This window comes from Cajanus cajan, chromosome 4 (genome assembly GCF_000230855.2).
Source record: "Cajanus cajan strain Asha chromosome 4, NIPB_CcT2T_4, whole genome shotgun sequence".
NCBI classification, from domain to species: Eukaryota; Viridiplantae; Streptophyta; class Magnoliopsida; order Fabales; family Fabaceae; genus Cajanus; species Cajanus cajan.
The window spans coordinates 6915929-6987523 of NC_138520.1; the positions used below are offsets into that span (position 1 = coordinate 6915929).

Below are 71595 nucleotides of genomic sequence, written 5' to 3' on the forward strand. Positions count from 1 at the left end.
AGTTATTTAGAGGACTCACATTTTGAGAGTTGTATGTTTCAAGTTATTTAGTCAAACATACTCTTAAAATATCCATAATAAGAACTTATCACATTATTCAATTCAAAGCACAAAACAATAGACATAAATAAAGATAACGTATATTTAAAACAGATTAAAGTAAATTTAAATATTGTATTAAAAACAAAACAAAAAAACAGGAGAATGATTCTATATGTTATTCAAATACTAATAGTTGTAGGCAGAAAAAGAAAAAGAGAAAAACAAATATATAAAAAGAGAAGTCACATGACTTGTGTGATAATAAAGGAATAACTCAAAAAAAATATTTATGTCAATGAGTAAAAATATATAAATTTATAATATAAGAATGAATTAAATATTTTTTAATAATTAAGTGGCAAGCTATTTTTTTTTCTTGTCAAACATTTAAGTGGGCCGGGTTGTAAAACTCGAACAGACAAAGATAATGTTCATTCCAGAATACGGATCAAACAAAAAGTTTAAGAAATTATGCCCAGAAACTAGAAGGCCCAGACACACACTATCGAGCCTTTTAGGTTTGTCTCCTCACAACCACACCCACAATTCTAAATTTCTAATAACTATGTATTGTTGCTTGTCCAATGTCCACCAACATCCAACTCCAATCTCTAAACGGATCGTTTTAGGCTTTAATATTTTACTGAAGCATCCGTGGACTAAAATTACAAGAGTTACATTACACACAGGAATTTGGTTGCATCAGATGAAGTGCACGACGCCACCATAAATAAGGTCGTGAGGATCCTTAGGCTTGTTAAGCAAAAGTAACTTCTGATAGCATAAAGAAATATCAAAAGTTTGTTTTCATTAATTACATATTAACAAGTACAGCAACACCAACAACACAAGTACAATTATTATCTTGTACAAATTAAGAGCTAAACAAGAGCTGGTTGTTACAACAAGATGAAATATAATTGACTACGTCAGCCTACAATTATTTACCTTGAATAATTATTTTCGATAACTAAACATGCATGCTTTTAGACAAAATAAGTTATTAGACATCAATAAAGAATGATAGTCCATAGATGTTGGGTGGGGTCCATTAAATGTTGATTAGAGTTTGAATTCCAATTGTATATTTGAAAAATGTTTATTTTTCTTTTACAAAAAAACAAAACTCATTTATGAATAAGCTATTGTTTATTAAAAACTAAACACATTATATATAGTCTCTAAGTATTGGCCGAGACACACACTCATTGCAAGTTAAAGGAAAGAAATAAAGATATGAAGGGGTGAAGAACCAATGTTCCCCAATTAGCTAATCATATGGAAGTACTCATTGTCCCAAAGGCCATGCATATGTGGGTACTTATCTAGCAATGCCTCCGACAACGCATGCTAATGACATCGATGAAAGCTTGCAACGCAGCACATGTTGTGTCTCCAACCCCGATTCTATAGCAAGAGGGAGAATATACTTAGTTCGTAGATATGCAATCATGCATATTGCAGATTTCATCCAATACATAATTAATATAACAAAGAAAATATTAAATTAACCAAGAAAACACAATAATAAGATTGCGTATTCGCTTTGAGTAGGCAAATAGGATTGCCTTCACGGGTCACCTTGGATTATTATGCGAGTATTTGTTGTTTTTGACTTTGATGTACGTACTTGAAATGATTGCCTAGGAGCTAATAAAACTACACTAGTTTTTTTTTTTTTTTTAATTAAGGATGTTCTTGACGATAGTTGAAAATTAATTCTTTTTCTATTGTAAAAATCGTTCAAGTAAATTTTATTTTTTTACAAAATTTTCTTTATACCCATAGTCAAATTAAAATGAATCTATATTTAAGAAAATTCTACTATTTACGGTGAAATTGCACTATTGATTGAACCTTAATTAGTTTTAATTACTATGTGGTAATTAATTAATGATTATGGTAAACAAAGTGAAGAATTGCATGGGAGATATTGATAGAGGTGAAAGATATGGGATTGGTCAGAAAAAAGAGGGTTAGGAATGATGTAAAGGAAGTGGGAGCATGTGATTGAAAGGTCCACATTGATAAAAGAAGGAGGAAAAGAGAAGCTGGGTTGAGAATAAAGAAAGCAGTGACGCAGAGATAGCAGTCTCTCACTCTCTAAGCACAAAACGAAAAAGCTAGTCCCTATTTATTGCTATGTTTCCAAAGAAATGAATAATTGTCTGAGTTTTAATTCCTCAGCCATGCATCTGAAGTTACTCTTATTGGTCTAGTTAGGGCGAATTAATCAGGTCGCATAAGTAAGACGCATAAGGCAGATTTATACTTTTAACTCTATCTTTGATATGGGTAGAGCTATATACTACCAGTTGTCTACATTTGCTCCTTCTTTTGAAAAGAAAAATAGCTGTCATTTATTTCCCTAAATTAATTTCAATCAAACACTTTTGCTAAGTTGCGGGCCTGAGGCTGGGTGATAATCAGTAACTTCTTTTCTCTATTAGTCTCTAGTTTGCTTGCCATTCATATATCCGTTACAATTTTATAGGTTTCTGGTTAGTTTAAATATTGCATACCTAATTGTTCCGATTTAGAAAACTTACTAAAGAACACCATTAACCGTCAAAAATTAGAGTATTCAAATTATAATTTAGGGTTTCCTTATTACTCTTATACATGTTTATTATGCATTTGTAAATCTTAAGGTTTTTAGAATTATTCTTTCAAATTTCATCAAAGTAATTGTAGTTAGGTGGAAAGGGGTAGAAATAGTTAAAAGTATAATGATTTAGATTTAATTTTCATTAGGATTACTTTTATAATTTTTTCTATCTTTATAAAAAAAAAGTGATTATCTATTATATTTTGATATTCAATTTGAGTATTAATGGAATGAATTTTGAGTCAATTAAATGCTCTCTTTCTCTCTCATGAGAGTTGAGATATTCATGTTAGTTCAAACCAATACCATGTCTTTAATATTGTTGTAGTTAGATTTTGTTAAATAAGAAAACTTCTTCCAAAATATATTTGGATCAAGTGCGATGTCAATCCCTCTTGATATTTTATTGGGATAGTGCACTAATAAATTTACTAATACAATTAAATCAAAATTTATAATGAAAATATTCCTTTCAAATGAGGGACTATAATTCTAAATTACTAATAATTAATGTACAAATAAACTAGAATGTTAATGGATACATTAAATTAAGGATTTAACGAAAATAATGTAAAATTCTTATTCAATCAAAATTAACATATATGATAAATTTATTAACTTTTATAATAACTACTTTAAAAGTCATACAAACGGTAAATTATGATTAGATGACATCATAACAATACATGATCATTAAACTCTTAAATTAAAGCATAATAAAAATGGTATAGTAATAATTATCTCACTCAATTACTTTTGATAAATATTAACAAAGTATTAAATAATTGTTAATCAATGTAAAATTTTAAATGTATGTTTTATTAAAATTTATACCTAAGGATTGTGTGATAAAAAAATATTAAATAAAAATTATTTAACCATAGAAGGGGAAAAACTATTAAGTTAGTTTTAGAAATAACAATCATATATAAATTATTTTAATATATGTTTCATATCGTTTAAGTAAGTGGTTCGAGTTTAAATCTTACTTCTTGCAAATTTAGAAAATTTAAATTGTGAAAAATCACTCCTTCTATTGTTTTTTCAGTCGTTTTAGGTTTTGTACATAATTTAAGGAAATGATTGATATTTTAGTTTTAAAAAATATTTATTACTTACTTTCCTATTCTAACCTTTATTTTATTTTTTTTGCATTTTTGATACTGTTGAACTGTAATTTACTCCATTAATTATTAATGCATTGATTACACATGTGAACTATAACCTACTCCATTTAATTACACATGTGAATTGTAACATACTCCTTAATCTACTCCATTAATTATTAACGGATTGAATTACTATATGTGAACAGCAAAGAGTCTTCTACCCTTTCTAAAGTTAAAGAGTCTTGTAAATAGTTGTCCCTTTTTCTATTTTTTTATAAGTAGTATTTCGTTGGGAACATATTGTCCTTATATATGCAACATTAACTTCACATAGGTGGTTAGAAAAAAAATAGGTAGACAATAAAAATAAATAGACACATTGTTCAGTAAATATACATTAATAATTATCAAGGATAAAAATAAAAAAAATAATAAATTAATAAGTCATTGATTTTAGTAAAATGACAATGAAAAAAAAACAACAAATTATAACAAAACAATTATGAAATAAAAACGGAGATAGTATTCATTTATGTGATATTTATTAAATTTTTAAAAAATTATTTTTGTGTTTGATAGAGAATACTCCTTAATAATAAAAAAAAATACTTAAAATTGATATATATTAATCATCCTAGTCTTTAATATTAAGGCTTGGTAAATTTAGTTTCCGTACAAATGTATCAACCCTCGATGGATAAATTCAAATTGACCGAACTTTAACAGCTCTAATAAGTAATCATGACTCGTGTGAGAGTGATTAGGACTTAATAGAAAAGGATTAGAGAAAGAGAGAGGACAAAAGAGTCGGTTTGGTGAACGTTTTTATCATAAATCAAATCAATAACCTTTTTTTTTTTAATAAATGTTTTCAGCGGAATTCTCATTACAGATCAATATCATTTTCAATGACATACCTGGAAGAAACAGTTTTACAAATTTCACTTGATGTTATGTGTTCATTTAACTACAGGATCTAAAAAAGACGTGCGAAGCCAAGAAAAAACAGTTAATGGGGACCACTTTGTTGTTGATTTCTTTGCATCTGATGGCAAAATCCAATGAACGAAGAGTTAGGTTGAAAGGAAGCTTGAGGTTGGGGTTTTCATGCACCCACCTCTCTCCTTCACTTCACTCTTCCTTCTAAATAAAACGAGGCAGAAAAAAAATGGTGGAAAAATAAAAGAAAAAGAAAAAGAAAATTTATAAGTTTGCTTTCTTTGCAGTTCACCACCACATGAAGAGAAAAAGCAGACTACGCGACAAACAGAGGAGAGGTCGTTCTCTATTTCGGATTCAACAATAAAATAATCCAAAACCATTACCCACTTACAATGTTTTTTTCACACTACCAAGGCCAAAGCTACAATTGTCCTTTCTTAAACTCCCCAGCAACTTAGCATAATACCCGTAATTTAATATTTCTCATAGATTACTTCAAAAAATGTTTACATTTTTATATGGAATGACTAACCACGAACATCAACTACTTCATGACTTATACAATTTACATTAAAAAGACTCTATTGTTATAGATATTACACAAAGTAAATTTTTTAAATATATATATATATATATATATATGATATTCTCATATGCTGAAAAATGTAAAAGACATTCACCAACACAATCATACGCTCATTAGAAATTAAGTTTGATTAAACCTTTTCAGTCTTCATAATAATGATTATTTTAGCCTATACTCAAATTAACTACAAACTAATTATGGAATAATTCTATATATAAATACATAATCATATTATCTTCACCCATCTCATTATTAAAAACAGAATTATACCAGTAGTTCAACACACAGGTGAAAGATATCAAATTATACGAGTGTCCCTTGTACCGAATATTATAGTGTCAATATTTTTAAGAAATTGTTATTTTTTATTTATAAAAATTACAATGATGACAATAAATTAATTTCAAAACTAAGACTCTTTAAATATTATTATAACTCCATCAATAAAATGGTAATTTATTGGTAAATTATTGAATTATAATTATATATTATGTCGATTATTTGTGTTAAATTTAATTAAAGTTGAACAATAAAAATGATTGAAATTTTTATATATTTTAAAAATATATCACCTTAATTTTGATATACATAAATAAAGAATTAAATAATTAAATAATTTTATATTAATATGAATTTTTTTAATAGAAATCATGTTAAATATAACAACTCAATAGATTTCTACATTTTATCACTCAACATTTAGTAGCAAAAAATATAAATTTAATTACTTAGGATTATTATGCAAACAATATCTAAATATACATATATATTATATAAACATATGTATAAAACTCATCACAAAATCCACTGAGGCTGTGTGTATACTACGCCTGACATCACAAAATCCACGCCGGACATTATTTAGATTGAGAGCCTTTGCCTATCCCACTCTTGGCACCATAATACTTATGTCTAACATTGTTTAGGCAAAGAGTCACTGGCTTGATCACGCTTGGTGAAACTCATCTTGGGCCCTACATCACTAAGTTAGAGTGTTCTCAAGGCAATCACACTCAACGCCTCTCAACTCACGTCTAACGTTACCTATTCTGCACCCGATGTTAGTGAGACAAAGAGCATCTAAGCTTCATCACATCCAACGCCATGAATGTGTTCGACGTGATGACAATTAATTTTACACTTGACAAAATCACGATTTCGCTTAATCCACTTGAAACTCAACCCAAAAAACAATAAGCAACACACCAAATGCAATAAATACATGATAAGCAAATCCAAGACCTCAAAATGTACCACATGCAACTAAAAATAAATCAATGATTCACCAATTCTACTTCAAAATACCAAAACCCCAAATAATAATATACACTCTTCTCAAATCAACAACCCATTAGCCACAAAGTTTTTAAGTTTAAATCAACATTTATAACACAAAAACAACCAATTTATAAACTTCTCTTACCTTGATTCACCTAAAACATAGGTAGAAGAGCAGTCCTCCGAGGTACTCCACACACAACACTTCCAACACCTTGATACTTAGCTTTCAAAGCTTTGAATCTCAACTCAGCACACAAACTACACTTAAAGGAAGGGTCTAAATGCTCAAGGAAGTCAAAAGAAGAAGAAAAAAATCTCATTGGTTTCAAAGTTCCTCTCTCTAATCTCTCCCTAGATTTTTAAAGAAAATAAACTTATGAAATTCAAATTTCAAGAAAATCTTATATACCTTTTCCTAAAATTTATTAACTTTGACTTTAACACAAAATAACTCTTAAACAAATAAATTCAAAAGAATTCTTTAATCTTTAAAATTTTATAACAAATAAATAACTAATCACATAATTATTTAAATTAATAAAATTAACAAATACCAATAAAATCCACAATGTTAAATTGAAGAAACTTTTAATTCAATGTGAGTTTTATGACAAAGTTACTCAACTAAAAATTAATAATGGTATAATAATTAATGTTGTTACACAGTTATCATTCGATTTTTCTCTGTTTATATACATAAGATTGACATATATTGGTGTAAGTAATATTTAATCTTACAATGTATTTTCACCATCTTTAAATAATTTTAGTTTTAGCATTTTAAAAAATCTTTAAAATAATCAATGTTCTCCTTTTAATGTAATGTTAATATTTTATTTTCTAATTTTTTTCATAAATTCTTTAATTACTACAATTAAAAGTTACATATATATATATATATATATATATATATATATATATATTGAGAGGTTGAAATTATTTTAGTAAAATTCTATACTTATACTATAATAAAATTTATTAAAAAGTGATATATTTATTATTATTTTTAATTTTATATATTTAAAACTTTAAACTATAGTATTTTGTGATTGAGAATATATATACTTACAATAATATCCTATCAATAGTTCATATTTATAAAAACGTATAATATAAAATTCTTTAACATGTCATGTATATTAAAATTAAGATAATATATATTCTTAGAATATATGAAAATAAAAATTAAGTAAAAGTTTTTACAAAATGATTTTATTGAAAACCACGTTAAAATAACGCATGGAGGAAATGTGTTATTATTATTTTTTAATAAGTTTTTCGACTTTAGATTTCTTAACGGATGACTTAGCATTTTTAAAAATAATATTTACACATTAATGAGTGCTAACGATGTTCTTTAATATACTTTTTAATTAATCTAATTTATTAAAAATTATAATAAATAAAATATAAAACCTACTAAATTTTATAATTTTCAATAAATTTCAACTAATAAATAATAATATGTACAAAAGAGTGTGTTAAATATTTATATATAGACTTATTTCACTAATTAATTTATATTTTACATCAAATTTTAATAATTTAATTATTAAATTAAATTTTTTAATATAGATAAAACTTAAAATTAAAATAATTAAAAAAAAATTAAAAATTATTTAATACTCTATTTTATTAATTTTAAATACAAGATAATCATTAAAAATATTATATATATATATATATATATATATATATATAAGTACAAGAAAGTATTATATGTGAAGTTATTATCATAATTAAATGAGAAAAGTAAGCTGACGGTGGACCTTGAACTAAAAGCATAGCATAGTATAGTCTAGGCAGCATCTCAATCTGCACTTGCTGCTCATTAAACGCAAAATCTGTCAGTGCCCCCTGTACGTGTGCAACGACTTTTATCTGTTTTCTAAAACGCTCTTAATTTTCCACCTATTACATGCTTTTATTACGATCTCAATCAATAACTCCCATCTTAACAGCACGAGAGAGAACAAATCTTATTCACATGGAATGCTCTCAGAGGGAGAATTAATGGGGATGACCTGGATCGAGTCATTCAATAATTAGGAAAATATATTTTTTTTGTGAATATTAAAATAAAATATAAGAAAATGTCTATTTTCATTTTAAGATATATTCTTGAGACATATATGTATATAAAAATGATAAAAATAAAATAGTTCTATATCATATCACCTATAATATTATTTTATAATGCTTGAATAATGAATCTAATTCAATTATGTAAGTGCACTGTTTCATGAATGAGCGACTTGTAGATTTAAGTCGAAGTTCAGAAACTCATACATCACAGTAGTAGAATCTGTGGATGACTTCGTTGATTTTCTAATACTGAAAACAAGGAAAGATGGTAAAAGGAGAATCGTGATTCGTACGTGTTCGTTGAGGGGTAATCCACATGCATTTAGCTTGCTTATCATACATATATATATACTTGTCAAAAGGGAAACAAAAATGACGAACGAAAGAACAATAATGTTACACAAATAACGCGTAATTTCCTATTTGATTGTTTTTTTTTTTGTTATTAAATTTAAACCAACAAAAAAATGCACATTTGAAATTATTTTTTTTGTCTTTAATACATAATGAAATTTTTTCTATTTTCATAATAATATTTTTAGAAAATAAGTTTATAAATTAATAGTTATATTCATTTCTCGAAATTACAATGGTGTCATAGTTTTTTTACGAGGGAATTAAAAAATTAAGAAAAAAAAGAAAAAATTAAAAATTAAGCATCGCGTATACTTCACTGCAATACATGGGGAAATCCATATTCCTGCTGCATATGAATTAAATGTCCGGTATTGTTGATGCCGTATACTATACAATACATGGAAAAGCCCCGGATTCAAGATAAATATGTCAGGGACTCAACAACAATTTTTAGAATATGAATATTAGAATAATTCTAAATCATTTTAAAATATCTTCTTACTTTTTCATATAAGTATTGAAAATGCTTTACATTTTTATGATATATAATTTTATTTAATATTTTCTTTATAAAATAAAAGTAATTATACAAAATTTAACACTACTCTTAAATCTTAATATTAACCAGAAGAGTTATATAGCTACATTCCTAAATAACTTCTCCGTCTCATAGCAAAAACAGTTGTCCAATGAAAATGAAATATTTTCCCACTTGTCAAGACCATGTGAGTCTAAAGGAAAACGGCAAACAAAGTTTTCGAAAAGATGTTAGTACATACATTCACACACAAAAATAAAAATAAAAACGGTTATAAATTCATAAAATAATTTATTTTTCAATAATTTAGATCATGACTTATATACATAAGTAAGTTGTTAATCCGAGAATTTTTTACTAAAATAATATTTTTTAAAAAAATACAAAAATAACATCTGTACAAATATATTTACTGAACTAGACCTGTTTACTGTTCATAGCTCAGAATTCGGTTCCCGGAAAACCGAATTCTGAGTACTTTTTAATTTTTTTTTTTGAACTGAGAAATGTGTAAATTTTGCAACTGGAACGCACCGTTCTCCTTGGATAACGGCCCGTTCTCCTATGAGAACGGCCCGTTTTCCTAGGAAAACGACCCGTTCCAAAGTAAAGTTTTAAGCATAACTTGAATTTTGGAACAGGTCGTTCCAAATAAGGATTTAAGGCCTTTCTAGTAATTTGGAACGGGTCATTCTAGTTTTAGAACGGCCGTTCTAGGATACTAAAAGGGCCTTTTTAGTCATGTGTATATTTGTTCATATGGAACGGGCCGTTCTGAATCAGTTTTTGTCCTTTCTTAGAAACGAAAACGCAAAAAAAAAAAAAAATTAACTTTGCTCAGAATTTGGTTTTCTGGGAACCGAATTATGAGTTATGAACATTAAACATGTATAGTTCCGTAAATATTTTTGTACAGGTATTATTTTTGTTTTTTTTTTTTTTAAATATTATTTTAGTCAAAAATTCGTTAATCCGATTAGAACTGAACTCAAACTTGTATATATTTCAAGTTCAATTCTTGTAAACGAAATAAAAATAATTAGAAACTGTACCGATGGTGAGAGGAAAAATGTTAATAAAAATGATGGATTAGATTTTTAATTAGACATTAATTAAGAATAAAATTAAAAATAATTTATTAATGAAAATATTATTGTCCCTCCGTTGAAACGCAATGTAGAATGTAGATACGTAGAAATAAAAGCGACGTAGAGTGAAAGTTTATAGGTGGATGTTGGGAGACGACCGTTGGGATGAAATAATTTGTTTTTGACGAGGGTATCGCTAATGTTTTGGTGTTACGTGTAGAATAAAGGATAAGAAAATGAGCTGGTTTATACGACGGTTGACACTGACAGGGAAGGGAAGGGAGGAAGAGGTGATGCCATTCTTAAAGTAGCATACTACAAAGATCAATCCATGAGCTGCCACTGCCACTGCCACAGATTGTCACACGCTGACCAAGCCAACCACTGGGCCCCACCATATTATTGAACCCTTTTCTTAGCGCCATGTGACCCAGCTGGATCTGCCTCTTTCTTCTTTTCTTTCTCTTCCATTCCCATTACCCATTGCTATTGCCTATTGCTACCACCAAATCCAACTTTTTCTTTACTTGGATACGCAAATAAAATATAAATTCTACCATTAATTTCTTCCTTTACCCTCCATTAACCGTATCATCCATCTCATATGGTTACTATATTCTAGTTTCACAAATAATATCAAATTCGAACCTTCAATATCAAGTTAAGTAATTACATTAAATATTTGGAAAATAAAAACTACTTTATTTATGCCTATAATAATTCTGTCTAGCTTCAACAAATTTAGTTCATATGGAGAATGCATCTAATTAATACAAAAAAAAAAAAAAGGAAAAGTTTCCTTGTTTATTTGTTTTGCTCCCGGGTCTCTCGGTCTAACGTGGGTCTTACTTTTCTTTTTTTTCTTCTATGCCTCTTTCCCTACATAAATTTATGAGCACATGAATTAAAGTTGTCTAAGTTGGCTAATGCAGCAAGTATTGCCTCACCATTATTTATCAAAAATAAATAAATAAATCCTCTTTATCAAATTCTGATGTAACAAGATTATAGTAAAATTTTATATTAATTGAATTTTTAATTCTTTTAATTTGAAAATTAATATTATTTTAAAATTGATCTTTTGAAAAAACTGGTAAATAATATATGTATTTATTTTTGTAATAAGTTAAATTAATAAGAGAAAGATAAATGCAAAATTTGAACATGATATACAATAAAATATATATTATTTACTTATGCCCATATATATAGTACTTGAGGAAGGGCTAGTTCCTTCTAACATGATGAAGTATCGAAGTTTGAAAATGTCTAAATTTAATGTTGAATCCTGTTTCTATCATGATTGTCTAACAAAAAAAACGCAGTGGAGCAAAATATGGGGGTATAGTGCGTGGAGGATGAGAAGTTAAAACTTAAAAAGGCAAAAATGTTTTGACGACATATGTGCACACATCAATGCAAACGCAGTGTGACACAGAAGAAAAAAAAAGAAAAAAAAAGGCAAATACTATGGCACCTGTGAAACGTGGACGTGAGTGATGATGACCGGGTACCGTCAAAGACGCGAACCTCCCTCCTTTCTCTCCATAATGGTGTCTGTATCTGGTTCCGCGTCACGTGGCTTTGTGCCTTGTGAAATTCCTTTTCTTACCTTTGTTCTCAAATCCACATCCCCAACTAGATTACGTTAGGTTTCTTCCATTTTCTATACCTCCCTCTTTTTCAACCCTTCCCTCCCTCTCACTTTATTTCTTCTCAATTCATACAGCATTTTATAAATTTTGGACCACGTCGAATATCCACTTTTCCCCCTTTTTAGCTTTTCCAAAAATAAAGAAAGTGCCTTGGGTTTATTAATAACTCAAATTAACTGTTTGGTTTATTAATAACACAAAATTTCTAGCAAATAAACCAAATATTACTTCCTTAATATTACATTAGAAGAAAAACGATTATTAGGAATGTAACAAAATGTGTGAATTGTTTTAAACTTTTAATATTGAATTAGATTCTAATAAACAAATAAAAATAACGAAAAACAAGTAAATCATTTATTTATTCCTTATTATTTGTAAATTATTCAAGAGAAAGTTGATGATTTATTAGCGGAGGGTGAGGGCAAAATGGGAAATGTGGGAGAGTGGCGACAGAAGGTTTGATGCGGGGAGTACTAGTAGAGTTGTAGAGGGTCGTTGGGGAGGGGTAAATTGGGAAAGAAGGTGAGAAAAGGTTGAAAGCACGCGACCACAATGCAGTGAAGGTGAAGGGAAAATGATGGTGGTGGTTGTTCTTACAGATACCTCGCGCGCATTCCTTATGAGACCCTTTCGTTTCCACAACTACCCTTTTTCCCCACACGCTCTCTCTCACCATTTCTAATTGTATTACTTTCTCTCTCTACTATTCTCCCACACACACTCTCTCTCTCTCTCTCTCTCTCTCTGTTTCACCTTCTCTCTCTCACTCTCTCTCTGAATCTCTCTGTTACTACGCTAGCTGCTTCCCCATGGAAGCAGGGGAAGATTGCTGCGTCAAGGTCGCGGTCCACGTGCGGCCACTCATCGCCGACGAGAAGCTTCAAGGATGCAAGGACTGCGTCACCGTCGTCCCCGGGAAGCCGCAGGTGCACTTACTCTCTACTCAACGCTGTCGTTTAACGTTGGCTACTCGAATGTGGAAGCCAACTGAACCGCATTGTCGTTGACTCTCGGCAGTGTTTCAGTTCCGCATTATAGCTGCGAAATCTAATTTCCTCTTCTGTGAGAGATCTGGATCCGAAATAAACTGCTTACGTAGCTAAACCAAGAATGCGTTGTGGAGTTTGGAATCTCTTTTGTGATCTGATATACTTACCTAATTTGGATATTTTGACTTCAGTCTATTTCTGGCTTCTAACATTCTAGCCTAGGCTTGACTCGTAAGTTTCTCAAAAGTTATTTTGGGAAACTCGTTCGGAACTAACTAAGAAATCACCGGATGTGAAAGCTATAATTATTAACCTTTTAAAATTACATCCAAAACGTGAACAATTATATCCCATATGAGAATCAAACATGCTACAAGGTTTTTAATCAGTTTTGCAATTTTGCTTTTAGTTCGTAAGATCCTTAGCCCGTGAGTTACTATGATGCAGTATTTTGAACAGTTAACTTCGTATATATATATATATATATATATATAAATTAAAACGATTACAAATTCTATGGTAATGATACACCAATGATTCCATACAACTTTACTGAGTCACACTAATTGAAAACATGATTGATTACCAGAGGCAGGAGATTTAGTAAATGAAGGAGTTATAGCAGGTCATAATTTCTTCTTCTTTATAAAGTCATCACAGTGAATATTTATGTATATGGCTTTTATCTCCAATTGAAATCTGTTAGTGGTTCTCTTATTTTCTAAGGGAGCTGTAGTTCAGTATGCTTTTCATCTTGATTGCATATTTGCATGGATGCGATTGCTTATGGTTTATTTTTAAGTCATTGGGGAACCTATATGTGAAAATGCACCCCGTTATAGTATCCTTTAGGTAGATAAAAAAATTGGGTGGGGAATCATATGCTAATTATCACTGTAATGCAGGTGCAAATTGGCGCCCACTCCTTTACATTTGATCATGTTTACGGAAGCTCTGGTTCTCCCTCAAGTGCCATGTTTGAAGAATGCGTTTCTCCCCTTATTGATGGTTTGTTTCAAGGATATAATGCTACTGTTCTCGCATATGGCCAGGTATAGTTACTGCTAAAGGAATCAGAAGTTAAATGCCAATACACTGGTCTCTTTTGCATTTGACACTTTCACTCTATTGCAGACAGGTTCCGGGAAAACGTACACCATGGGAACTGGCTTTAAAGATGGTTGCCAACAAACAGGAATTATACCCCAAGTCATGAATGTTTTGTTTAGCAAAATTGGGACCCTAAAGCACCAGATTGATTTTCAGTTGCATGTTTCCTTTATTGAGGTCTGTTGATCAGTGTTACTGCTTGCAGTTGCAGCATGGTTTTTGTAGTTTAATTGCGCTTTAGTATATGAAACTTAGATTTTATATGTGCAAAGTTATTTAGATTAAGTATTTGACAATAACATTTAATTGTGAAAAGATTCTTAAAGAAGAAGTAAGAGACTTGCTGGATCCCTCCTCCATGGGCAAACCAGAAACTGCAAATGGACATGCAGGAAAAATGACCTCTCCTGGGAAGCCACCAATACAAATTCGTGAGACATCAAATGGGGTCATTACCCTTGCAGGATCTACTGAAGTCAGTGTAGCAACATTAAAAGAAATGGCAGCTTGCCTGGAACAAGGATCACTGAGCAGAGCAACAGGGAGCACAAATATGAACAACCAATCCAGGTTGATAATGCATTTTTCTTCTCTTCTTTGAACTACACCATCTAGTTTTTGTTGGTGAAATACTTTTGATTTTTAGATTCATAAACTACCTTTGGATAACTTATGACTGCAAAATAGGTAGTCAATTACTAACTGATAAAAAATTGGATATTGTTTACCTCTAACAATTCTCTGTTTTAAACTGTACTGACAGTTTAAGCATCCAACAGTGGGATTGACTTTAAAATAAGCTATGTATGAAATGTTTTGGATCTTTCGTTAATAATTAATGCATGGATCTTTTGTCACTGCAAGATTGCTTGCAATTTTGCAAGACCTCTAATGATTTTTGCAATGAATCCTCCAGCAATTTGCTTGTTGATTCCAATCCATGATTATAAATTTTTTCATCAAAATGATGTGACTGTGTATTCTGCTGAAGTTCTACCACTTATTCTTCTTCTTCTTCTTCTTCTTTTTCTCTTATGTGTCCAAATAGTCGATCTCACGCCATCTTCACCATCACATTAGAGCAAATGCGAAAGCTCAATATTCCTAGTGACAACGGTTTAAATGATACCATGAATGAAGAGTATCTTTGTGCCAAGTTACACTTAGTAGATCTTGCTGGATCAGAACGGGCTAAAAGAACAGGGTCTGATGGTCTGCGTTTTAAGGAAGGTTAGTTTGGGACATTTTTTCACCTTTATCGTTTGAGCATGCTTTGAAGAAAACATATTCACTAGTCATTTAATCTTTCAAACAGGAGTTCACATTAACAAAGGCCTTCTAGCACTTGGTAATGTTATTAGTGCACTTGGTGATGAAAAAAAGCGGAAGGAAGGCGTTCATGTTCCTTATAGGGATAGTAAACTTACTAGGCTTTTGCAGGTTTGATATCTTTATATTTAGCTTCCATCTTGCAGTACTCACTTTTCTTTATTATGATGTAGAAGCTATTCTGTTTGGAGAAGAATCAGTGTGCACTTTATCTGTTACTCTCCAAAATCATCAACATACATAGGAAATAGAAAGCTCTTTCATAGGAAATCAGATATGTACCATAGAATTAAACAAGATACAGAATCAGAATTGATAGCATGAGCTTTAATCAAAATACTGTGGAAAGGAAATTCTGGAAAAAAGAAAATTTTCAAAGAAGGCTCCTCTGCCCACACGGCCACACGCCAAACCTTTCCCTCAAAAATCCCCCATCCCCACCCCTCCTAGCACCCTCTCATCCTTTTCATATTCGATTGGAGGCCCAACTGTTATGGGGCCTGGCACTCATTTTCAGGCTGTGTTATGCTATAAACGCGTCCATTGTATCCCAAAAACTCACCTATATTGGATCTGATCATTCTCCACCGGAATATTTTTCAATTGCCTAGATGAAAAGAAATAATTATTGCTAATAAAAGAAGACAATATAAAAATGGAAACATGTACATGAGATATTTTCTATTTGTTTTTTCTTTCTTTGATCTTTTTAGTTTAATTATTTTTATATTATTCTATATCTGTAGATGAAAGTTAAATGATTTTGCAGGATTCCTTGGGAGGTAATAGCAGAACTGTCATGATAGGTTGGTTTTTTGCTTACTTTCTTGTATCCCAATAAATTCTATACATGGGAGGTCCCTTAAGTGGCCTTTATCTTCAAATAAACATTTCTAATCTTCTGCATGAGATCAAAATACCAATCTGATTTTTTAACCCCTTTAAGGTCTTCAATGAACACAATTGTGTCTTTCTAATGAACAAGAAGTACAAAGACGGCTTGAAATGTTATAGATGTATTAACAAATGCCATAATATCACATAAACTCTTGATTTTGTATTTTACATTCTAAAACTTTTTTCCCTACTCTGCAAATAAATTATTTTTCAGCTGATTTGAACTTCTTTGAGGTTATAAATGATTGATGGCATGAATTTGACTGCTCAGTTCTGTCTTACTGTTTTTTTTCGAACTTTTGTTGCATCTTAATACAAGTTGTCGTTAAATTTGATTTTTCTTCTTTCTTTAAAATGAAATTTCTATTTCAGCCTGTATAAGTCCTGCTGATATTAATGCTGAGGAAACCCTTAACACTTTGAAGTACGCAAATCGTGCACGCAATATCCAAAATAAGCCTGTTGTAAGTATCTGCATAATTTTTTTTGTTCCCCAACTTTAATTTGGAAAAATCAAGATAATTTTGTTTTGATTGATGTTTGCTTGTTTATTCTTCTGTAGATCAATAGAGACCCCATGTCCAATGAGATGCTAAAAATGCGACAACAACTAGAGTTTTTGCAGGCAGAACTTTGTGCTCGTGCTGGCGGCTCTTCTGAGGAAGTTCAGGTAGTTGGATCCAATTAACTTGAATATTAAGTAATGCCTTGATTACTTCAATATATTTCCTATAATAGGCTAGCAGTAAGCATTAGCTTTATGATGCATGGTTGGATACCAATCAATACTATATAGTATTGGTTATTCAAAAGAAAGGTGTTCTAGCCTTAATTGGGATTTGTACCACTATTTGTGTAGACACTTACAATATGATTTACTTTAATTGCATACATTGAAATGGTTTGTATTTATCATAAATATATAATCATTTTATGACCGATTATTTAGGTCCTTAAGGAAAGGATCGCTTGGCTTGAAGCTGCTAATGAAGATCTTTGTCGTGAACTTCATGAATACCGTAGTAGATGCTCTATGGTAGAACAAAGTGAAAGGGAACCTTATGTATGTCTCTTACTTTTTGTTAATATTCATCTTCAACTCAAAAATATTTTTCTCAGATACTGTTTTGGTGCCCTATATTTATCCTTTCATCTCATCTTAGTATTTCCATTCCACATATTAAAGTGAGTTCAGTATATTGGCTTGATAATTATCCATGCATGGTTTCAAACTGTTTTCCAGGATGGCAACACGTACATTGTGAAGACTGATGCAGTTAAGAGGAGCCTACCTATGACGGAAGCTGAGTATCCAATGAGTGAAACAATGGGCAAGCGTTCTAAAAATATGCCCTTGCTCAGTTCTTTGTCTATCTCTTTCTCTGCCACTATTTTATTAAATGTGGTTTGAATTTCGAATTGCAATGATTCAGGGTACTGATTGCCATTTTAGCAGGTGATTCTAGGGAAATTGAAGAAGCAGCAAAAGAGTGGGAGCACACACTCCTGCAAAATAGTATGGATAGAGAGTTACATGAATTGAACAAACGCTTGCAGCAGAAAGAGGTTGTTGCAGTGCATATGTATAATTAGATACATACTTATGACATGCTATGCATCAATTAATAGTGTATCATAATCAACACAACCACGAGCAACTTCTTTTTTTATAACTTCACGAACCATATTGAAAAAATTATTTCTGATGCTTGATATGATGCCCATTTGGTAAATGATTGTGTTTTATCTAAGTCCATCCTTTTGTAACTTAGGCAGATATCTTGTTGTTACACTACTGAAAATTATCTGATTATTCATCATATGGGAATTTAATAATTTAACAAGACATCGAAAGCAAAAAGCATATTACTAAAGCAGTAGAATGGTACTCTACCAACATCATTGGGGAATTAGAAAATATTATAGTTAGACTCGTTTAGAAATTTCTTCCAGATTTTCTCCTGCCACATTTTATTAATTTACATATTGGTATTGATGTCCATACAGTCTGAGATGAAGCTATTTGGAATATCTGATGCTGAAGTACTCAAGCAGCACTTTGGAAGAAAGATAATGGAATTGGAGGATGAGAAGAGAACAGTTCAGGTTCAATAACAGTTATGCTAAATTAATTGACACTATAAAAATTAATACTCATATGCACTTGATTTATGAATGCAGCAAGAGAGAGATTGTCTTTTGGCTGAAGTTGAAAATCTTGCTGCCAATTCTGATGGACAAACACAGAAATTAGAGGATATCCATGCCCAAAAATTGAAAGCACTTGAAGCACAGGTGCCACTTTCTCAATTTTTGTATTAAAATTTGAGTTTATTTTCCATTTCAGATTCAAATTGGAAGATATTCTGAATTACAAAAAAAACTTTTTCAAAACTCTGCCCACTAGATTCTGGATCTTAAGAAGAAGCAAGAGAGTCAAGTCCAGCTTCTGAAGCAAAAACAAAAAAGTGATGAAGCAGCAAAGCGACTGCAAGACGAAATACAGTGCATAAAGGCCCAAAAGGTTGACCATTGTATTTATTCTAATCCATGGTTGTAAAATCACCTCATATACACTCTCTGTTATAACTTGAATGATGTTGCAGGTTCAATTGCAGCAAAGGATAAAACAAGAAGCAGAACAATTTCGGCAGTGGAAGGCTTCAAGAGAGAAAGAGCTGTTGCAAGTACGTTACGCTTCCTCTTTTTTCAATTTATTTTGTTCATGATACTTCTAAACATCATAAGGTGCTCTAGTTTTTTCTCCAAAACGTCAATTCATGTATAATTTAAAGTTTAAGTCCTCATTACTCCAAAGCTTGCAAATGACAAAAAAAAAAAAAAAAAATGGTTAGATGTAGTGGCCATGCTATTTTTTACTTGTATATACATTTACTATTAATGTGATAATTGATCACCTTGCCTTTGCAAAAACAGTTAAAGAAGGAGGGAAGAAGAAATGAGTATGAAAGGCACAAGCTGCAAGCTTTAAATCAGCGGCAGAAAATGGCAAGTATTTCTAAGTTGTTTGATTGCTACTATGATTTACATAATATTTTTGCTTTACATACTTTTTAAAATCAGTCTCATATGTGATATGTAAATGAGTTTTGCTAATGTTGTCAAGTTGGAGTGATTTTAAGCATTTATACATACATAGACTTCTCCTTAGCAGATTCTCCTGCAAGTGTCTAAAAAGTATGCTTACTTTTTAGCAATAAGTTCACATTGTCAATGATGATTTTGCGAAAAATGTTTACTTCAAATTATTAAAAATCTCTAATCCACTAGAATGAAGATTTTGTCAATGTTAGGGATAAATATTAAGACTGAGGAAACTGTGGTGAGACAGTTTCCCCCCCTACCCAGTGGCTTTCTTTAGCAGGGAGCTGGGGGACTTTTTGCATGCTGTATGCACTAATTACTTAAAAGACAAATGGAGATCCTAATGAATTGAAGTCTTGATTCTGGAACCATAAAATGTATGATATGGTTCAATTTAGAGGAAACTAAAATCTTGTATGGAATGAACTGCCGAGGTAACCAAATTATTGATTCATGTTATTGTTTCAGTTAATTTAATCAACAATGCATAGGTTATATGTTTGAGATAGATAAATTAAGCAAATTTCAGGAAAACCAATGTACGATCTTTAAAAAGGTTTTCCCCCAAAATTCATGTTTAGAAAATGAAGTTGAATTCATGCATTTATGCAATGTTTCTACTTGGTAACACTATTAGATATTAATGCCCACTCATGCTTAAAAATAGCATATGTATTCCTCCGGATGATGTTAAATATGCAGAAAGTCAGTTCTTCTTTTTAAGTTAAATAAAACATCTTATTTTGTGATTTTAAGAAGCTAAATCAAATAGGCATGTGATGAATATTTCCTTATGTTTTCCACTCCACATGCAAAATTCATAGTAGGAAAAAGAAAGATTCATAGCTAATGTTGACTTTTGTGATTATCATGCCTGATGCATTCATACAAGATTAACTGCTTCTGTTAAATTTCAGGTTCTTCAGAGAAAAACTGAAGAAGCTGCAACAGCCACCAAGAGGCTAAAAGAGTTGCTAGAAGCACGTAAAACCTCCAGCCGGGAGACTTCAGGTGTGATTTTTTTCTACAGGCAATAATCAATTCGACATTCTAAGGCAGAAGATGCTCATTTTTAGTAATTTTATATTTTCACTTTTATGCGATTTAAAAGAAATAAGGTTGTGCCGTTGTGGCTTATCAGGTTATTAGAAATGGATTTTAAAAAAAATGCCTTAAATAGAAAGGACTGTCTTTTAACGAATAGAATGGATTGCATGGTGGTATCATTGCTTGTACTCTTTTGTTTAATATACAAATTCTTTTTCATCTTTCAGTTACCATGAATGGAAGTGCAACAAACGGGCAGGTAATGAACTATCCTTAGTCATCTTAGATTTGCTTTACTATCATGTGGTCTTAAATTTATGAACTTCATCTTTAGAGCAATGAGAAGTCTTTACAGCGGTGGCTTGATCATGAACTAGAAGTCATGGTAAAGGAGCATGAAGTCCGTTTTGAGTATGAGAAACAGAGCCAAGTGTATGTAACACGTTCAGTACTTATTTTTGTAACTTATTGATCTATATTGGGTGGACGGTAATTTTATGATGCAATCTTCAGGCGAGCTGCCCTTGCAGAGGAATTAGCCATCCTGAAGCAAGTAAATGAGTTTGCTGCTAAGGGTATCAGTCCTCCGAGAAAGAATGGATTTGCCAGGTTAACTTTATTTATTTTTTGTATAAATCCAATTTAATTTGCTATTACCACCCTCTTAACTTCTCAAAAATGTTGGATCTTTGAAATAATAATGCGTGGAGTACATGAAGGATAACATTGTTTTCCTGGTTGCTTTTAAAACTTGTCTTTCCCAGGGCATCCTCCATGTCACCAAATGCAAGAATGGCCAGAATAGCTTCACTTGAGAACATGCTGAGCATATCATCTAATTCACTTGTAGCAATGGCTTCTCAACTTTCTGAGGCAGAAGAACGAGAACGAGCCTTCTCAAATCGTGGACGCTGGAATCAGTTGCGCTCAATGGGAGAAGCCAAGAATTTGCTTCAGTATATGTTTAATTCTGTAGCAGATGCTAGGTGCTTTGACCTAGACCTTTTCTCACTTTTATTATCATTTTTTTTCAATTCTCTAGAAATAAGATAACTGAACAATTTACTAATTGAACATAAAGCACATGAATGATAATAAATGGAATATATGACATCAAAAGTCATGTTAAAATCTTTTATAAATCTATTTTATTGAGTATTCTATAGTGACATTGGCACATACTATAGCATATACTGTTGAAATTTGAATTCCTATGTTAACAATAGGTGCCAACTCTGGGAGAAGGACATGGAGATCAGGGAAATGAAAGATCAAATCAAAGAACTTGTTGGTCTCTTACGGCAAAGTGAGATGAAGAGGAAGGAAGCTGAGAAGGAGCTAAAAGTGAGAGAGCAAGCTGTTGGACCCACATTGGCTACACCACCTTCTGTAAGATTATTGTTACTTCATGAAGCATTATATGCCAAGAAGAAGCCTCTGATTTAGGGAGACATGCCGGAACTTTATACTTTGGTTCTTAAATATTGTTTTTGAATGCTGCTCCCAGGATATGAACAGTGCAAAATTGGATTTAGGATTTGATGGGTTCTGGAATAGGTTCAAGCAAAAATAAACTAGGGTTTAAAATAAATAACTAATCGCAGTGCTGTCTGCAAAATAAGCCTATGATTAGAGAGACAGATCCCTGAACTTTATACTTTGGTGCTTAATTATTGATTTTGAGTCCCAGGCTGTGAACAGTCTGCAAATTTTGAACTTAGGATTTCATGAGTTCTAGAGTAGATTCAAGCAAAAATCAGCTAGGGTTTAAAATAAATAAATGTAGCTGTCTCTTAAAGAATCAGATGTAGGCACCTGATCAAGTTGAAGAGAAAAAATAAAATAGGCTTTAGGTGTAGAAGAAATTAACCCCGGCAGAGCATCCAAGGTTCTTGAGTTCTTAGGTATCACACATAAAAGTCGTCACACATCTTCACGACAAGGAGAGACCAAAAGTTAGTACCCCAAAGTCAAAATAAAATGTATTCCACCGTCAGCTGCTCCACATTTTTGTTTTACCAAACATGTGAAAACTTAATTACAAATATTCCATCTCCTTATTTTTGGGTTCCTGGTTTACTCAATCAACTATACCTTAATACTTGTCCTATTAAACCTTAATAAATTGATCAAAATACTCCTAAGATCTATCATATGAACAAAAGTAACAGCTGACTGATCCTATTCCTTATACCTGCAAATAATAAGTCTAGTAATGCCTTAAACTAATACAATCAGCTCGGTAATCAAAATAAATTAAATTAATGTGATTCTTTGATCTTTTGGCTTAAACTTTCATGATGCTACTGCATGAATCCGAGACCTTTAGAGCTTGATTGTAAATGAATTTGAAGATGAAGATATAACCTCTATTTTATAGTTTTAAGGTTTCCAGTACTTAGTAGTAGCAAAGGTCAATTATTACATTTTTTAAACTACAATTGAGGATTTTCTAATAGCTTCATAATTTCTCAGTAGTCACAACAGTCTACCGTCTCCTTTATTCTGCCGATTATTGTCATAATGCAGCCGATATTTTGTGGTTGTTGCAGCAAACTTTGATGGCATTCTTTTACTTTTGTATATCATAGCAATGGTCGTCAAATTATTGCTTCCTTTAGTAGTTAACTTATCATCGCTCGACATCAACAGGGAGACTCCCCAAATCCATTAAAACAAAATGCTGAAGACATGAAGGGGCCCATATCTCCAGTGTCTATGCCAGTACCAAAACAGCTAAAATACACGCCAGGGATTGCTAATAGCTTGGTGAGAGAATCAGCAGCATTTGTAGATCAGGGTAGAAGGGTATGTTAATCTTATTTGAATTGGTACAAGTATTTTATTGGATATGGATATTAATTTGCTGTTGATGCAGATGGTACCCATCGGACAGCTGTCAATGAAAAAACTAGCAATTGTAGGACAAGCTTCTGGCAAGTTATGGAGGTGGAAAAGAAGTCATCATCAGTGGCTACTACAATTCAAGTGGAAGTGGCAGAAACCATGGAGACTTTCAGAATGGATTCGACACAGTGATGAGACAATGATCAGATCAAAACCACGTTCACCGGCTATGCCACGTATCAGGTGATCTTTTTAAGATCAGCCGGTTCATGTGGCTCAGTATTTTTCGACCCACAAGAATTATCCTAGACACGTGGCATTGGAAATAACAGAGCACTAGGTGCAGGTAATAAGTAGTAACCCTTATTTATAAATTTATGCCTTTAATAAAAATTTCATGCAAACCATTGCACCTCTGCCAAACATAGGGTCTTGCAAAATTATTTCCTCCAATGTCCTTCTTTGAATGAATACATATCCAATCTTTTTTTTTTTTTCATTTTTTGTAATCTAATTCTGTGCTAATGATTAGTTATATATAACATGAAGCTTATTGTCCAAACGCTTCGTATATGGTAAAGATAGACTGATCTGATATTCATCGTTTCTTGCGACAGTGTAATATAATTGGTTGCTGAAGAAATGTATATACTACCTGTCAGTCTTGAATAATGCTGTCCAGATATTGGAAATTTTGCCATAAGTTGTGCATATGGATCATCATGGGAGGTATGTTTCAATATATGTCTGGACAGAGAAACCCAAATAATGAAAAAACAGAGTAGATGTCGCATGCTTGAAGACATTTGTAGATTCTGGACGGACAAACTATCTTGGAAAATAGTCTGTTCATACTAACACTACAAGAAACAAAGGAAGGATTCTTTTGTGAAGTCTTGGAAAGTTTATTGTGTCTTTTATTTCATATTGCAAACTCTTACGGTCCTATTGTGTTTAAGCAAATTGATTTTGTTGATAGGTTATATGTAGTAGCATTTGTCATATAATAGAAGGAAATTTTTCTGTAGTTTTTTTTCTCTAGGGGCTTCTTGTGTGTAAAGAACATTAGCTACTATATTAAAAGATATTCTACCATACAGATTGTATAAATTAGAACATCAGCTACTGTCTCATGTCCTCTTAAGCTTTCTACGATGGCGACTCTGAGTAATCACATTGTATGTTACAAGTCTGCTATTTTGATGATGCTGAAAGATCTTTTACATAAAATAATGAAAAATAAACTAACTCCCCATTATGCCTAATGTGCTTCACAGAGCAAATATGTATTAGGCATAGTTATATATATATATATATATATATATATATATATATATATATATCAAGTTTACAAATTTTTAAAAAATTTAAAAAATTATGTGATAATTCGTTATATAAATTTAAGTAAAATATTTTTATAACTATTTGTCAATTTAAATTAATGAATAAAGTATCATATAATTTTAAAATTTATAAAGTTAACCTATGAACCAAAAATTTTAATTTATCAATTAAATTGTTAGAATTCAATGTATAATATAAATTATTGAATAAAGACATTAAGAATATATATATATATATATATATATATATATATATATATATATATATATATATTCTTTTGCCATTCCTACAAGTAATTTGAACCGGGAAGTTCATGAACAGTTAGCAAATTTGGAAAATAATCTATAAACACCTCAATACTATTTGCATCTTCCTCTTCAAACTTTGGAACCAATGGATGAAGATCTTGGGAGAGGAACTTCATTGAAGCATTCGTTCATCGTGTTTTGAAGGAACTTCCATCACCTTCTCTCTTCATGTCTATTAGAAATAACAAAAGGTTATTTTTGTGTCTTTTACATTGTTTAATATGATTTTTGTAAAATAAATACGTTGACGCAGATTCACATACGCACTAAATTAATTTAACTTTCAATTAAATTATCAATTTTTTTTATCAAATATAACCTAAATTAGAGATTTCATCATGATTTGGATTTTGTAAGAATCCAACTTTTTTTTTTATGCTATGTAAGAACTCAAACTAAAATCAAAGCAGACTTTAATAAGAAGTTGCAAATTTGAACAACCGAAGCACTTTTCTATTTAAATGAGTTTTGTTTTTATTTTTATTTTTTGATTTTTTTCAATTAATTTTAAAGTTGTACATAGCAAACCAAATACACTACAAAGTTACAGACCAATTTGGCAGCTCCTACCTAAAAGTATGACAAAAAAATGAACCAAGAGTACACATGATAGTCCTTGAGTTGAGGATATTGTGTTGCATTCAGTATTTCAATAAAATAAGATGACTAACCTTCGGTATGTAGAATTTTTTTCTGGAATAAAATTTTTTAAAAATAAATTACACAAATGGACACACACTCCGATTCTTTACCAAAATGAAACTATTTATTGTTCACATTCAGAATTCAATTTCTCGAGAACCAAAATCTAAACTGAGTTGTTGGCTCTGACGAGTGGTAGTGGCTGCCGAAATTCAGTTTCCAAGGAGCCGAATTTCGAGCAGCTTTATCCTTTTTTTCTGTTTTTATTAAATTTTATTTTTTAAAAAACAATTTAAAATTTTTAAATAATTTAAAAAAATATGTAATAATTAAATAGAATTTTTTTTATTAATATTTAAAAAAGGAATTTAAATTTTTATTTTCAATAAATTAAAAATGTAATAAGTTATGATGTTAATAAATAATAATTTTAATAAGTTATATTTACAATATATTTTAAATTTAATAAATAATAATTTTAATAAATTTTTGATTGGTGTCATTCAACAGCTGTAAAACAAATGAAATTTATTATAAAAATAACTTATTAAAATTATTATTTATTAAAATTTTAATTCATTATCAATATAACATTAAAATTATTATTTTTTAACATTATAACTTATGAGATTTTTAATTTTTAAATTTAAAAATTAACTTAATTTTTTAAAATATTATTAAACAAATATTATTTATATATTACATATTTTAAAAATTATTTAAAAACTATAAATTATTTTTTTAAAAATCAATTTAATCAAAACCAAAAAAAAAAAAAAGGAAGATGCTACTCGAAATTCAGCCCCCAGGAACCGAATTCCAGCAGCCACAAAACGTAACCAGGACACCACCAGTAGGTCAGAATTCGGTTTCCTAGGGACCGAATTCTGAACCTGCCCAGTAAAAGGTTCTACTCAAGTAAATAAATTGTGAGGAGTCCATTTCTATAATTTTTTTTTAAAAAAATAATATTTCAGAAAAAAATTCACGATATGTATTAAAGAAATTTTGTATGTTCAATATTAACAACCAAAATGGCTCTCAACACGGTGAATGGGACCTATTAATTACTATTATTTTATGAGAAAAGTACAAATGGTTTCATAAACATAATAAAAGTTTAAATATATTTTAAATTTAAAGTATATTTATTTTTAGTCCCTCAAATTTTAAACAAATTTTTAGTCCTTAAAATTTTTTTAAAAAATATTATTTTAATCTTTATATTCAAATTTTGTTAAAAAATCTGTCAAATATTACTGTATAAAATCTCCTTACTAGTATTCTTATTAATGAAAATATTACATTAATTAAACACAACTGATACTGCATAACTTTCTTAATCTGTTACTTTTAAATATGTTGTTGGTGACATAAGAATGAAAACAAAATTTTTAAAAATTACAGGGATTAAAAATAATTTGAAATTTGAGGAATAAAAATAAATTTATCCTAAATTTGAGAGATTAAAAATATATTTAAACCTATAATATATTATAATTTGCTTAAATATAAAATCGAAATACCACAATTGAAGTTCTATGCAGCAAATTTATCCAAAACATAGGGATTCTGTTAACATCCAAGAAATTTATATACATTATTAAGTTCAAAGGACATTTGCTAATGGTTCAATAACATCTTAATATTGAGTTGACTGATAAATCCGATAATAATAATTATTAGAATAGACTATGATAATATTTTAAAAAAAATAAATTAAAAATTTAATTCAATTTTACAAAATTAAATTATAAAAAAATAATTACTCTTTATTTATATATATTATTATAAAATTATTTTCTACATATGAAAGAAAAGTGTTAGACAATAGTGAGGATTCCTCGGGCTTCTTTTCCTTTACTCATCGATGAGTTCAGCCCAAATACAAACCCACTTCCAAAAGAATAGAATACAACGCATATCAATTTAATTGATACCCAATTAATCGTAATTCATATGGACACATTCCGATAGTAAAAGGAAAAAGGAGATGATGCAAGAAAGTGGAACTCCCAGCTAACCAAACATAAATAGAAATCAAATTCTATGTATTATTATAGGATTCAGTAGTGACAACGTCACATGCTCAGCTAGCCGTGCACTTGACAAAAATGAGAGGCTTACAACTTACATTCTGACATTATTTACTCTAAACTTCACATTCGTAGTTTACTACCCAAGCATATACAACTTACAAGCCCAAATGGGGACGTTGTGCGCTCTCCACGATCTTCCATTACCAAGTTAATACCAAGATGGTGAAGTCTATTTAAGGAATGCAACAGAGTATAATTTATGGATTTCTTTCTTAAATTTTTTATCCGAGTTAATATACTACTCTTTTGTCCTTCTATCCGCCGTCTATCACATAATTAAACCTGAAAAAAATTAGGGAAGAAAAGGACTAAGACATGGAATCAGTAGTGCGTAGTTCCAATTCACCAGTATCCTCCAATAGTACAATCTCTTTGATTTCCTGCAACATCTTCAAGACCTGCCACATAGTGGGCCTCTGCTCAGGCGAGGTCAAGCTACAAGTTGTAGCAACCTGAAGAAGCATGTCCATTCGGCCATCCTCGCCCCCATTGTCATCTCTGATGGACCTCACCCAACTTGACATATCACCAGGAGCCATGAATGGGAGTTCGGAGGGGAATTTCCCCGTCAGAAGCTCAAGCAACAAAACCCCATATGCATATACATCGGATTTGTGGGTTGGGTGATGATTTGGGTTGCGAGTCTCTGGAGCTCTGTAGGCTGCTGAATCACCATCTTCGTCAAATATGGATGGCTGTGTCAACACGGACAGGCAGTAATCTGTGATGCATGCCTCGAAATCAGGCCCAAGTAGAACATTCGAGGACTTGAGATTTCCGTGGACCAGTCTCCATGCCTGGTGGATGAAGGCCAGACCTTGTGCAACGTCCTCTGCTATTTTTAAGCACGATGTCCAATGCAGTGGTCTTGCCCTGCTTGATCTCGAACCTGCACGCCACCAAGTTAAAACCATTAATAGTTTTTTCATGTTATGTAAGCTAATTATGAGTATTATTAGCATGACTCACTCCATTTTGGTAGGGTTATTTTTGTTTTTTTTACTTAAAAGAAAGAATCAGAATGACGATTAACATTTGAATTTACTGTCTTATGTATCTTATTCTAATTTGAATAATATTCACCACTAGACCAACCTTCTTTCATATAAATAGGCAAATGTATTTGATTATTTATTTTAGTTAGAGGTGGCAAAATGGATCGTGCTTTGCGGTCTGGCCCATTGACCCCCAAAAATTGGCAACTCATCATTTTAACCTACTAAGTCTGCCAACCCAACAAGCCAAATGGTCGGTGAGCACATCACAATCCACCAGGCTGCATTTGAGGTTCTTGTTAAAAAGAATATGTACTGTCTCGACTTAATTCCGATATGATTCGTAGGAGCAGGACCGAGACACGTGGGGCCACTCGGCAAAAGACCGATCCGATTTTGTAGCACGGGTGAACTCGATCAATATATGATCTGACCACCGTCACAGGAGATGCCTCGATGAAAGACCGACCTTACCCGACCACGTGAGTTAGCTCGATCTGGGTGAAATCGGCCAAGGTGAGCTCAGCCGTGTTAAGCTCGACCTAGGCGAGATCGGCCAAGGTGAGCCCAACCATGATAGGCTCGACATAGGTAAAATCGGTCAAGACCCGAGCGAGTCCTACCTCTCGTGCTGATTCGAGGATTAAGGACGAAAAATCTATCTTTAATAATCAAATATTTTCAATGAAAACTGTTATGGAAATTCTTGCGTTTACAAGGCCCAGCAGGCCCATGAAAAGAAAGGTATAAAACCTAAAACCCTAGAGTCAAGGGGGCGGATTACACTTTTGAATGCTCTGGCTCTAAGGCTACTTAGGAAGAAATCCTAATCCACCTTTTGGCCGGAACAGAATAGTAATTTGTAAGTTTGTAATTTGATTTTGATTTTGTTGTAAGTGGACTAATTTCTACTTGATTTAGTTGTAAGTTTATAATTTGCTTTTGTTGAACATATATTATGCACAATATGTATGCATTTTCAATTTCATGTGGTTATATTTATTTATTTGTACTATTTTTTTATTTGAACATAATATACATTGTTTTGTAATTTATTTTAGTGGTATATGGGTTGACCCACCGGCCCGCCAATCTGTTCTTAGATGAGACAAACCAACATTCCTAGTCCGTTTTACAATAATGGACGGTCTAGTCCAACGCATTTTTGGCAGGCCATTGACGGGTCGAGCCAAAATGGGTCAGACTAACCCGTTTTGCCACCACTAATTTTGACATAGTATGATAAAAAAAAAGGTTTAATTATCTTTTGTCATTATAATTTTATGACTTCAATTTTTGGTATCTGAAATTAAAAAAATTTCATTCTATTCCTCATCTATATATTTTTTTTTCTTTTTATTTCCTACGGTTTCATAGGACTTAATTTTAGATCTATAAAACAAGCCTTTACTTTTTTATTCCCTATAAAAATTTCTAAGTTGTATCTATTCAGGCTCTAATATGTATAGGAACTATACCTAAAAGGTAAAATTCTTAAAATTATAATGACGAAAATGATGATTAAACTAAGAAAATAAAAAACAAGAAGCAAACCAAGTGTTAGATTTTGGCATTATGGGAATATGGGTGTTGCACTCGTGGTAATGCAGTTTGGTACGAATCTAGAGTTGAAAAGCGGAGCACAGTTGGATAACTTTACGACACACAGATAGATTTTGACTAGATTTTGACGAAAGATGGTAGGGTCCCCAGAAGGAGAAAGGATTAGATTTTGGGGGGTCAGCATGGGAGAGTTGTAATGACCGACCACATTGGTTCCACCTCCAGCATCCTGCCTCCAGTCTAACGGCTATAAACATTTAATGGGTAATGAATGCTCGTACTGTCATCACCCTACATAATAATGCCCATCTTTCCCTTTCAACAAAATCTACCTGTCCCCAATTCATCGGCACTAGTATCTAATTAACAGCTACCCACCCCTCAACTGCGTAAAAATAAAACCACTATTCCTCTTCAGTCTTCTCGCTACACGACACTCCAACAACACCCATGCTTTGTTTAATTAATTCCCTATCCAATCTTTAAAATAATCCCTTGAACTAGAGACTCGTCAGCAAGATTCTCGTTGCTGGCTGAAATGAAAAGCTCAACCGTTTCAATCAAATCCAAAAATGCAGTCACATGCAAAAGCGAATTTCAAAAACTTTGGACGCACTAGTATTTTGTTCAGTCACCAAAAACATAGATGTAAAAACAAAATCGACTTTAATAATAATAATAATAATAAATTTAGAAATGCGTGGTGAGTAGGAGTACCGTGAATGAGGGAGAAGAGGCTGCCATTGGGCTGGAAGTCATAGATAATGAGCCTCTCTTGCTTGGCCTGGAAATAGGCCCTAAGAGGAACCAAATTGGGGTGTCGAAGGCCACCCACGGATTCCATGTGACGCTCGAACACTTCCTTAGTAGCATGCGCAGCCATTTTCCCCGCATCAAGCCGCTTCACGGTCACCATCAGACGGTTATCAAGAACCGCCTTATAAGTCGTTCCCAAACACCCTCTCCCCAACAGCTCCGCAGACCCCTTCATCAGCTGCTCCAGCGTATACACCTGCGCCTCCCCCGCACAGAATACCAAGCTCCCACTCTTCGCCACCTCCGCTCTCTTCACCTTCTCCTCCAGCTCCCTCTCCATCTCCATCCGCATCACCGCCGCCGCTTCCGCCGTCGCCAAAGCATCCGCCGCCATCATCCCCGACCTCCCCTCCTTCTTGCTCCGACTCCTCTGCTTCCTCACCGCCGCCGCCAACCACGCCAGCGAGCACACCACCACCAAAACCCCCGCCGAGAATCCGATTATCAGCGCGCGCCGGTCGCGCCGCTTCTTCTCGTACGGCTGCCGGATCAAACCGTCGACGCCGTGCACCCGCGCGCTCTGGCCGAGCGGCGCCGTAGGCGGCGCCGCAGGTCCGAAGAAAGGCTGCGATGGACGGCATTGCACGCGGATGATCTCGCCGCAGAGGTTAGGGTTGAATGCGAAGGAGGAAGCCGGAAAACGTAACAGCGTGGGCGTGAGCGGAATGGCGCCGGAGAGGTTGTTGGCGGAAACATCGAATATTTTGAGAGAAGACTGGTTAAACGGAGGGATTGAACCGTTGAGGAAGTTAGAAGCGAGACGGAGGGTGTGGAGGCGGTCTAGGTTAGTGAAGGCGGTGGAGATTGAACCGGAGAGGTTGTTGTGAGAGAAATCCAAGTTTCGGAGACGGTGGAGAAAGAAGAGGGAGGGAGGGAGAGAACCGGTGAAGTGGTTGTGATCGAGAAAGAGGCTTTTGAGATTGGAGAGAGAGGTGAGGTCGGGTACGGGTCCGGTGAGTGAGTTGTTCTGCAAGCTGAGGACTCGGAGCTGGTCGAGACGCGTGAGTGTGTTGGGAGGCCAAAACCCTCGGAGATCCAAGTCTTGGAGAATGAGACGCTCCACTTTGGCTCCGTTGCATACGACGCCTTCCCAGGCGCAGAAGCGGAGGCCGCGCGTGGCGGGGGAGAAGTGGAGGCGGTTGTTGACGTCGGCGTTGCGTTTGAAGGCGAGGAGGGCGGTTGCGTCGGTGAAAAGTAACGGCGGGAGATGACGGGGCGTTAGTTTGGAGCAATGTGCGGTTGACGTGAGGATGAGGATGAGGAGGAGGCGTAGGAGGAATAAGTGTGAGTGTGAGTGAATGAGGTTGGGCATTGTTGGAGGGTGGTCAGATGAGGGTGGAGTGAGGGTTTTGGTGTGTTGGGGAAGCAAGTGAGGGTTTGTCCATTTGAAACGGCGAGAGAGAGAGAGTACGTGAGAGGCAGATGTTGTATAGGAATAGGAGGAGCAGGTGTCTCAGCGCATAGAGTCAGAAATCACGTGAAAATAAGGTACACACATGACACAGAGAGAGAGAGAGAGAGAGAGGGCCAACAAAATCCTCCTCTCGCGCTTCTCTAACACTGTAATGCCTTCTACTTCTATCATCAGATTTTCGACTTTCGTTAAACCTGTGTTTGGATATCTTAAAATGGTGTTCAACGCTATTTTTATTTTTTTTTAATGTATAAATTGAAAAGTTATGTAAATGATGAATTCAGTTAAACATGTGTTTCGTTGAATGGAATCGGAATTCAAACACATACTAATAAGTAGTATTTTTTTTTCTTTTTATTTGTAATAATCATAATGACACTAATACATTTTGAATTCATGTTATACTGTTCTAGCTTTTTATGAGTGATTCAAGTAGTATTTTTGTGTGAAAGCAAAAGAAATTAAAAATAATCATATTTTAAAAAGAAAAGAGAACAAATATATTTGTAAAAATAAATTTCATTTTTTATTTTGATTTTAATTTCTTTCTCAAACGACTAAATACACAACATATCTTTTATAGGAAACAATTTTGTAAATTTTTTACTGTTTAAGTTCTATAAAAAAAATGTTGATTAAGGGTTTTTTTTCTCCACATCAAGTCTTTTTCAAATTCAATTTTATTGCATCCAAAATGATTATAATCATATTTGTAACATGTTTGATTATAAGTAAAATTGATTTTTAGATGTGAAAATTATCATCTATTTAGCGTGTGTTTGCATCAACTTTGAGACATGAAAATTTACCCTTCCATGTAAATTTGCTTGTAAACATGAAGAAAAAAAGAAAAATTACGTTTATAAATCAAAACTAAACATACACTTAAAAATAACTATTATTAGTTTATCCATCAAATAAAATCAATTTTAAAGTTTTATCTACATAAATTAATAAATATACACCAAAAATCAATTTTGATAACAAGTTAAGTTTTCAAACAACACAATATGAAAATCAAGTTTATACCTTTGTCATATTATTTTTAACCCACATTTACTTAAAATCAAATCTACAAATTTATATTAATTCACAAATCAATAATATCAATATATATCTATATAGACACTAAGTTGCATCAACTATACACTAAATGAAAAGTTCGCTCGATTATTTATACAAATTTTTCATAGACATAAAATTATGTTATAGTTTTTTTTTCTAATTATAGACACATTTTATGTGTCGAAATATTTTTTCCGTTAAAAATATTGTTTAGGATAAAATACATTGATACACATGGCACATATTCATTTCATGAAAATCTACTTATTATCTCTTTCTAATTATACACATTTTCTGGGTCCAAATATTTTTTCCTTTAAAATATTGATTGTGATAAAATACATTCATGAATATAGTACATATTCATTTCGTAAAAAAGCCGGAGCATAATTTATCTTTTAATTCGATACTTAATTACTTATTCTCTTTTGTTGTCCCGATGTAACAAAAAAAATCACAACTCTTTTTATAAAATGATAAATAATAATTAAAAAAAAAAACCAGGTGGAGGTGCTGATGGAACTTCTCATATCATTAATCTTAAACATGTGATCATAATTTTATTTTGTCTCAAATTTTATAAAATATGCTATTATTGTTAGGTGCGTTTTAACGAAATATTAATTTTGTTATTAAAAAATTATTTTTAGTAGAAAAAAATGTAAAAGTTTTAGTGATTGAAAAATCCAATTCTATCGGAAAAAAAGTATAATAAATAATATTTCGAAACTTATAATCAAGAATTATATCAAAATATTTTGAATTTAAATTTTATTTTAAAAAAGTGATTCCTTTAAATAATTATAATGAAATAAATTATTTTAAAATTACTTTTCATCTAATATATTTAAATATTAAGCTTATTTTGTATAATAATAATAATAATAATAATAATAATAATAATAATAGTACTCCATTAAAAATATAATTAATAATCGAAATAGTTTTTCAATAGTTAAGTTTAAGGTAAAAATTTTCTATCAAATGAGATTTCGGTCATTAAATATCAAACCAAACACAGCACAATGAATTAGCGGCTTGGGCGGTAGCAGTGCACGTGAGTTTGCGTGAGCCTTCTTCTGCGCCGTGTGGTTCAAGTTCAACTACCTATTCAATTTTGCACTTACAACATTAACTGTTTATAAAGGTGGCTGGCTTTTTGAGTAAAGGGCTAAAAAAAGTTTCTTATACGTGAGGTTAAAAATAATCCTTAAATGTATTACTATTATTTTTTTTATAAGAAAAAGAGATTTAAATTAAAAAGGAGTAAAAGGGGTATTCCAACCTATTACAAAGAACACAGAGACATAATTAGAAATCAAAAATCAAAGCAAAAATTAGAAGAAATATAAAGTCGGGTTATAACACCAACTAATGTAACTAAAAGAACATTTAGGGACAGAACTCGTTATCCACTTCCATGAGCGCAGTTTAATGCTGTCAAGCACTTCCTTGCGATCCTTAACACCTTGTTGAAAGGTAATCACATTCCGATGAAGCCATAGTGACCAGATAACAGAAACCCAAACCACCAGAAAACACTGAGAATGTCTTTTATAAATGTCAAGATTCGTCCAATATAAATAAAGAGAAATTAGAGAGTTAGGAAGGACCACCGCAACCTCCAATCAATTAGCCATGGCTAACCAAGTATTAAAAGTCATAGGGCACATTAGAAAGAGATGAAAGGGGTTTTCAGCAAATAGAGAGCAAAAAGAATATAAATTGTTATCCAACACCACACCGCGTACTTGTAACAATGATTTGCACGGAAACACATTCAAAAACACCTGCCAACAAAATACCAAGCACTTGATCGGAGTCTTGCTTTTCCAAAGACTTTTTATAATTTGTTGAAAATCTGAAGAATATCTAGGTTCTCCACCCACCAAGCGTTGCAGCCAAAGGTATGCACTTTTCACCGAGAATACACCGTCCTTGTCACAAATCCATCTCCAATAATCGTGCTTAGAAGGGAAAATCTGCAAGCCTTGAAGCATATCCAATAAGGTATTCACACTACTAACTTCATGGACAAAAGGTTCTCTTTTCCACTTAACTTGTCACACCCACGTAGATCCCTCCCACGTTCCATTTTGTGACCACTGACAAAGGATCAAAGGCAAAGGAATATAAACGAGGGAAGACATCCAACAAGCGCAAACCCCCTATCCACTTATCCTCCCAAAATCGGGTCCTAGTCTCATCACCAATACAACGATCAATTTTTTCATTTAACCAAAAATTTCCTTGTTGTAGCACATACATTATATCCTTCTACCACCACGAAGCCCTCCTATCCACATTAGAGCAATTAGAAAAGGACTCAATGCGCCCATACCTACCATGAAGAACTTTAGCCCACAACATACTCGGAGAAAGCATGCACCTCCACACTCATTTCCTTAGTAGTGCCCAATTGAACAATCTTACATCCTTGATTCTTAGTCCACTCTCAACCTTAGACTTACACACCATTTCCCATTTTACTCAAGGAATCTTTAAGCCATCCTTAACACCTCTCCACAAAAAATCACGTTGAATGGCCACAATTTTCTTAATCACTGAGTTCGGTGCTTTAAAAAATGAAAGAAAAATCACTGAGTTCCTTAAAAGATGTATTACTATTACTAATAAAATAAATAAATTAATTAATTTTTTTATATTATCATTATTTAGTTATTTTAATAATATTTAATTGATATTTTTTATTTTATATAAACTAGTGGTATCAAGATACTTTGTGTTTCTATAATTATTGACTACTACAATTTTTATAATTTTTAGCAGTTATTTAGAACCGTTGACACTTAATATGAAGTGTGACTATTTTGACTCTTTATATTAAATAAATAAAACTTATTATTCATGTAACAATATAGGATAAAAAAGGAATAGTAAAATGTGTACACCAATATTTATTATCAGTTTTATCTATTGTTATCGATGAAGGATTTTTTTTACTCATATTTTTCTTACAATAAGATAATTTTATTTTATTTCAATAGATTAAAACATGATATTATTAAACTGTTTTTAGCTTGTTCACCATGTTTTTTTTTCTTTCCTTCTTTTTCTTTTATACCAAATAAAAGAAAGGTTTTTGATAAATGCACAATTTTTCTATTCTTTTTTTTCTTTTATTTTTCACGCATTTCAAATAAGAGGTAATTCTTCACCGAGAGATACATAATGAAAGCACAAAATAATATATCTATTTTATCGTTTTAAATATTCAAGTTATGAATTTATGACAATATTTTGACAGTAAAAAAGAGGAAAAGAGAAAAACAGGAAATACCTAGAGAACAATAGGTTATTCAAAAAAAAAAATCTGTACTTTATCGTTTTAAATATTTAAGTTATGAATTTATGACATAATATTTTGATAATAAAAGAGAGAGAAAGAGAAAAACAAACTCAGGAAATACAAAGTGAACAATAGGTTATTAAAAAAAATGATCTCAATTCTTGAGTTTATGCAATTTTGTTGTACATGTGAGAGGAAGGATCACATATTCCAAGAATAAATTTATTTAAATTTACTTTACTTAATAATTTATTTCACATAATATATAAAATATTTTTATAATTATACATTAATTTGAATTAATAAAATAGAGTATTAAATAGTTTTTCAAATTTTTAAAAAATTTATAAATTTGATTTATATATTTAAAAATTTTAATTTAACAATTAGATCGTTAAAATTTAATATAAAATATGAGTTATTGATTGAAATAAATTTAAAAATATTTACTCTTAAATTAAGTAAATATGTCATATATATATATATATATATATATATAATTACTATTAATAAAGATGATATATATACATATATACCTTTTTTATAAATTTTAAAATACTTTTTATTTAATTTTTTTTTACACTTTTTAATTAACTATTCACATTCATTGTTGACTGTCTTTTCATATATAATTTTTATTATTATTTTTAATTTTTAAACAAATATATGGATACACAAAATATTTTATTATTTATTTATTCGTTTTTTGATCATATCTAGTATTGAAACTGGACTTCCCACAAGTGCTAAGTTGTCTGCAGTTCCTTTGATTTTGGTTAAATACTTTTCCATATTTAGACCTTTATTTTTGGTTATGAGAAATTCAATCTTGAGAAAGGTGATCTTCGAACGTGTGTGTTCCGGCTAAACTTTGAGCCCCTTCCCAAAGTTGTTGTGAAGTTTCACAATGTCGTAACTGTGTTGCAATGCCATGAGTCAAGGAGTTCAATAGCCATCCAAGCAATCCTTGATCAATGGTTGACCATTCTTTAAACTTTAGATTTAATTTCTTGTTGCCTTCACTGGTGATAAATTCTTTTGGGCTTTGCGTGGTACCCAGGATGTAACAAGCCAATGTTGGCCTTTGAGCAGCGGGAGCACTAAGGACTTCCATAAAATATATATAATTGTTTGTGTCCAACTTTATAGAAGAAAAAAAAATGGGAAGGGCATTTTTGGGGTGATTGAATCTAGGTTTACCATGGTAGTGGGAAAATAGAAAAACTATAAACATACATTGAGTGATTGACAGAATACGATCAATCTTAAGTTTAAAGTTGTCCAGAGTCATAAATAATTGAATATTATTTAAGACTTAAATTTCAAAACTTAAAAGTATAAATATACAAACACACAATTATATATATATATATATATATATATATAAATAAAAAAAAAACTAAATGTACAATACATTTGTAAGACTATGAATTATTTAAATTTGATTTTTTAACAAATACAAGCAGATAAATAATTAATTTTTTCTACTGGTACGCCATTCATGAGCCCGTGGCCCATATTTTATATGCATAATCTAAATTATTAACGTATTATTTATTTATTTATTTTGTCCATAAAATATTTATGGTACGGATTGCAGTGACTAATTTCTTGGGATAGCTGACCCAAGATTGAAACTCCATACCAAAATGCAGTGCCACTTTTATAAAGCCCTTATCAACATCCCATCCCCAATGACAAAATAGAAAATGGGTAATAACAGATATGCGACTGCCACGGCCACGATTCTGATGGTGTTGGCAGTGTCATCAGCATTGGAGATGTCGATTATCTCGTACGACAGAAGCCACGCGGGGAAGTCGGGGTGGAGGAGCAATGAGATTGAGGAGGTAATGAGTGTATACGAGAAGTGGCTTGTGAAGCATGGGAAGGTGTATAACTCCCGCAGCGAGAACAAAAAGAGGTTTGAGATCTTCAAAGACAACCTTAAGTTTATCGACCAGCACAATGCTGAGAAACGAACGTACAAGGTTGGACCGAACCGGTTCGCTGATCTTAGCAACGAGGAGTACCGGTCCAAGTACCTGGGAACCAAGATGGACGCCACCAGAGTGATGGGCAAGGCAAGTAAGCGTTACGCTCCGCGCGTGGGTGACAACTTGCCGGAATCTGTTGATTGGAGGAAAGAAGGTGCCGTCGTCGGAGTCAAAGACCAAAAAGAATGCGGTCAGTACTCTACTATTATTACATCTCTTCCTTTTCACTTATATTTATTTATTATTATTTTTTTGTATTCGGAGTAGCTTAAGCTCATATTTATTTATGACTAAAATTTTAGTTCCTTATAATAATTATTTGTTTTAATTTAGTCTCATTTGTATTTTTGGTTCTAATTTGATCTATAATAAATTAATTGGTTATAATGTAGGATTTTTATCTAAATTATTTAAACAAAGTTAACTATTGGCCACGTGACATGCACGTGGATGTCACGTAGATGTATAGGTGAATGTTACGTGAACGTCATTTTTTTTGAAAATACCTGGAACCAGAACGGCCCGTTCTGAAACCAAAACGGGCCATTCTGGATGTACTCTTGGTGTGTTAATTTTGCACCCGGAACGGCCCGTTCCAGGTGCAAAATTAACACACTAAAAGTGAAACCTCAGAACGGCCCGTTCTGGTTCCATATACAGTTAATGATTATAGTTCACGATTGTGAATCGTGAAAGGAAAAAGACCCAAGGTACAAAGCATTTCAAACATTGAATTTGGTAATATTGTCAATAGAAATTGATAACTTCAATTGTTAAACAGTTGGACTATAGAGTGTATCATTAAGGACAATGCAGTATATCACTAAAGACAATGGTAACAGATTTTATTTCAAGTCAAACCGGAGTGAATCACTTACTACCAAATTGACACTATACAATAAAGGATGAAATGACATGGTATTTTTTCTTAAAGTCATTAACGATGTACCCCAATAACAACATGTTCTTGAAGAGGTAGAACCTAAAGTAAAGGAAAAGGATACACAGGACTAACATTTCATCACACAACCACATGCAGAGACGGATCTAAGTTAATCATATACTAAAAAAATTTTCATTTTTTTTTATTATATAAAATATTAATAATTTTATAAAATATATATTATTAATTATATTTTAATTATCTTGTTATATCTAATATAATAAATACATTAATATATTTTATTTATATTTTATTTTATTATTTAATTATTTTTTATTTTGTAGTAAAATTATCTTCATTTTTAATGAAGAAAAAATTTACTTATTTCAAGATTAAGTCTTGATAGATTTATTTTACTTAATAATTAATGTTCTATATCAAATTTTTAAAAATTTAATTGTTAAATTAAAAAACTTTTAATGTATAGATTAAATTTATAACATTTTTTAAAAAATTAAAAATCATATGATACTTCGTTAAATTAATTCAAAATAACATATAAAATATTTTTATTTTAAATGAGTGTAAAAATTTAGAGGACACTAAAAGAAAACAAATTAATAATTTTATTATGTTTATCCTATTAATTTTTATCATTTTATTCCTCTAATTTTAAATAAGTTGCAAAAATTCTTAAGTGACACTTAAATATTTCTTCAAACAGAAAGAGAAAAAGGAAAAGTTATCACTCTATTTATAAGAAAATTTTATTTTATAAAAATAAGTAATTTTAAAATTTTTACCATAAAAAAATATTTTTCAAAATTATTATAGTTCTGGAACGGGCTGTTCTGAAACCAGAACAAGCCGTTCTGGTTTCAAAACAGCTGTTCTTCCGTACTCGTGGTGTGTTAATTTTGCATCTGGAACGGCCCGTTTCAGATGCAAAATTAACACACCAAGTGTGCACCCAGAACGAGCCATTCTGGTTTCAGAACGGGCCGAACAGACCGTTCTGGTTCCAGGTGTTTTCAAAATATTTGGCATCCACATATGCATCTACGTGACATCCACGTGGCCAACAGTTAACTCCGTTTAAATAATTTAGACGAAAGTCCCACATTGCAACCAATTAATTTATTAAGGACACCAAATTGAAACCAAAAATAAAAGTAGGATTAAATTGAAACAAACAATTATTATAAGGACCAAAATAGGTTTTTAGCCTTTATTTATTGTTTTACTTGTCAATTGAATATCCGTATTTTGTTTTTTACTCGCTCTTTTTTCTTTTTTTTTTTCTGATTTGAAATTATAAAACTTTACGTATTTCATTAATCTGGAAAATAAATATTTAATTCAGAAGAAAAAATTAGCAAATATGTTGTTTTGGTTAACGTATGTGTAAAAACATTATAATCATAATCGAAAACTCGTTTATTTTTAAACTACACTTAAGAATAAAAGGTTTAACACGAGTGGTTGAGTAACGTGAGTAAATTATAAGTCTCTGTTGAATTAGATTATTATGAACAAAAAGAAACTAGATTTAAGATCTTATAAAAGAAAAGCCTACACTCAAAATATTATTTTTGCGGCTTAAAAAACAATTGTATTATTGACAAATCAGGAATAGGCATTAGTTATTTACCCTTTATATCTTGAACGCAGATTTGAAAGGAGAGGGAAAGGTTTTTATAAACTTTATTTTTGGTTAAGTTCAATTTTTAGGAAGAGAATAAAATTTTTGTTATCTAATTTTAGTTTCCTTTGGATATTAGAAGGATTTGAAGGGAAGAAGGTTTTAATTTTTTTTAATATAATCTACTAAATATCTTTATTTATATTTTTAATTTTAAAATAATAAAGTTTTAAAACTTTCCCCTTTATATTATGAACAAATAAGAAAAGATTACATTTTCTTCTTACCTGTCAACCAAACAAAATTTTTCAATGTAAAAAAAATATTTTCAATTTTTCATTATTAATAAGCCATATTTGATTTAATTTTGTTTTATTTCTTCTATTTATAGTTTATATATATATATATATATATATATATATATATATATATATATTTCATTCCTTGTCCTAAAATTTTGGTATTTATTTTTAAAAGCTTTGAATCGATCTTCAATTATAGCTTTCTTTATTTTTTATCCTTCCTAATCTTTCTTAATTTTCAATGTTATTGCAACTATTTAAGAGCATAAAATATTTTTTACTTTATATTATACATTTATGCTCTTTTTTTTTTTTTAGTACAGAGGGTTGCTGGGCATTCTCTGCAATTGCAGCAGTGGAAGGGATTAACAAGATAGTAACAAGCAATCTAACTACACTGTCAGAGCAAGAACTGCTAGATTGTGACAGAACAGTCAATGCAGGATGTAGTGGCGGACTTGTGGATTACGCGTTTGAGTTCATTATCAACAATGGTGGCATCGACACAGAAGAGGATTACCCTTTTCAAGGTGCTGATGGTATATGTGATCAACACAAGGTTAGTTTTAACTTTGATAAATTAGTAAATGCCTCTAATAGTTTCATCATTGTATTTTTATATAACCTTTTTTTCTTATCTACAGAAAAATGCTAGAGTTGTTACAATTGATGGTTATGAAAGTGTTCCTGCCTATGATGAATTAGCCTTGAAGAAAGCAGTAGCAAATCAGCCAGTGAGTGTTGCCATTGAAGCAGGTGGCAAGGAGTTTCAATTATATGAATCAGTAAGTTTCTTAATCAATTTACTTGAAAAGTAAAGGACTAAGCACACCTACATTGTGAGTAGAGAGTTTGTTAAAATTAGCAAAGCATTACATTTAAATTAATCTAATATATTTAGATAAGTTGAGAATTTTGTTCAATTCTCAATTATAAATTACATTAACATTGCTTCTTGTTTACGAACTTAATTGGTGTATTTTATTTGTCTCAATTTTACCAGGGTATATTCACAGGATCATGTGGGACAATAATAGATCATGGTGTTGCAGCTGTTGGGTATGGAACAGAAAATGGAATAGACTATTGGATCGTCAAGAATTCTTGGGGTACGGGTTGGGGAGAGGCAGGCTATGTAAGAATAGAACGTAATATAGCAGGAGACACTGCTGGAAAATGTGGAATTGCAATTTTATCATTCTATCCCATAAAGAGGGGCCAAAATCCAATAGCTAGTTCAGGGTTTGGAGGATTTTAAATCCCCTAAATCCTAAACCATCTGCTCTTTCACTAGTTAAGCCACCGCATGTTTGTGATAATTCCTTCAGTTATATTGAAAATAGCACTTGTTATCTCCTTCTAATTAAATTTATCTTTTTAAGTGGAGATGTACTTATGAAGATGCAGTTTTTTGTGGTTTTCACATACATTGTTGCTTGCCTGGCGATCCCATTTGCAACATTGCAAAACAACTCTTTGAGTAAAGTAGGGTTAGTTTCAAACTGTATTTATCAAGTTGGAGTTGTTGAAAAATGGAGGAAGCGGAAGCAGTAATGTGAAATATTGACCAAATTGTTAGCAAAATTCTTCTTTTACACGGATGATAATATTGACCTTAAGAACTTATTCGTACTATATGTGCAAGTTTTACAAGATATAACAGGGTTGAAGAGTATAAAGTAAGAAGAGAAATTAAAGAAGAAAGATTTGAAGTATAAGAGGTGTTTAAAATAATGAGGCGAAATCTTCTATTTATAAACTTGAGGAGCTCAAACAAAGTCCATAATTAGTACATAATTTAATGTAATTGAAAATGATAAAATTTTTAGATCCCATAATCACACGTATAGGATGAATAAATTAATGAATTTGCGATACAATAAATTTATGAGACTCATTTTCATAGATGTGAGTCTACCACTTTATACTTATCTTTTTGGAAGTGTAAACAATGTTTTGATATATAGACATTTAAGATTTACTAGATTTAAGTAATGTGAGACTTCTTTCAAAATACACTTTATATATGCATCAAGAATCATATAAATACAAATGATCCCTTTCAAGTAGTCAACCCACAAAGACACATGTTTAACCTAAGTATTTGTTGTCAACACACAAAAATACCTAAACCTCACAGAGGGAGCTTATGGATATAAATATTATAAACTTTGCTTAAGCAAATGATGACCAACTTCATACTCATTTCCTAGCTTTTCTCTTATGAAAAAAATATAGAACAATAAATGTTTTTCATTAGGAAATGTATTATATTATAAAATCTCAATCAATTAAATTATGATGGTTATCATTAGTTTCATACTTTTGTAGTTTAATCATTTACTAACGTTGGAATAAAGTTGTGTTCACATGATAGTAACTAATGGATGTAAGTAATAATGTTAGGTATTTTAATTTTTAAAGTGTGATTCTATAAAGACGAACTATTTAATAAATATTAAGACCATCAAATTTTTTATCATTTAGATAATATATAAAGATAATTTTTTTGAATTAATATAGAAGATAATTAATAAAATAAATAAAATCCAAGGAAAGTTTAAGAGTTTAAAAAATATAAATTGATGTTATCATAATTGATCAATGATTGACTCGATCAATACTCTGGATTAATAGGTCTTTTTTGAACTAATAGGTCCATATTTAGATTACATGAATCGATATGTATAATTTTATATTGATTCTATAATATAAAAATAACTTTTTGTCAATGATTTACTAGTGTTACGTGTTGATGTAGTGGTTTTTTACCTCTTAAGAAATCCAAAGTTAGTTTTTATTACAAAAAATAAGGAAACCCAAAGTTCGATTCCTATCAAGTGCAAATTTTCATTATTATTTTTTTTCTGAATCACTCACGCAAGAAAATAAACAATTTATGACATTAAAATTTTCATTACAAGTTGAATTTTTTTTAATCCCATGTGTATTGATGTGGCAAACTTTTGCTGGAATGAAAAGAAATGAGACAAGATTTAAATCTGAGACGTGTATATTAAAGAGTTAATCACCTATACATTGTAAGTATAAAGTTTTTTATACTGGCAACTAATCAGATCTGTTAATAGTTTCATGTCATTTGCTCATTTAATTAAATTAAAATAAAAAAAGACACTATTAACAGATCTGATTGGTTGTCAGTGTAAAAAATTTTACACTGTTAATATATAGATGATTAACTCTAGGGATGGCAAAAGGGGCCAGCCCGGCCCGTTTTGGCCCGGCCCGCCATTGGCCCGCCAAGTCGGGCCGGTCCGCTAGTGTAAAACGGGCTGGGGGTGCTAGCCCGCTCCGTCTAAGGACGGGCTGGCGGGCTGGCGGGCCAACCCGCATACAAAAAAAAAAAGAAAAAAAAAATATTTTATGTTCAAATAAAAAAAATTTGCTACAAATAAATAAATATAACCATATGAAATTAAAAATACATACATATTATACACAATATATGTTCAACAAAAGAAAATTACAAACCTAGAACAAAATCAAATAGAAATTAGTCCACTTACACCAAAATCAAAACCAAATTATAAACTTACAAATTACTTATAAACTAAATTTTTTTAGTCCACAAAACAAGTTCAAATACAATTAATTAACTTTGAATTTTTATTTTAAGAATATTAGAAATTCTCTTAGAAGAAGTTTTCTCTACTTTTTTTTTATCATCTTCATCCTCATCTTCTACATCAAAATAAAATAAACATAAAAATAATTAAATTAAAAAAATTATATATATATGCAGGCTGGCGGGTTGACCCGCTATTTAACCCGGCGAGTTGGCGGGCTTGGCAAGTTGGCAGGTTATAATGATAAGTCCGACCTGCCAATTTTTGACGGGCCAACAGGCCGACTCGTAAGCCACGACCCACTTTGCCATCCCTAACTAACTCTATATTAAAACCTTTGACAATTTATGACTACATGTTTGCTAACGAAACACTACGTCTTTAATGCTCCTTTTAAATGTTAGTTAATTGTGTTACCCAAACTTTTACTAGCCATCCCCAATTCCCCATATTGAATTAAGTAAGGTAGTACATTATAGAAACAAAATGCGACCGTGCACCCTTGTCTCTATTGGGGTTATTTTTTGGTATTTGCTTGAGAAGATATTTTATGAGTTATTTTTCTAAGATTATTACACGATGAGATATTGTCCGCTTTAGGCCTTAGCCCTCGCGATTTTGTTTTTGGTCATCACCCAAAAGGCCTCTCAATCATTGAAACCCAAAAAGCCCGGCGAGTTGGCGGGCTTGGCAAGTTGGCAGGTTATAATGATAAGTCCGACCTGCCAATTTTTGACGGGCCAACAGGCCGACTCGTAAGCCACGACCCACTTTGCCATCCCTAATTAACTCTATATTAAAACCTTTGACAATTTATGACTACATGTTTGCTTCGAAACACTACGTCTTTAATGCTCCTTTTAAATGTTAGTTAATTGTGTTACCCAAACTTTTACTAGCCATCCCCAATTCCCCATATTGAATTAAGTAAGGTAGTACATTATAGAAACAAAATGCGACCGTGCACCCTTGTCTCTATTGGGGTTATTTTTTGGTATTTGCTTGAGAGGATATTTTATGAGTTATTTTTCTAAGATTATTACACGATGAGATATTGTCCGCTTTAGGCCTTAGCCCTCACGGTTTTGTTTTTGGTCATCACCCAAAAGGCCTCTCAATCATTGAAACCCAAAAAGCCTTTCAATCATTGAAGTATATTTGTATTATATAAGTTGTTATTTCTTGTCTTATTTTATCGATGTGGGACTTGTTTGTATATCAACAGTCTAGGTATCCCACTCCCACCTCCAACTCCAATCACGAAAGAAAAATAGAAGATGGGTAGTAATAGATCTGGCATGGTCACAATTTTCATTGTGTTGTTGAGTAACGAGTATATACGAAGCATGGGAAGGTGTACAACGCCCTGGCCAACAAGGAAAAGAGGTTTGAGAATTGAGATCTTCAAAGACAACCTCAAATAGTTAAGTTATCCACAAACACAATGCTCAAAACCGGACATACAAGGTGGGACTGAACAGGTTCGCTGGATATTAACTAGTTCCTACATAGACCTTCTCTTGACACTTTGATCACAATGTTTTTTCAAAATTGATAAAAATCATATGCACGTGTTTTTTTTCTTCTTTTTTTTGCTTCAGTAACTGACATGGAAGATAAATCGCTTTTATTGCATAATGCAACTGATAATTTTATCTCTTTATAGTTTACACAATAATGAATATCTCTCCTTTTTATATATGGGAGCTGAAGTGTTCCTCTTCTACTTATCTGACTTTTGTTTCTATCTCAAAATATCATTACAGGTTTATCTTTCTGACATTGAAAAGCTTATAAAAAATAGTTCTCTCCTCTCTGTAATATCTTGAAATGTAATAAAAAATTTTGATTTATTTTCTCTATTTTAGTAAGCATATGCTTTTTATTCTCCATTCCTTGTTCCAACATTTTAGTAAAACTTCTCAAAAGCTTTGAATTTAGCCTCATTCTTAGCTTTCTTTATTTTATTTTATTTGTAGCCTTCCAATATCTTGCTTAATTTTCAATATTATTTCAACCATATAAGGTCTTAGAATGTTAATTTTACATGTGTTGTCTAAGTCTTCCTCTCTCTCTCTCTCTCTTAATACAGGGAGCTGTTGGGCATTCTCAGCAATTGCTGCAGTAGAAGGGATTAACAAGATAGTAACAGGCAATCAAACAGATGGATTGTGACAGAACAATCAATGCAGGATGCGATGGAGGACTTATGAAGTATGCTTTTGAGTTCATTATTAACAATGGTGGCATTGACACAGAAGAAGATTACCCCTATCTAGGTGTTGATGGTACATGCGATCAATATAAGGTTAGTTTTAACTTGATTATTTAATAACTTAATAAATGCTTGTAATACTTTCATTGTGATACTTATATAGTTTTTTCCTGTCTCTAGAAAAATGCTAGAGTTGTTACAATTGATGATTATGAAAGCGTTCGAGCATATGATAAATTAGCCTTAAAAAAGGAAGTAGCAAATCAGCCAGTGAGTGTTGCCATTGAAGCAGGTGGCAGAGAGTTTCAATTATATGTATCAGTAAGTTTCCAAATCAATTTTACTTGACAGCAAAGAAAGGGCACACGTATACTTTGAGTAAAGAGAAAAAGTTAAAACTATCAATGCATTACATTGAGATTTTTGTTCAAATCTAATATAAATTACATTAACATTTCTTCTTGTTTACTAGCTTAATCAGGTGTATTCTATATTTCTCAATTTTACCAGGGTATATTCACAGGAAGATGTGGGACAACATTAGACCACAGTGTTACAGATGTTGGGTACGGAACAGAAGATGGAATTGACTATTGGATCGTCAAGAATTCATGGGGTGAGAGCTGGTTATATCAAAATGGAACGTAATTTAGCAGTAGGCACTAGGCAGAGCAGGAAAGTGTGGAATTGCAATTTTGTCATCCTATCCCATCAAGAAGGGTCAAAATCCCCCAAACCCTGGACCATGTCCTCCTTCTCCAGTTAAGCCACCATATGTTTGTGATAATTACTATAGCTGTCCTGAAAGCAGTACTTGTTGTGTTTCCGAGAATGGAAATTTTTGAAGCTGCCTCTTGCTGTAACCTGCTGCCCGCATGACTATCCTATTTGCAACGTTTATGCATGGACCTGGCATAAGGTGAAGTCCAACATCAATTAGTAAAGATAGTAATTTTACCATTAATGATATGCCTTTGCATTCTTACTCACACACATAACTGATGATTTGAATTTGTCTATTGCAGAGTAGGAATAACCCATTTGGAGTGAAGGCAATGAAGAGAATTCCAGCCAAACCCCACTCGGAGTTTACAAGCAGGAACAAGATAAACTTGGATTAAGCAAATCATGACCAACTTGGTACTTATTTCCTAGCTTTCATCTCACGAAGGTGAAATATATAGAACCAACCATAAATGCTTGAAATTGGGAAACCACGGATTTATGACGTGTCATATGCTTCTCTCTATTTATGTTGGGTGATGGACTATATTATAAATCTCGATCAACAAACCTATGTTGATTATTAGTTTCATACTTTTGTAGATTAATCATTTATATACGTTGGAATTTTTTTTTTTAATTTACATGGTGATCAAAAAACACTGTAATTAAACACATCGATTAATTCTTTCTAAATGAGAAGTAATAATATAATATGATGCTATACTTGTTACAATATATATATATATATATATATATATAGAGAGAGAGAGAGAGAGAGAGAGAATGTGCATGAAATTGGGAGAATCAGTTGATCAAGTGAACATAAGCTTCATGATGTGGAACAGTGTGGAGTGTAGAATAGGGAGATATATCTACAACATGCATATGCAAAAGTCAATTGCTTCTGCTTTAGCAACGCCTTTCACTCTTTTTCTAACATTAGCTCCAAGTTGAAACTGAAATCTCCGATAAATAGTAGATTACTGAAATGGTACATATAATAAGATCCTTTGACATTACAATGAAGGCAATAACCGAATACGTGATTACGGATGAGGATTCTCTGTAGTGAGAAAATGAAGAAAATTTGTCAACCTTTAATTTATTTACTTTTTTAGTAATCTCAAACAACAAACATATGTTGATTATTATTAGTTTCATTGTAATTTATTCACAAGCATTAATTGGTTGAGGTTAAACCTTAAATAGTAATGATAATCAATCTATATAACCACTTTATACATCATAGTTGAATTTAAGTGACAATATATTTGGGTGACAAGAATATCTAATAAGGCGTGTGACAGTTTGTGTACACATAAATTGATATCCAAGAAACAGTACATTGTAGGGGGACCAGGGCTCAAATACTAATTGTCACACAGAGCAGCTTGATGCTATGTCCCTGATTTCAACTATCACTTCATTTCGTTTTCAACACCGCCCCCACAAGATGGATGGAACACCACACTTCCCAGGATAGGCCACGCTGTCCATCCATCCATCCCCAACACGCTACTCTAATCTCTAACCCCATCATAGGATCATCATCATCCATCAATCATCACTACAAAACTTGGTTTCACATTATTTTCAATTATTAGGCGGCACCAATATTTTTTTCACACCATGGAAAAAAGACGCAAAGCTTGTACACAAACAAAGTTTTGCTCTAAATAATGTCTGCATTTCATTGATAATTACATAAATGTGCAGAAAGAAACAGTAAGAGTGGTCGCTATGATTGATACATTGTCGGCCACCCATAAACATGCCACAATACATAATGCTAAGTTGCGGAAAAGTGGAATAAAATAAGTAACTAAACTAACCACTTCTTAACATACTAATGACTACTCTGATTAAGAGTCATTATGGTCAAAGTTCATGTCCTTTATGCTGCTTGTTCAAGGAACCAACCTTTCCTTTCTGATCACCATCATGGGTAGTAGGATGAAATTCGTAGTCCTCAATCTTCACTCTCTGAATGGTGCTTTGTGTCCCTGCATTATGGAGTGGGATTCTAGATGGTAGCTTTGATAGAAAAGCTCCAAAACTGCAAGGCATGGTTGGTAATGATAAAGTAGGAGGACCTGAACAAAGAGATGGGCATAGTGCCCCATTCTGAGGGGGGTTCCAGCCTATATCATAGGTAGAGAGAGGCATTCCATTGCTTTCTATGAAACTAGGCTTCACAATGTATGGATGTTGGATGGGTAGGTATGGTCTTTGAATACCAAATACTCCTGGTATGCTTTGAAGGTAGCTAAATTGCCTTTGTATGTTGATCACCAGATTTAGGTCCTCTGCAATCTAAGGAACATGTGAAATAATTAATAGTGGTGGAAATTTTGCAAGAATGGAGAAACATTACGGGTGAGAAAGTGATGTACCTTGTCAAAAGAACCCAATTGCACTACGCCTTCTCTAACGGCGATTATGACAATACTCTACCAAAGTCAATTAATAATTTTAGTCATTTGCTTTTTCTATTATTATGTGATGTTTTTGAACGAATTTTACCAACCTGAATGCCGGAATTGAATTGAAACTTCCACGCCTTTGGTTGCTGTTGGGTATATGTTATCAAGACAAGTGCCACGAAAATTAAATAAATAAAAAAGGGTCAACCATTAACAATTAAGAGAGAGTGGAAAAATATGAAGAATTGTTTACACTTTACAATCATTTCTGTTTATAAGGATTTGTCTTACAGGCTCGACTGAAGCATTCCATGAAGCAATCTGGCTAGGTTCACACTCATTGTGATTCTCATTGTAAACCCATTTGTGATTGTTATCTGCAGCAACTTTTCCCAGTAGTCTACAGTTATAAATATCAAATGATGGATTATTATTTTGTCCCTCTTGCTTCACTTGAAATTTGCAATGCAACTTTTGGAAAACAGACGAAAAGATAATGAATCTTGCTATGGCAAGAAAATGAAAAGGTAATGTGAACGCTCACCCCTCTCCATAATTGTAAACCTCGTGTGACATTTTGAAGAATATATCAGCTCCAAATCTATTGTTCAAGTAACCACCATCACTTTTCCTTTGCTCGCATTCGTTAAAATCGCAGAACCCATCTTCCCAGACAAGGATCCTAACCAAGGAAAACTCATTTTGGTTGGTCAAAAATGAATTAGTGAAACAACATTGGTTTGTTTATCATAGTTGCATACTAAATTACCAGTTCCTTTTATATCCTTTGGAGAGATCAAAAGCTGTTCCACCAAACTCCCACCTGTAACATAGCAATCAATATATCAAACTACAAACACAGCCAAAATTCTCCGTGACTAAATTTAGTCACTATTACCTTATTTTCTTGTATTTGTTCTTCAGTGTTACATTGTTTATATACTATTAGTTTAATTAGATACAAGTTTAAAGAGCTTCTCTACCAGGAAAAAAAATTAAAAAGAAACTCTTTCAATATCCATTACTTACCTTGGTGGAGGAAAATTTCGAGGTAATATCCTCCAGAAGACAGTATATACCCACTTGGAAGAAGTGGAAGAATTGGGAGAAATGCAAATGGTTCTGAGAGTCTGCTGCAAGAGACAATTAAGCAAAGGTAATCCACTTTCCATCTTCTACTAACACGAAGAAAAGAGAATGGGGAAATGAATGAGAGCAACAAGATTAATATGCAAAGAAAGTGATGGTACCCACCAAAGTGGGGGTGATCGTGCTCCTTGTAAAAGACAATTCGAGTTGTTGTAATTTTACAGTGGGACCTGGGCGTTCACATTTCCCCTTCTACTTTGGTTGACTGGTGAAAGCATTTATAACAAGAGAAATCCTAAGGTTAGAATTTGATATTTCCATTACACTAGTTAGCACTACAAGTATCTTAGGTAGGAAAACCTTATTTATTATGAGTTGCCTCCTTTTCTCATGAATTCTTAACTCTTTCCATTCCATCATCTCCCAATTTGTTGAGTTACATCCGGTTCAGCTGTGTAATGAATATATTTAACAGTTGATTGTTGCTTCTGTTAAGACTGTTAACTTGCACTTTGTTATTATGAGAATTGAGGTTTGAGATCTCTAAGAATACTATTGCAACCAATAGGAGATAAATATATGTAAAAGCCTATTTGACGCTCAAATCAGTAACGATTATGTACTACCAATTTTTCCATACTATATCATTATGTTTTGGTGTAAAGATAAAATAGCTTTACTTCAAATCAAAATATGGTTTACTGTTCGCAGATATATTGCATAGATCCTGCATTCAAGTGTTAAGTTTAATCAACACTTGAGTTGATGCAAAACTTTAGACTGAGATGATGACTCATTATGCGAATTGGCTTGAATTCTTGCGTTGAGAAAGAGGCTTAACTTACAGCAACTGTTGATTCGCATGTTGTGTTATTTTGATCCTTTAAAACACCTAATTAGAGTTAGGTCCTTATCAACTATGCCACAACTACTTGTCTGTAGTAGAAGTGGTCCTGTTGGATGAAAATTGATTTCAACTCTGGTTTTGCACATAGTAACAAAGTGGCTTTTGTTTTCCGGCATGGACCCTCAAAGCATTGTGCGACCTCCTCTCATTAATTTGACATTAGTACAACTTGAGTGTTGTACTTGGACAACAAGACAAGCTAATTTAAGTAATTGAAGTTAATGAATTGAATGTAATCTCTCAGTCTCACCACCTCCTATTTATTTTTAAGTTAAAAAAATTAGTTCTTGCATATTCTAATAATTTTTTTTAATATAAACATGTGGAGATCAATTTAGTCACATATATACCTCAGCAGTTTAAAATTAATTTTAGCAAGTTCTAAATCAAACGAGTGTAATTAGAGTGAGTTAGAATAGTATATATAAGATATAATGTTCAAACTTTATTGCTGTGTTTGCTTTAAAATATCAAATGAGTGCATACTCATCACTTTTCACTCATTAATAAAAATAAAAATAGAATAGGTTCACTTAAAAAAAATACAAAAATAAATGACAATAGTAAAAAAGATAAAATAATAAAGAGTTTCTTTTACATCTATAATCTATAAAACTAATGAAGAGATATCATTTTTTTTTTGGATCAGCAAAGAGATATCATGTAAATTCTTTTGAACCATTTTACTCTTTAATTAATTTGTTTAACTATCCATTATTCTAAAGTTAATTACACACTTTTGTAATTTCATTATTTCTAAAAAAAATTTGTTTTACAGCAAGGCAAAAGTGTTTTTATTTTTCACTTGTGTATCATAATATTAGTCTATTTTCTGTCATTCTAATTCTTTTACTGATAAATAAAAAAGGCAGGGAGTGAGCCATGCATCCCATGGGCTGAGCAAGCAAACAGATTGACAGGTACAAACAATAAACCTAAGAGAGCCCCACTCTTCCGTTCCATCTTTTCATACTTGTTCCCCCATTGGCATTTATTATCTCCATCTTTTTTAACGAATGCAACACCCCAGCGACAACACTCTTGGCACATAATTATTTTAACTCGGATTGGTATGACTAGTGATTTTATGTTGCTATGAATTGGGAGAGAAAATAAGAGTTGCATAAGCGAAGAAAAAAGTATAATACATCACAAAAAATATTTTTTATATTATATCATTAATATATAAATATATTTAATAATACATCATACCATTCAACTAATAATTCATAAGTTCAACTAGTTATTCATTGACTCAATATTTTGATCGAATCGATCATCGGTCCAATATTGATAATGAAGTGTAAAAGTTGAAATATTTTTCTAGAAGAAAAAAAATAGAATGTAAAAAATGTTTTGACTTGATGATATTTTTTATTTTTTATTTTATTTTTTTCCATTATTAAATTTAAATAAAAAATAAAATGGATTGATTTGATTTGTCTCAATAAACTAACAAAGTAAAATAGTTAAAATCAAATGGTCAAAACAATTTAGTTTAAGACATTAAAGTATTTTAGTTCATATTACAGTTTAGTTTAAACTTTTAAAATAAGGTCCAATTAAGTCTATCAAAAAATAATTTAATTTAGATAAGTCATTTTTTTACTTTAGTTTAGACAAATCATTTTTTTCGGTTCATAGAAATTTTATAAGTTTAATTTATTTTGTTCTCTCCTATTTGCTTGAAAATAAATTTATGTACACAAAAAGATAATAGAGTCAATAAATTTTGATGATTCCATGTAGGATACCAAAGTGTAAGAATTTTTTTTAGTTTTATAGAAGAATAATTATGGATGTAATTGAAGATTGCATCATCATCACATTGTGTTGGGACCAAGATATCCCCATCAATAGGGTTCAATTGGATGAAAGGTTGAGGTGAATCAAAAGGCCAAATGACGTGGTTCACTAAAGGAGGAAAGTGTTGGAAGGTATGAAAGAGTGAAGTTTTGAACTTTGGAACCACTTTGTCAAAGAAAAAAGAAACGTGAGAGCGTGGATGGGAAAGAAAATAGAGAATATCTGTGAGTGATCGCAATAGAGTTTTGATTAAATTTGTATTTTACAAGATGTCATTAAATATGTAATTTTATTAATTTACATATTATATTAACAAATCTTGACTCATAAATTATTGTAAATTACTTATGACTTCAATAACTATCTTAATCACATATGAATTTTGTTTTCTATGCTGTGAGTTCATCAAACTTGTGATTACTTGGTGCTACTCCAAACAATGAAAGAACAAAAGAACCTCAAAGATAATGTGATGGGAGAATAAATATTCTATTAGAGCATCCTTGAGAAACAAAGTTCTTAATCTTGGACATCCTCTTGTCTCATAAATGTGAAAAAGTTGATGTTTTTGCTTTGAACCAATTGAATTTGAGAAGAGCAAGGATTGAACTTTTTTTCCAAAACTTATTATGAAGATTAATAACATACATGAATAACAAAGTTTAAAAAGTATGTATAAATTTCCAAATTAGCAAAGTGTAATTAGAATTCTCCCTAACGGTTCATTTGGTTGAAAAGATTTCCCAAATAATAGAGGGAAAAACAGAAAAAGTTTCAAATTTTACACTTTTTTCTTATTGTTCAGTTTGTTCCAAGAAAAGGAAGGAGAGAACTAATATACATATATTTATTATACTTCTACCCGATCTCACAACATCAAAAAAAGGCCTTTTATCTTTCTTTTCTTTCTCTTATTTTAAATGTTTTAATATTTTCACAAATTAACATCTATTAATTATTAAATTTAAATATTTATTTATATTTAAATAATATGACATTTAATAATATGATATTTAAAAATAAAATAATTTAAAAAGTCATATAAATAAAATTTATTATTAAAATAAATATCAATTACTCATTAAAATATACACAAATAAATATTTTTTTATTTTTAATTTTTATTTCTACATATTATGTCATTGAATATTAAGTCACTTAAGTAGTGATAACTAACTGAATAGTGTTAAAATTAACAATCAACAATTATTAAATTAATTGTAAGATCAACAAATTTAAATTTTATAATTATTTAGCAGAATAAGAGTGATTAGCTTGAATTTGATTTTATAGTTGTCTCTTGTCTTCCTCTATTTTTCCTTTTATTGTATATAAATAAAATAATAAAAATACATGTCCTCAGAAAATAAAAATATAATGTGTGAGTTTATAAAGTGTGAAGGAATGATCGGCCCCATTGCAAGTGGGCTGGGAAACGGGGTGTGTAGGGGGTCCATTGTGGAGTGATGAGTGTGACCCGTTACGAGATTATGAGCTACCAATCACCAAACCCAAACAAACCACGATAAACCATCCATCCATGGCCTCTCTTCTTCTTAGACAGGCTCTGCTGCTCCGCGTTTGCTTCCATAACTACCAACGCTTCGCCGCCGGAGCCGTCGCCGCGCGTCACCGCCTATGGTGCAGCGCCGCCGCCAACTCTCCCTCCGACAAGGCGGACGACAAAACTAGCTCCGCCAGCATCGGCAATGCACGGAAAGCTCTTTTCCCGCCAAGCCAGCCGCGGTGGGAGGACGAGCCCGATTATCGGAAATGGAAGGACACCGAGGAAGCGATTCTCAAGGACATTGAACCCACCGTTTTGCTCGCCAAGGATATTCTCCACTCACGAAGGTCACTTCTTAATTTCATTTCTATAAATTGCATAACAAAATTTTCAAGTGATTTTTATTTTGCAGGTATATGGATGGAGCGCGATTGAGTGCGGAGGACGAGAAAGTTGTTGTTCAGAAGCTCCTTGCTTACCATCCACACTCTGAAGATAAGATTGGATGCGGACTTGAATCCATTATGGTAAGCTCAACCTCTGACCAATATGTTTCTTGTCATGTCATTGCATTTCATTGGTGCCTTTACTTTGAACATGTTTGGATGCTTAAACTACTAGGTTCTAATGGTGAGGGGATGAAGTAGAATGTACATAGTCTTTGATTCGAATCCTGGTGTCATCTTCGTAATTTTCATAAATAAAAAAAAATAAAAAGCACTTTTCAAAATGCTTCTAAATTTGTATCTAAACAAATTCCTAGCATTATTTTATCAGTCCGACTTCTGACTGTGGTTCTCCTAACTCCTAAATTATCGACGAACTGCTCGTAACTTGTAATACAGTAATAGTGTGTTTGAAACCCGCTTGTTGCTATATTTGGCAAATGGTAAGATTATATGTTTCTTATCCCTTTCGTATTCAAATAAACACCTTTTACCCTGATTTTAATTTATATCAATTTTGACTGGGATTTTCTAACACTTTCATTGTGTTTGGTGGCTTGACTTTCATCTACACCCATCTGGACTAGTTTTTCCCCCCTTGGGAGGGCGTGTGCATGTCTCACATATCAGTTGAAGCAAGGATGATCAGTTTATATGATATTTTTTAAGCTATATTCCTTTTATAATAATATTGATACATAATTGTATATAGCTACCCCTGCGATGGTGTTGCCAGTATTTGGTGTATTATGATGGAAGCCTTATCTTTGTTATGAATGACTTAATTTGGGGATATTGCATCTTAAAATTTACGCATACTACTTATCTTGATTTAGATAGTGCTCATAGCACTTGTATCTTGTATTTGTGCAGAAGAATATATAAATTTAAAGCAAAGGCTGCCACTATATTAGAGCTTAGTTTGAGCACAATGGTTTTGTGAGCAGTTAGAATCTGCACTGCTGTCTCTCCGTAAAACCATGGTTATTTCAAGCCTGACCAGGCAAGTAGACATCTGGTTTACTTCTGTAAGATACTGAAAATATATATAAAATTCTCTAAAACTGCCAATAAGGGTTGGTTCAACTTGTAAGATTGAACAATGTCAACTAGAAGGTCATGGACTCATGGGTTCATCTTTTTTCATTGTCCTTAATTGAAATGTCATTTGTATGTACCACTATAAGCCCCTGCCGAGTCTTCTGGCTTGTACCTTAGAATAGGGCTCCTTCCCCTAAACATTTTTGTCTACCGAGAAAACCAAACCTTATTGCATTGACTTTTCATGTTGGTTTTGTACATTGTTCCTTTTGTTATATCTTTTCAGTCCAGGGCTATTTTAGTTTTTTTCCCAATAACGGTGTAAATTTTGTGGGGTTTAGGGTTTAGATAGGTGAGAAATCCATTGGATTAGCTGGGGTAAGCTTTGTTAGCAAAGGAGGTAGGTGGAGTAAGTTTCCAAGATATAGTTTTAATTTGGTAATGTTGACTAAAATTGGTCGGAGACTCTTCTTGTTACCCAGATACTACTTACTAAAATTTTGAGGGCCAAGTACTATTCCTTCAATTTACCCATATGCAACTGTTCACTGCTTCCTAACAGCTACTGTTCACTTAGGTTTATAAATACCCAATGAAGTATGAACCTTTAATCCACTTATTCTCTACCACTAATCATTCCCCAATCCGGACTCATTAACTCCAAACCCCTTACAGATAAGTTTGTTTTAAAGCACAGACAGACATATATTCAGGCCTTTCATTAGATTTTGTTTAACTTTTTGGTTATTGCTAACTATTGGCTTCCTCCCTTAAGCAAACAATTGCGGAAAGTATACCAATCACCACATGTAATATGAGTAGAGTATCATTTTCACAGAGACTTTTGTGTCAATTGCCAGTGATACCACTAACTGTCAAGCTATTGCAAGTTGAACTAACCTTGATATGCAATAGAATGAATGAAATGCAAGGAATTAGGAAACACGCAATATTAAGTGAAAACTATGAATGATTAAAAGGTTAAGCATTGGAATCCTTCTCCCTTCACTTAAACTAATCTCATGACTCTTTGATTACAGCCAATTCCATTCGATTATCATTTGAGTGCACTAAAATAGGTAGAATCCAATTCCTCCGTGAAAACCCTTTTTCTTTTATTAGAATCCTAATTCTCTCAGTGAAACTCAATTAATTCGAAATATTAAGCTCAATAACTCATAAGTATGAACATGAATTAGATTCAATTCCTAGATATCCGAAACATATAGTTCATAATCCAAATCTAGCATTATATCCAATTTTCATTGCTATACAAAGCCAAAGCATCAATTCAATGGTGATCAATCAAAGAAAAGCATTTAGAGCAAAATTAGAAACATAGATTGAATGACATTAATCTAAAATCTATAAGAGTAACCCAATTACATCAAGGTTCAGTAGAATTGATCCTAACTTAACCTAGGGAAACTTAGAAATACATGATAAAATGAACAAAAACAAGAAAAATGGAGAGGTGAGAAAAAAAGGATGCATGATGCCTGAAAGAACTATTCCTAGCATGAGGCTCCAATGGAAGAGGCAGTATTGGAGTGATAAGAGTAACTTCCTGTGCAAAACAGTTTGAAGTTCAGGCCTGAATCATGCTTTTATATTGGTTCTATTTAACTATCATTGCTCAGCAAAGGAAAGCCATCGCAGGGTGATTTTATTGCAGAGGAAGAGTATCAGATCATCGCTGGGCAAAAATGTGATAGAGGTGAAATCCTGGAATTTTCCTGGTGAAGGAGAAACTCACTTAGCAACGGCATGATTGAACAGATTTTGCATGGCAAGAAGATGTTTCTCTTAGTGAACCAATGTTCAGATAAAAATGTCAAATATATATAAAAGCTAAGCTAAACAAAGGTTTAGGAAGACTCTTAGTACTAATATTTATCCTCAAATACTTCTAAAATGTTCCATTCTAACACATTAACATGATAGTTCATCAATTTAGCCTAAGAAATCTACATGTGTTGTAGATTTATCACTAACCCTAAAGAAATACATTTCGAGACATGTCTCATATAGGTGATGATGAAAACCTGTTACTGTTAGAGAAAAAATGGCATTTAATTGTCAATTATGAATTGAAAGATATAAGAAACTCTCTACATCAATGCTACAATTATAGTGCATGTCTTTTTTTTTTTGTGTGCGTGTGTGTGGGGGGGGGTTTAGGGTTTAGGTGCCTTGATTAAATTAAATGCCTAAACACTGGAATTTGGAATAAAATTTTTAAACCATTGGTAACTTTCCCTCCATTCATGTAGAACAATTTGGTGACCCAACTTAAAGGGCTACTTTCTTTCTTCTCTATCATTAGGCCAGAACTACAATATGCAAAATTCAAGTTGATGCTTATTTGCAGTCTGTTGCCAGGGTAATTTAGTAATTTCTATGAATTAATACTATATATTTAAATATTTGTACATTATATCTTTTTGATAAATCTTCAGATTAATGTGCAAGTTATGTTAAAAGATCTTGGCTTTAATTGAGCTTCATCCCCCTTTTCTACCCCAAAAAAGTATTAGGCTTAATTGTACTACATTTCCCTGATTTAATTGTGAAGTTTTACCTTGTAGTTTTCAAATTGATCCAAGTAACAGTAACTCCCCTTCTCGTTTCATTATTAAAGAGATTCTCTTTTGATTGTAAGCAAAATCATCAAAAAGAGTTCCACAGAATTGAATTTGATTTCTTGCCAGCAAAAAAACAAGATGTTTTCATGCAGCAAATTCAATGTCCTATCATTGTCAAACTGACAGGTCTTAATTTATCAATATTAAAACTACATGGATAACATTATAGAAATTAAAACAAGAAGGGTGAAAATCAAATTTTAACGAAAACAAGAGGAACAAAAGTGTAATTAAACCAAAATGTTAAAAATTACACAATGATTTTATATGACATGCGGTTCTGTCAATTTTGTGCTCCGAAAGGTGTTAAGATTTATTTCTTTCTATCTGTTTTTTGCCAATGCAAACCTATTTTGAATCAGCTGTTATCTTGTATTACCAGGCTAGGTTACCACTCACCACTTCAATTAGATCAAATTTTTATATTCTAGTCAGGGATGAACGTTATTATATTCTTCACAGTTCACACCAATTACATCATCCTACAGCTACTTGTAGTGCTGAATACGTATCATAACAGGCTCCTATCGTCACAGATGTACTGCCACATAAACACCAAAATATTTCTCCTCACATATTCCTCTAACATGCACAATCATCTAAGTTAGCAGGTTTCCTAGAGCTACGGATGGGCATCACAGCTCATGTATGACCATAACAATTAGGCTGGACCTCCCTTTGTATATTAGACTGATAAGTGTTGGGCCGACCTTATCCGTTCTTATCATATTCTTATTTACACTATTAAAAAAGATATACTCTTGTGCATTTGTTGGCTTGGTAATTACCCTTTATTGACCAAATCATGTTTATGCGGATTGGTCAAAGTCAGACATGAAAACAAGAGTCCATTCTTAGACGATACCTGAAAGTTTGTCTCCCACATCCAACTATTGTGAAATATAACACTTAAAATTTGGATTTCACCTTACCCTTTACAATTTGTTTTAATGTGATTTGGGGTTTGATTATCAGTTCTGTAAACTATCCCCCTCCTTTTCAATTGAATTTCGATAACCAAGGACATAATTAATCCAGTGGGATTCCTCCTTTTGAGGAGCCATATCCTTTTATTTAATTATCAAATTCTTTGTTTTTTCATACCCATTTCATATTTTATTAAAATATATATATTAACCGACCTCAAGACTGTCGAACTTCAGCTATTATTATTTGTATTTGCTTGTCCATGATCTGTTCAGAGCAGACAGCCAGTGCAGGATATGAATGTGTGACTTCCTCTCTTGTAGGTTGACCGTCATCCCCAATATCGACAATCAAGGTGTCTTTTTGTTGTTAGAACTGATGGCGGCTGGATCGATTTCTCCTATCAGAAGTGCCTTCGGGAATACATTAGAGATAAGTACCCTACTTATGCGGAAAGGTTTATTCGACAACATTTTAAGCGTGGGAGGATGTATATATAATGGAATTTGTTTACTTTGGTGTGCTGACTACTTTTTACATCTGCTTTCCCCATTATTGATCAGTGGCCTTACCTACATTGTCAATGGCAGTGGATAATTATTGACTGAGATATCGAGCTTATAATGAAAGGAACACAGAAAATTATTGAAGTGAGCTTCACTTTGTTGACTTCTAGATCCCTTTTTTGGTGATACAAATTGGTGGTTAGGTAACTGGTTTCAGTAAGGAATGGAATTTAGTTGTTTACTTTAACCACCTCTGCTATAATATTATAAGATATTAACTAGAATTCAAGCATTTTCTTTTTAATATTGCATGGTCTTTTCTGTTCAGCATTGCATTTTTAAACCCTTAATTATTGGATGATGCTTTTACCCGAATGTGGATTCATTCCCAAAGATTCAGAGAACCACCATAACGTTTGCTGAAGGGTCCTCCTGGTGGCAAATGCAACTTTGGACGATGTAAAAAGCACCCGTATCTGTGAATTTCTGTAAAATGAGGGGGAAGCTTAGGATTGTACAACTGTTCCCATTCTGGATTATGTATATTGCTTTAGGTGTCCTATTTCCAGCTATATTAGTCACGGGCCATTCAGGAGTGGTTGATCGGACATGTACGGGTCAAAACTCAATAAGGGTCAAGCTCAGCTAGGTTTAGTAGGACTCTGCACAAGTCAAAACGGAGAGAAACTATGTCTGGCCTACTTTTAGATTTTTAGCTGAATATGTTTCTAAAGTCCAAGGCAATCATCTTTCTTTATGTTAGTTTTGATAATAAGTCATACACTCGAAGAAATTCCGTTATAGCAGTATGTCGTCATGCCCCAAGTGTTACAAGCATGATCCTTTGTTTAAATTAATTTTAAATCATTAAATGTAATTACATATGTTTTTAAATCTCAATCACAAATTTCACATTAGAACATTTGTCACGGCTAGAGGAATTTATTTCAGTAGTCTATTACACTTTACATTTACCAAAGGATCATTGAATTTAAACTTTGACCCTCTTTTCTTTTTTCCATTTGAATCTATCCTAGTCGTTTATTTAATTTTTATTAATCCAATGATCAATATTTAAAGAGAACATGAAGGACCAAGTTTTAGAGAGTCCGTGTTGGACGGAGCTAATTTAATTTTTGTCGTCATTATATATGACAATGTAATATATTAATAATAACCAGCTGATTATTTTATATTTTATAATAAAATTTGTGTTTCGTGGGAAAGTGAAAGTACAGGTAAAAAGCAATTGGTCATGGAAACTTAGAAAGGTCATCGGCGTGGGGCATTACATTATATGGGGTGATAGTCATAGTAGTTAGGTTAAATATCTCTTTTCGTCCTTATAATATTTTTTTTATTTTAATTTAGTCTCACTTTAATTTTTTATTTCAATTTGGTCCCTAATAATTAAAATCATTGCAATTAGAAATCAGAACGGCCCATTCTGGATGCACACTTGGTGTGTTAATTTTACAACCGGAACGGGCCGTTTCAAATGCAAATTTAACACAACATGAGTGCAGCAGAACGGGTCGTTCTGAAACCAGAACGGGCAGTTCTGCTTCTAGAATGGGCCGTTCTGAATTCAAAACGGCCCGTTCCAGAATGCCAAATTTATGTTTTTAATTGTATTTTTTTATTATATCTATATTAATAAAATATAATAAATAAAAAATACAATAAATTAATATTTATTTATGAATAAAACTATAAAAAAAAATCAAATAAGATAAGATTTTCTAAAATCCTTCTTTGATTTGAACTTATCCAGTTCAAAATCTTGACTAAAATGTCGCAATGTGATTCAAAAATTGAAAATAAAAATTCATAATATATCATAAATTCAAAGACAGAAACATGGTTCAGAAACTGAAAACAAAAATTCAAACATAACATATACTAAAAAAGTTCAAAGAAATTATTGAGAAAGGAAATCATCTGGGTAACGCTGAAGGAAAATCCTAAATCACAAAAATTCAGGTTGTACCTCCTCAAGAACAGGTTGTTATTGTTGGGGTACATCGTCAATGATTTCAAGGGGAAACAATTTCGTTTCATCCTTGACTATATAGTGTCAATTTAGTAGTAAGTAGTTCACTCCAGTTTGACTAACAATGAAATAAAACTTGTTACCATTGTCCTTAGTGATACACTGCATCGTCATTAATGATACATTGTATAGCCCAAATGTTTTGCAATTGAAATTATCAATCCCCATTAACAATATTACCAAATCTAGTGTTTGAAATGCTTTGTACTTTAGTAAATATTTGCCCGTGATAATTTTTATTTTCGATAACTTGGATTTTATTGAATTTTTTATATTGGATTAGCAAAAATAAAATACCAGAACGGGCCATTCTGGTTCCAGGTGTATTCCAGTATTTTGGGATCCACTTACGTGGCATCTACGTGGCATCCGCCTGACATCCACGTGGCCATCAGTTAACTCCGTTTAAATCATTTAGACGGAAGTCCCAAATTGCAATGATTTAATTTATTGGGACTAAATTGAGACCTAAAATTAAAGTGAGACTAAATTTAAACAAAAAAATATTGTAAGGGACCAAAAGAGGTATTTAACCTTTAAGAAATGTGTGAAACCGATTAATATGTGAAAAATATGTTGAAATTTTATTAATTTCTAGTTTATTAAATTAAATTCTTTATTTTATACAATAATTGTAATGTAGTATGTGTATTTTGTTTTAACGTGTAGATTGTCAATGCCGAGTTTATGAAAAATATATATATATATATATATATATATATATATATATATATATATATATCGAGCATAATTGTATTAATAAAATTTATTCTACACTTCATTATGAACTATATCTTTAGTATTACCTAATAAAAAAAACTATATTTTTAGTGTAATCTACATATTTATTTGAGATAACAAGAATTCTCAGTTTCTTTTGTAACGAGTAATGATAACCTTAACAAAATTTATATAGGGTAGTTATTAATCACAAGTAACCTTTTTTTATAACCATAAAATTGATACAAAATATATACTACTAAAAAGTATATGTAAGTTCTTAAATTCCGACCTTATAGTTATTTTTGTAATTTTTCTATCGATAAAAAATAGTAAAAATCCAAATGTATATATGGTATTCATGCAATTCATTCATATTTCTTTGACTTTCAAAACATACACCGTATTGTACTCGATTTTCTTTTGAAAACAAAACGGTCGTATTTAGTTGGAGTCTTTCAATGTCTAAATTATTTGGGAAGAGTTTTTGCATCAATCGTTCTCCAAGTATTTTTTCTTCTATAATCTAGTCTCTTAGATTGATGATAAGGAGTCCTCTTTTATTATACACCCCTTATGTGAGATTAATATTTTTAAGTAGCATGTTTCACATTTTTTCTGAGTTGCTAGTAATAATTTAAAAAAATCTATAATTTAAAGTATTAAAAGTAAAATCGTGGATAGATGAGTTCTTAAATAATGTGGATAGATAAATTGTTAATTAATATTATTAGTTGCTCTGTTCTTCGCGTATAAGTTTTTATACTTTTTTTTAGTTTGATTATAATTTAAATATGTTTTTAGTGCTATAGTTATTTCAATTTTATTTTTGATTCTTATATCCTAAAAGTTTAATTTTAGTTCAGTTTTAAAAATTTTATTTTGGTCTCTACTACCAACAATATGTCAAGGCATATATGCCATTAAAAAGTAGCTTGATAGAATTCAACAAAAAAATTTATGAAAAAAATAATTTCTTTATTGAATTGAGAAAACAGAATTATTTGAGAGACCTAAACTCTCCACCCCAAAATTGATGCCTTCCTCACTATTTTTTAACAACCTATTTATTTGCAACCATTTGGACCAAAGTCTAGCTGATTGGAGGGATCAAAACCTTTAACATAATAAGAGTTACAAAACCATTATGGATCACTAAGGCCTATTAAAACATTACGAGCAATTCATTAAAATTAATGATATTAAAAACAATTCTACTAAAATACAATGCAAAGGAAGACTGGATTAAATTAAAAAATTAAACCCAAACACATAGGTACTGTAGTAATCAATTCCTTGTCTTGCACATGTTCATTTCATAGTCCACTAAAATATTGGCATTACAGAAAGACCAAAACCCATCGTTGAAAAACTACAAGCAACCACCTTCAATGACTTATTCCAATATTCCATAGCAAAACAAAGGGAAAAACTGAGGGTCAAATTGCTTTAGTAATCCTGCCATAACTAATTCCCTTCTAAATTCTCTAAGAATTTCAAATAGCAAACTAGAGAAGGAAAATACATAATTTTCCTCTACTGCATCAAGCATTTTGATGAAACTGTGACTAGTTTGAGATCTACTTGGACAAGATAAACTCTAAGGAAACAAAGGCAGGTAATGAAGTCCCAAATTTTCTGGAAATCCCGTCATCAAATTAAGGTTTTGTAAAGCTTGACCTGAAGCTCCCTTCACTAAATTATCAATCTGCAACAACACATTAACATACTTGAGAGTCGTTGCAACAATAAAATCATAATATAATTAAATGCACATAATTTCACCTAAAAAGCTATGGATATATAGGAGAAAAAGAAAACTTAAACATACAACAGATATGATGATTGCCCTTCCAGGAATTCGGTCAGGAAAAACGTTGATTAAACAATAATTAGTTCCTTTAACACTGTGAGTTCGAGGAATGACTCCATTTTCCAACACAGCAACAAATTCTTCATCCTGAAATCACGGGAAAGAAGAAAAGAGAAATTAAGGGAGAAACCAAGAAATTCAAACAAAGCAAAAAGTAGACTAACAAAGCAATAAAAAAATCGTGCATCGTGATAAAGTGTATGCACATTCCACAGGCCCATGAAACAAGGCAGGATAAAGCCTTAAAGGTGAAAGAGACCAAGATCTTAAATACTATGATGTCGAAGAGTTCAATGATGAAATATTTTCTTTAACAATGAGGAATAACCATTAAGTACCAATTTCAAACCTGCATTTGTATGTTGTCGGCATATATGCAATTCATACATTACATTTTCGTAAACTAGATGAAACGAGTAGTGACATTAAAAGATAAACCTCATATGAGAGCTTCAGCTGCTGGTACAGGTCCTCAATTCTCACTCCTGGAGCCATTTCAACATAAATAGTTGATTGCATTCCACGGCTCTAATAAATGGCAAAAAGAAGCAATTGTTACTTTACTTCACTAGCAAGAAAGAGAAGAATACAGATCATACAATCCTAGGAGCCACTCTTACCATTGGAATCAGGTGTGGGGTAAAACTAATGGTTACTTTTGAACCTGCAGCATCAGCAAGTCCCTGTTCAATTTCTGGAACTGCATACAACAAAATAGGATAATTAGATCTATTCAAATCCAGATGTCATTGTTGTTCATTTGGGAAAGAGGTCATCAATGTATGTCAATGAAGAAAAGCACAATACAATCACAGTACAAGGTCAAGTTATGGTTAAATTCTCATTGCGGAGACCCAGCAGGCACAATTAGCCAATCCCCACACCTCCTTTTTCCTAATGGAGGAGAACCAGGCAAATTAGCAGAAACCACTCTTGGCCCTTCTTGACACTGGTGTCCTAACTGGAGAGGGGTCCTTATGGCTATACCAATAAAAACAGAATAGTGTAGCATGTATTATTGGTTGCTTTTAGTAGTTATTACTTATTGTATTATTGAGCACCTTTTACAATAAAACTAATCCCTCGATGCTTCATCATCACACACAAAAGTATAACTTGAAGATATAGTATGGTCAGTGCATTAGTTAGGCTGAAGTTTGTCAGACTCAAAATACCTAAATCCAATTATAAGAAGAAAATTAGACTTACCATGGCGATGTCGGGTAACGCCATAAGAATTGAGACCTTCAGTTGCTTCAGTGAACAATAAATTTTCCTTGGCACTGCGCCCTACAACAAGAACCAAGCAATAGAACCACATGAAAATGAGAAACTTGGGCTGAGAATGTTTTGTGGAATAGTTGTACTCCATCAGTTCCATATTGATTGATGTTTAAGTATTTTGCACGCAGATTATGAAAAATAATTACTCCAAGATAATATAAGATTTTATTAGAAATTAACTTTACTAAAATATCCTTATTCTCTTTCCTAATTTCTATAAATGCATTACTAAGTATTCAAAGACAATAGTATTTAACTATTTATTAAGGGGCAACATTGAAATAGTTGTTTCAATAATTTCACTGAAAACATCAATCAATATGGAACACAGGGAGTAATAAAATACAAAAGAGATGATGCATCAAGATTCTAACCTGCTCCACTCACACCAGATTTAGCATCAATGATAATATTTTTAGTCTTAATAAGACTAGCCTGCAAAACAAAGAACACTCAGAAGAAACTTAAAATCAAAGGGGATATGAAACGCTACATAAAATCAATAAATACAGAAAAATCAGTTTTTAAAATAGGAAGCATAAAGTTGAGCCTAAGTCCTTGGACAAAGCTTCCATCTCTGGAAACAACTTTGATCTGGCATCTTGAGTGCTTCAGTCAAAGTAAACAGGTACACATCCAAAAGCAGAACTCATATATTACCCTGAATACCAGATATTTCCCACCAATCCACTAGATAGATCTAAAGGCATAGCAGCAATATCTCAGAATTGCCATCTCATGCCTTTCAATGCAAACCATATGGATGACAACAACATATCTTCAATTCGCACTTCTCCCTTTGTGCTATGAATGCTCAGTTGTTCATGTTATAGAATAAATGCAGATATGCAAACTTTTTTCTATTGATAAAAAACAAAAATTATTTAGAGAAAGTGATAGAAGTACAAAAGGTTGGAGGATAAGCAATCCAATCATCAACAATTAAAAACAAGAGGAGAATAAACAAGATAAAAAAAAACGGCAATCTAAAAACTAGTCATTGAAGGAGAGCTATCAGTTTCTTCACATCCAATACACTGATTTCCTCGTACAGAGCAAGAACTGAATACCAGATAAATCTGTTTAAAAGTGAAGGGTACATCAAGCTTAACACCCTAAACCATAAATGTGAAGCCAAGGAAAAGCGAAGACTAACAGATACAAGTTATAGTCACACAGAACAGACTCATTATAACACGATTTAAAACAAATTTTAGCATGTTAATCCAACAACATTTTTTTTAAGAGGGAAATTCACTTATTCTACATATGCATTATGTAATGCAAAGGAAACATGCTGACCTTTATCAATGGGACAAGAGGAAGTTGAATAGATGTTGGATAACAACCAGGGTTAGCAACTAGACGTGCATTCTTTACTTCTTCCCTTAAAACCTCTGTCAATCCATATATAGCCTCTTTCTGGATACAGATAACAAACTCATCATTAAAAATAAAATTATACAAGAAAGGTGGTTTCAACTTGAGATTCAAAATTCTCATAGATGAACAGAAATAAAAGTTGGCAAGTCAAATTCATAAATAGTGATAGCATTGTACTTCATCAAATATATACCTTTCGAAAATCTAACGAGGTTCAACAGTTTGCTAAGCAAGATTAGATGAAATGAAAGACAGAATACAGAGCAACCTAGATAAATGAGAATGTTTTGTAATTGAACACGATAAGAAGTCCCACCTGCAAGTCTGGTGCTCTGTGTGGCTGACCATACCACTCTTCATACTCAGAAATATCTTTTAGACGAAAATCCTACAAAATCCCTCATTTAGAATTCTGATATGAAGCAAAACTTTGTTTATATTGTATAATGATTTGTTTTTGGAAAAAACAAACAACAGTTATTTTAAAACATACTGCAGAGAGATCCACAATCTTCAAGTGCTTTGGTAGGCCTTTAATTATTTCCTGGAAACAAGAAGAGAATCTAAGGATTAATTTTAAGCATTGATAAATTTATCCTGTGCTTTCTTGGTCAATTCAGGGAATTACAAAACTCAGAAGCAATAATGAAGAACCTGAGTAGTTCCATGTGGCAAACAACAGAAAACAGCATCCACATCAGAAAAGTTTGCATCCTTTATTGCAATCAAATCTGGCAAGTCCTGCAAACATGGGTTAAGTTCAAATTCTGTAATTTACAAAACAACACATCAGCATGCATATGTCATAATCATGCCATGAGGATTTCTCAAGAAAATGAAGAATGAGACTAGAACCAACCTCCATGATCATCATAGAAAAGGTATGCAAAATTCACTTAGAAGCAACAAAACATATAACATACAATACCCACGATAATAATAGCTAGAAATGAAGAAAAATATCTTCTTAAATACAAATGATCATATCTAAAACCAACCGTACCCGAGTGCTCAAATGCGGGAATACAGACGAGATTGGCTGCCCAGCTTTCCTATCAGCAGTCATTAATGCAATTCCAAATTGTGGATGATTTGCCAAAAGCCGGATAACCTAAACAAAAAAGCATCACATTCTCACAACATAGTAACACCAGCTCTACACTGACAGTGATATCAAGATGCTTGGTTGAGTACATGGAAAGTGATAGTGCAAACAATTTGAAATGAAAGCCACTTAGCAGTTTACACTTGAGTAGTTGAGTTCTATATACCAAAATTACAAGCGAAAAACAAATTAAATATAACCAAGGTTTTAAATTACGAAATTGCAATCAATGCAACAAAAATTACAGTTTCAGAGACCCTAAAAACCCTGACATTGTGGCTGAAATTGTTTTTTAGAACCTTGATTATATTAACTCATTCTCATTATAAGACAACTTGGATTAAAATCACTTATACTTGGGCCCCTTATTAATTTTCCATGTTCCAACCTTTCCACACACTAAACCAAGCACACTTAAAACCAATGTGTGCCATGTAGCTTACCTCAGAACCAGTGTAGCCACTAGCTCCAAGAACACCAACACGAACTGCATTTTGTGAAGATGGGTTCCCACTCTTGCTCAAACACTTCACAAGTAGCTTCCCATCTTGTTGCTTTGTCACCTTTCCAAACTCCTGAAAACTACCAACCAACAACATAAAATTGGCGAATCAATCACATTTATCCACCAAAAAAGAATAAGAAAAAGTGAAAGAATTAAAACAAAACATAAATTATTATGATTATTCTGCAAACTACAAAACAAATAAGAGGGTACCTTGGGGTTGTTCCAACAGTTGATGACGGGATTTCCAGAAAATTTGGGACTTCATTACCTGCCTTTGTTTCCTTAGAGTTTATCTTGTCCAAGTAGATCTCAAACTAGTCACAGTTTCATCAAAATGCTTGATGCAGTAGAGGAAAATTATGTATTTTCCTTCTCTAGTTTGCTATTTGAAATTCTTAGAGAATTTAGAAGGGAATTAGTTATGGCAGGATTACTAAAGCAATTTGACCCTCAGTTTTTCCCTTTGTTTTGCTATGGAATATTGGAATAAGTCATTGAAGGTGGTTGCTTGTAGTTTTTCAATGATGGGTTTTGGTCTTTCTGTAATGCCAATATTTTAGTGGACTATGAAATGAACATGTGCAAGACAAGGAATTGATTACTACAATACCTATGTGTTTGGGTTTAATTTTTTAATTTAATCTAGTCTTCCTTTGCATTGTATTTTAGTAGAATTGTTTTTAATATCATTAATTTTAATGAATTGCTCGTAATGTTTTAATAGGCCTTAGTGATCCATAATGGTTTTGTAACTCTTATTATGTTAAAGGTTTTGATCCCTCCAATCAGCTAGACTTTGGTCCAAATGGTTGCAAATAAATAGGTTGTTAAAAAATAGTGAGGAAA

At 32.0% G+C, this 71595-nt stretch overlaps 6 protein-coding genes and 1 pseudogene across 13 annotated transcripts in view; 4 read left to right on the forward strand and 3 right to left on the reverse strand.

Annotated features, from left to right (window-relative positions):
• Nucleotides 1-12798: 12798 nt before the first annotated feature.
• On the forward strand, nt 12799-24739 carry LOC109818487 (kinesin-like protein KIN-4A). 5 transcript variants are annotated; one of them, XM_083074037.1, is made up of 26 exons: nt 12807-13220; nt 14189-14335; nt 14418-14570; nt 14710-14963; nt 15442-15623; nt 15709-15833; nt 16492-16528; nt 16992-17083; nt 17182-17289; nt 17569-17682; nt 17863-17980; nt 18073-18185; nt 18627-18725; nt 18801-18914; nt 19027-19143; nt 19226-19306; nt 19557-19628; nt 20642-20735; nt 20999-21030; nt 21106-21203; nt 21285-21380; nt 21536-21757; nt 21998-22160; nt 23424-23579; nt 23650-23964; nt 24236-24739. In XM_083074037.1, the coding sequence occupies exons 1-25, from the start codon at nt 13104-13106 to the stop codon at nt 23863-23865; spliced, it is 3120 nt and encodes a 1039-aa protein (XP_082930163.1). In that variant the 5' UTR covers nt 12807-13103; the 3' UTR covers nt 23866-23964; nt 24236-24739. The 5 variants fall into 5 exon arrangements, with proteins under 5 accessions (XP_082930164.1, XP_082930163.1, XP_020239555.1 ...); XM_020383966.2 differs by having other exon boundaries at nt 18076-18185; XM_020383967.3 differs by having other exon boundaries at nt 17863-17950.
• A 3203-nt stretch (nt 24740-27942) lies between these two features.
• Nucleotides 27943-32974, reverse strand: LOC109818489 (putative inactive receptor kinase At5g67200). Its single transcript, XM_020383970.3, has 2 exons — nt 31287-32974; nt 27943-28900 (listed from the first exon to the last, which is right to left on the reverse strand). Exons 1-2 carry the CDS (start codon nt 32695-32697, stop codon nt 28320-28322), a joined length of 1992 nt encoding a protein of 663 aa, XP_020239559.2. The 5' UTR covers nt 32698-32974; the 3' UTR covers nt 27943-28319.
• Nucleotides 32975-38789: 5815 nt separating this feature from the next.
• Nucleotides 38790-43379, forward strand: LOC109818494 (cysteine proteinase mucunain). The gene is made up of 4 exons (XM_020383976.3): nt 38790-39361; nt 42322-42557; nt 42643-42783; nt 43002-43379. The coding sequence occupies exons 1-4, from the start codon at nt 38884-38886 to the stop codon at nt 43254-43256; spliced, it is 1110 nt and encodes a 369-aa protein (XP_020239565.1). The 5' UTR covers nt 38790-38883; the 3' UTR covers nt 43257-43379.
• Nucleotides 43380-47749: 4370 nt separating this feature from the next.
• Nucleotides 47750-49194, forward strand: LOC109818484 (cysteine proteinase mucunain-like; annotated as a pseudogene). Its single transcript, XR_014433540.1, has 4 exons — nt 47750-47893; nt 47981-48121; nt 48311-48719; nt 48826-49194. The product of XR_014433540.1 is annotated as a cysteine proteinase mucunain-like (transcript).
• Nucleotides 49195-50191: 997 nt separating this feature from the next.
• LOC109818483 (protein RICE SALT SENSITIVE 3) lies at nt 50192-52196 on the reverse strand. Its single transcript, XM_029268855.2, has 7 exons — nt 51979-52196; nt 51719-51772; nt 51494-51631; nt 51241-51349; nt 51054-51095; nt 50920-50976; nt 50192-50839 (listed from the first exon to the last, which is right to left on the reverse strand). The coding sequence occupies exons 1-7, from the start codon at nt 52119-52121 to the stop codon at nt 50405-50407; spliced, it is 978 nt and encodes a 325-aa protein (XP_029124688.1). The 5' UTR covers nt 52122-52196; the 3' UTR covers nt 50192-50404.
• A 3971-nt stretch (nt 52197-56167) lies between these two features.
• On the forward strand, nt 56168-62070 carry LOC109818491 (DCL-like protein). Of its 2 annotated transcripts, none has more exons than XM_029268856.2 (3): nt 56168-56605; nt 56671-56785; nt 57292-57497. In XM_029268856.2, exons 1-3 carry the CDS (start codon nt 56292-56294, stop codon nt 57370-57372), a joined length of 510 nt encoding a protein of 169 aa, XP_029124689.1. In that variant the 5' UTR covers nt 56168-56291; the 3' UTR covers nt 57373-57497. The 2 variants fall into 2 exon arrangements, with proteins under 2 accessions (XP_029124689.1, XP_020239562.1); XM_020383973.3 differs by lacking the exon at nt 57292-57497 and adding an exon at nt 61641-62070 and having other exon boundaries at nt 56176-56605.
• A 3754-nt stretch (nt 62071-65824) lies between these two features.
• LOC145957590 (putative N-acetyl-gamma-glutamyl-phosphate reductase, chloroplastic) overlaps nt 65825-71595 on the reverse strand; it is a 7554-nt gene continuing 1783 nt past the window's right edge. Inside the window, exons 2-14 of one of the 2 annotated variants that reach the window (XM_083074041.1) lie at nt 70960-71021; nt 70685-70823; nt 70140-70247; nt 69791-69877; nt 69630-69680; nt 69453-69524; nt 69056-69175; nt 68128-68188; nt 67679-67759; nt 67090-67169; nt 66908-66997; nt 66428-66556; nt 65825-66304 (exon numbers count right to left, since the gene is read on the reverse strand). In XM_083074041.1, coding sequence (XP_082930167.1) covers nt 66197-66304; nt 66428-66556; nt 66908-66997; nt 67090-67169; nt 67679-67759; nt 68128-68188; nt 69056-69175; nt 69453-69524; nt 69630-69680; nt 69791-69877; nt 70140-70247; nt 70685-70823; nt 70960-71021 — 1188 coding nt within the window. In that variant the 3' untranslated portion in view covers nt 65825-66196. Of the gene's footprint in view, nt 66305-66427; nt 66557-66907; nt 66998-67089; nt 67170-67678; nt 67760-68127; nt 68189-69055; nt 69176-69452; nt 69525-69629; nt 69681-69790; nt 69878-70139; nt 70248-70684; nt 70824-70959; nt 71043-71595 lie in introns of both variants that reach the window. The other variant, XM_083074040.1, reaches the window with a different exon arrangement.

Coding starts and splice junctions, on each gene's coding strand:
- LOC109818491 (XM_020383973.3), top strand. CDS start 56,292: ATGGCCTCTCTTCTTCTTAGACAGGCTCTGCTGCTCCGCGTTTGCTTC. Junction 56,606..56,670: donor GATATTCTCCACTCACGAAG/GTCACTTCTTAA, acceptor TTTATTTTGCAG/GTATATGGATGGAGCGCGAT. Junction 56,786..61,640: donor GCGGACTTGAATCCATTATG/GTAAGCTCAACC, acceptor CCTCTCTTGTAG/GTTGACCGTCATCCCCAATA.
- LOC109818483 (XM_029268855.2), bottom strand. CDS start 52,121: ATGGAAAGTGGATTACCTTTGCTTAATTGTCTCTTGCAGCAGACTCTC. Junction 51,773..51,978: donor CGAAATTTTCCTCCACCAAG/GTAAGTAATGGA, acceptor GCTATGTTACAG/GTGGGAGTTTGGTGGAACAG. Junction 51,350..51,493: donor GTTTACAATTATGGAGAGGG/GTGAGCGTTCAC, acceptor TTATAACTGTAG/ACTACTGGGAAAAGTTGCTG.
- LOC109818487 (XM_083074037.1), top strand. CDS start 13,104: ATGGAAGCAGGGGAAGATTGCTGCGTCAAGGTCGCGGTCCACGTGCGG. Junction 17,290..17,568: donor GCTCTTCTGAGGAAGTTCAG/GTAGTTGGATCC, acceptor CCGATTATTTAG/GTCCTTAAGGAAAGGATCGC. Junction 18,186..18,626: donor AACGCTTGCAGCAGAAAGAG/GTTGTTGCAGTG, acceptor ATGTCCATACAG/TCTGAGATGAAGCTATTTGG.
- LOC109818489 (XM_020383970.3), bottom strand. CDS start 32,697: ATGCCCAACCTCATTCACTCACACTCACACTTATTCCTCCTACGCCTC. Junction 28,901..31,286: donor CCTCTTCTCCCTCATTCACG/GTACTCCTACTC, acceptor GGTGGCGTGCAG/GTTCGAGATCAAGCAGGGCA.
- LOC109818494 (XM_020383976.3), top strand. CDS start 38,884: ATGGGTAATAACAGATATGCGACTGCCACGGCCACGATTCTGATGGTG. Junction 39,362..42,321: donor CAAAGACCAAAAAGAATGCG/GTCAGTACTCTA, acceptor TTTTTAGTACAG/AGGGTTGCTGGGCATTCTCT. Junction 42,784..43,001: donor AGTTTCAATTATATGAATCA/GTAAGTTTCTTA, acceptor CAATTTTACCAG/GGTATATTCACAGGATCATG.